The following is a 60948-nucleotide window of genomic DNA, read 5'->3' as shown; positions in this document are numbered from 1 at the left end:
CAAAGTACAAAAATTAATAGCATTTCTATACACCAATAATGTCCAAACTGAGAGTCAAATCAAGAATGCATTACAAACTCCTGATGTATATGGTGGGCTCCTGATGTACAAAATCCTGGTGCTCAAGGGACTGGGAGGTGGAGCATCTTTATTTTCTTTTTTTTTTTTTTTTTTTTTTTTTTTTTTTTTTTTTTTTTTTTTTTGAGATGGAGTCTCACTCTGTCGCCCAGGCTGGAGTGCAGTGGCGCGATCTCGGCTCACTGCAAGCTCGCCTTCTGGGTTTACGCCATTCTCCTGCCTCAGCCTCCCGAGTAGCTGGGACTACAGGCGCCCGCCACCTCGCCCGGCTAGTTTTTTGTATTTTTTAGTAGAGACGGGGTTTCACCGTGTTAGCCAGGATGGTCTCGATCTCCTGACCTCGTGATCCGCCCGTCTCGGCCTCCCAAAGTGCTGGGATTACAGGCTTGAGCCACCGCGCCCGGCGCATCTTTATTTTCATAAGAAACTTTCCCCAGGACCTTGATGGAATGCTTTTAGGATGGGGAACTTCAAGGCAAACAAGAGGGAGTAGTAGGGGGACTACGGGAAGGTGGAAGGGACAGGCCCCCAGCCCTATTCTGAACCCTTGCTTTGGAGCCAGAACGCCTCCTCCCTCCAGGGACAGAACCCCAACCCCCATCCTAGAAACCTGACCTCTCCGCCTCCGACCTCCTTCCCCATTATCCTTCTTGGAGAAACTCAAGCAGAAGGACAGAAGAGCCTCAGACTTGTATCCCAGCTTCTGAGAACACAAGGGAGATACTGCTGGCCACACCTCACGTTCGTTGGTGACATGGAATCTGGCAGATAATCACCACGGGGGGTTCTCAGTCACCCACTTTCAGGGGGCGCTTCCTAGGTCCGCAGGGACAGGGGAAACCAGAGTGTTTCTCAGACAACCAACGTTACTTGAAGATTCGGGGAAAACTATTTGAGAGGGTTATTTTTATATTAACATAATCATGGATATATTATAGAGTAGAAAATTCCTATTATCTTGTTAAAGTAGATTTTGAAGAAAAAAAAAATCAAGAACGCAATCCCATTTTCAATAACCACACACACACACACAAAAAGCCTAGGATTTTTTTCTAACTAAGAAGGTGAAAGATCTCTTCAGATTCAGGAAGAATTATAAAACACTGCTGAAAAAAATTATAGATGTCACAAGCAAATGAAAAAACATTCCATGCCCATGGGTTGGAAAAATCAATATCATTTCAACAGTCATAATACCCAAAGCAATCTACAGATTCAGTGTTATTCCTATCAAACTACCAAAGCCATTTTTCACGGAATTAGAAACAATTATCCTGAGTTCTTATGGAACCAAAACAAGAGCCTGAATAGGCAAAGCAATTCTAAGCAAAAAGAACAAAGCCAGAGGCACCTAATTACCCATCTCAAACTACACTATAAGGTTACAGTAACTGAAACGGCATAGTACTGATACAAAAACAGACATATAGACCACTGGAATGAATAAAGAATCCAAAAATAAAGCTGCATGCCTACAGCCATCTGATCTTTGACAAAGTCAACAAAAATACGCAATGGGAAAGGGGCTCCTTGTTCAATAAATGGTACTGGGATAGCTGGCAAGCCACATATAGAAGAATAAAACTGAACCCCTACCTCTCACCATATACAGAAATTAACTCAAGCTGGATTAAAGATAGAAATGTAAGAACTCAAATTACAAGAATCCTAGAAGACAACCTGGAAACACCATTCTGGACATAGGTCTTGGGAAATAATTTATGACTAAGTCCTCAAAAGCAATTGCAACAAAAAACAAAAATTGACAAGTGGGACCTAGTTAAACTAAAGAGCTTCTGCAGAGCAAAAGAAACTATCAACAGAGTAAAAAGACAACATATAATGGGAGAAAATATTCACAAACTATGCCTCTGACAAAGGTCTAATATCAAGCATCTATAAGGAACTTAATTCAACAAGCAAAAAGCAAATAGCCCCATTAAAAAGTGCACACAGGACATGAACAGACACCTCTAAAAAGAAGATATACAAGTGGACAACAAATATATGAAAAAATGTTCAGCATCACTAATCACCACAGCAATGCAAATCAAAATCACAATGAGATAACCTCTTTACACCACTTAGAGTAGCTTTTACTAAAAAATCAAAAAACAGCAGATGTTGGCAAGGCTGTAGAGAAAAGGGAATGCTTATACACTGTTAGTGGAAATGTAAATTTGTTCAGCCACTATGGAAAGAAGTATGGAGACTTCTCAAAGAACTTAAAACATAACTACCATTCAACTCAGCAATCCCATTACTGGGTATATATCCAAAAGAAAATAAATCGTTCTACCAAAAAGATGTATGCACGTGTATGTTCATCGCAGCACTATTCATAATAGCAAAGACATGGAATCAACCTAGGTTCCCATCAACAGTGGATTGGATAAAGAAAATGTGGTACATATACACAATGGAATATCATGCTGCCATAAAAAAATTAAATTATGTGTTTTGCAGCAACATGGATGCAGCTAGAGACCATTATCCTAAGCGAATTAACACAGGAACAGGAAACCTAATACCACATGTTCTCACTTATAAGTGGGAACTAAACATTAGGTACACATTGACATAAAGATGGGAACAATAGAAACTGGGGACTATTAGAGGAGGGAAAGAGGAGAGGGGAAAGGGTTGAAAAACTAACTGTTGGGTACTATGCTCTGTACCTGAGTGATGGGATCTGTTGTACTCCAAACCTCAACAACATACAGTATGCCAATGTAACAAATCTGCACATGTACCCCTGAGGCTAAAATAAAAGTTGAAATTATTTTCTTAAAAATTGAAAAGCTAACTTCCACCTCAACCAATATGTTTACTTAATTTCTATATCCCGCATCTTACTGGTATAAAACCAGGAACATGGCAACCATTCATTTATGTTCGAAGTGTTCAAGAAATGAGTGACTACATCAATAAATGAACCCAGAGGAAAGCACAGGACTTTATTATGTGGGGAATCAAATTCACAGAAGGAAGTAGATAAATCTTTCACTGCAGACTGCTGGACTAGGCAGCACTTTTTATTTAGGAAGAGTGGAGACCAGTGAGACAAGGGCTTGATTTAGGATTAGACTGTGAAAATGGTGATGGTGGGTAAGATGACGTAATCCTGCTGCACGCTCAGCTTCTCAACAGGTTGTTGATGTGGCTTCTTAAATGGCACATGTTTTTTGTTTTCTTCATCATTAACACAACATAATTTCCCACTTAGACATCCTATTTCATGTATTTCTCCTACCTTGCATTTCTTCCTGCAATAGCCTGTTACATTATTGAAGCATTTTTTGAGTCTTGCCCCATCTGTGCATAGGAAACAACATTGAACCAAGGTTAGTGCGTGAGAAAGAGCAGAAGAGGTAGGTATATGTTTCCCCACAAGTCATGGTGTCCTAGTGAACATTATGCTGATAAAAGGAAACTCAGGGGCCCCTCCTTGAAAAGCATCCCAAATTAAGGACGTTCAAAACCCTGGGCTCTCAGCCGATGTCCACTTGCCTCTGAGAACATTAGAACTGATATGACAAAAGAGAAGAGAGAACTCAATTCCTGGCTATCAACCAGAGCCAAGTCCCACCCCTAGGACCCTGGCAAAGCTGACTCTCTCCATCAAGCTCCAAAGTCAGCATGCTGTCAGCTCCACCTCAGTCCCATGTCCCCAGAGACCACTAACGTGTCACCATGCGCACAAGACATGTCACCATTGGCACAACTCAGAGCCAAAGCAACTTTTGAAAGAACATCACAAACAAGACTTTTTAACTTCATTCGGTTTCACACTCACGGATATGGGCAGCAGAAATCTCCCTTTGACAAGATCTCATGGGTCTCAGCAACAGGTTCTATTGATAACTCCTTCCCTTAACCTGGCTCCTCCTGTCTGTCACTCGTCACATGCCCCTTGATCTCAGATAAATAGGTTGCCCAGGGATCAAATTCAAGTCCATGAATTTGGCTCTAGAGAGCTACATTGTCACCTACTTAGAGTAATGCATTGAGATTCTAAGTCTCTTTTTTCTAATCCTTATTTGTCGCTCTACCCAAAATTTGAAAAAGCCCGAAGCATAATGCTGGAGAACAGAGACATACTCTCCCTATCCTAAACTTCAGAATCAGGGAACACCTCTGAGGGTTAGAGGAACGTATTTTGGGGCCACAAAAATACAATATGCCTTCTTCCTAGCAAGAGAGAAGGAAACTCTCACTGACAGGGTTTCTACCATGAACTTTGTGCTTCGTGCTTGTAAGCTCATATAATCTATACATCAAATAGAATCATGAAATATAGTCATTCTACTCCTTGACAGATGAAAAAATTGAGATTAAAAGGAAATAATGTGCTCGATTCATACAACCAATCAATGATGAAGACATATTTTAACCTCACATTGACATGACTCCAAAATGTGTGCTATTCTAATCACTGTTGTAGTACAGGCTGAAAATGAATTTGAATGGAAAAGGGGATGGCCAGGCTCTCAGGTGAAAACTGTGTCCAGCGTTATAAAGATAATTCTAGATGATGAGTTCACGGATGCCTTTGAAAAGGACTCCTAAGAGTCCAGTATAGCCCTGACCTCCTCTTCTTATCTCCCTGGGTCCTCTCTTCTAAGGCATAGACTCAAGTCAGGCAACCAGGAGAATGGGTCCTTTTTTATGATTTTGGCCAAATATAAATAATCTTGAAAGTCCTGTTCCCACTCTTACAAATAGTAATATCTCTTCGGATGTTATGGTACATTTGGACAAGTTACCTGTGAGTACCTCAAACAGCAGAATAGTGAGAACCAGAAACAGCTTCATGTTTACAGACTTCCCAAGAGAAGGAGGCAGCAGAACTTTGTCCAGTGGTCTGTGTCCCACAGGTCTTTCAGGATGATCCAGAGTTTTGAGAGCTATCAGCGCTCTGAGCTCTCATTTTAACCCACACAGACAGACAGGAAATCCAAGTCCACTCCCCCCAACACACACACCTACATCCCCAAATATGGAGCTCACAGTCACAGAATGTTCCACCATATCTTCCTTCCTCCCCCTTCCTCAGGATGTGCACCCCTAGAGAGCAGGAACTATGACTTTCCATCTGAGCTTTCAACCCATTTGGGTCAAGGTTGGTTGGTCATGTGCCCTGGTTTGTGTGGGATAATCCTGTCTTATTCCTACTGTTCCAATGTTCCATCCATCTAGTGCTGCCTCTCACAAAAGTAACCCAGTTTGGAAGATAAACTAAGTCATTAGTTGACACAGAAGCACATTCAATAATAATTTTTTTATGTATAAGACTTCTAGATAGTCATTCTAGGAGTAAGATTGCTTTTAGGTTTGGCCAGATAAATTGATACTATTTGAAAGTTTCCCATAAAGACTTGTCCATCTAGTAGAGCAAGATTCAACAGCTGAAATTCTTCAAAAGATCAAATCTCCTTAGCACAGCATTCAATTTATTATAAACTGGTCTCTGCTCTCCTCTCCTGGGAGATTTTATGGAACCATCTATGTTTCTCCCAAACTAGTGGGTACACCTTCCTGAACTTTTACTCCCTTAATCTGTTTCTTTTCATATTTAAATCCTTCCTTACAAATTATATTGCACTCCCCATCCCTCCATATAATTGGTCCTAGTGAACTCCCAGTTGTCCTTGAAAACCAAATTCAATCATCTCTACATATGTGAAAGTTTCCCTGGCCCAATAAACAGAGCTGCAAACTCTCTTCTTCGCACCATCACTGTATTTGTACATATTTTTGTTGATGGTCACACCATGTCACGTTCCAATTATTTGTTTATCTGCAATAGTCTGCAGACCCCTAAAGGGCAGGACTCTGGTCTTATTCAACTTGGAGTTCTTAACTCATAGCACAAAACTCATGCTATATGCTCAATACATATTAACTGAATGGCTGAAAAGTACTGAACTAATTACTGCTAGATAAAAGACTCCAACACAATAATAAAGTTAATTATGGCATTTCCTTTAAAAATGCTGTTTACCACTTTTTGCAATTTCTAGCCACCTAATTATAGTAATGAAGGCCCATCTAATCCAAATATCTTTCTGTGACAGTATCTGGAAGAATGTTGGAATTTCTTTTTTTTTTTAACGTAGATGATAATATTAACTTGGTAATTCACGACATGGGTAAAGGACATTTTCTCATGTAACATAATATATAATATAATATAATATGCAATTTCACAATTATAGTCAGATATTTTAACACCCCTTTTGAAAAGTAACTGATAGAGCATATTGACAGAAAATCCATAAGGATATATAAGATGCAAGTAACGTCATCAACCAAATTGACCTAACTAATATTTGCAGAACACTCCATCCAACAGCATTCAAGTGTATAAGGAATGTTTATTGCCATAGAACGTATTCTGTGCTATAAAGCAAGTCTAAGTAAATTTAAAATAATTGAGGACTTACAAAATATTTTTTCTGACTATAATGGCATTAAAATAAAAATCAACAAAAGAAAGATATCTGGAACCTTCCCAAATATTTGAAAATTTAAAAACCCATGGGTCAAAAAAAAAATCAAAAGAGAAATTAGAAAGTATTTGTATTCTCTAAAGGAAATTAGAAAATATGTGGATCAAATAAAAGTGAAAATAGAATATAGAAGCGAAGAGTTTTTAAAAATGAAGCTACTGAAAGCAAATTCCATATTTTCCCTGCCCCCTAAAGTCTTGTTTTTAAATTTGAGAATATAAAAAAAAAAACAAAAAAATTAACACATCCTGTAAAAGTAATGACCAAAATAGTTAAGAGGGTAAGAGTTTACTCAGAAATAAAATTAAGCATGTTAAAAAAAAAACAAATGGGTGGTGATTTTTTGATTTTTTTGTTGGTTGGTTGGTTTTTCTTTATTATACTTTGTTACTATACTTTAATACTATTATTATATTTTAATTTTATTAATTATACTTTAATATAATTTTAATTATATTTATTTAATTATATAATACTTTAATATAATTATTATACTTTAATTTTTATTATTATACTTTAATATTACTATTATACTTTAAGTTTTAAGTATTATATTTAGGTATTAAGTTCCTGCTAATAAATAGAAGAAGAAAAGTGCTAATTGAATCACCTGTGGGTTTAAGGACCAACATCAAAGCTACAATTTTGGAGAACAGCCAACTGCTCCTTTGTTCTGTAATTCAATTTTACTCATTGCTGTAAGGGAGTTGGTTCCATTTCTAAATAAATTAAATAGAGATAACCCAAGGATTAGATGAATATAAGTCCAGCTATGCAGGACATCATTTGCCACCTTAGTGCACAATAAGAACTAAGAAGTTGGACTCTGGGTTAGTGTATGGGATTTCTTTTAGCTTTTTCTAACTAGAATCAAGAAAGATGAGATATTTTATTGTTCTAAACCTTTACTTCAGCCAAGTATGGTGCTCTGGAAGCTTCTCAACCCCACTGCCACTGCCTCCACGTTCAAGACCATGAAAGAAGAGGGAATTTCCTCTCCAAGTAGATGTCCATCTTCTACATCATTTTTTCCTACATCTGATAGATACACTCTGGTAGAACTCCAGTAGCATATTTCACCCAGCCTACAAAGGTGTATTTGTCCCCACCAAGTCCTGCTGATGATTTTCCTCAAATTCTACATTGTTTCTTTCCAAATCTCAAAACCTTCCAGAAAATCCTCCTTGTCTTTTAAGGCTCAGATAAAATAAGACCTCCTCTGTGATGTTTTCCTAACTCCTCTGATAGACTTGATTAATTACTATTTTGAACCCCCACAGCTCTTTCCATTTGTATTTGTAAAACTAATCCCGTGTGTGTGTGTGTGTGTGTGTGTGTGTGTATGTGTGTGTGAAATTTTTAGCTTTTATTTTAGATTCAGGAGAACATGTGCAGGTTAGTTACATAGGTAAATTATATGTCACAGGGATTTGGTGTACAGGTTATTTCATCACCCAGGTAATAAGCATAGTACCTGATAGGTAGTTTTTCAATCCCCACCCTCCTCCTACCTCGAGTAGGCCCTGGTGTTTGTTTCCTTGTTTGTGTCCATGTGAACTCAGTGTTTCACTCCCACTTATAAGTGAGAACATGTGGTATTTGGTTTTCTGTTCCTGTATTAATTCACTTGGGATATAGGCCTCCAGCTCCATCCATGTCCCTGCAAAGGACATGATCTCATTTTTTATGACTGTGTAGTATTCCATGGCGTATACGTACCACATTTTATTTATCCAGTGTACCATTGATGGGCATTTAGGTTGATTCCATGTCTTTGCCATTGTGAATAGTGCTGCAATGAACATACACATGCATGTGTCTTTGGTAGAACGATTTATATTCCTTTGGCTATATACCCAATACTGGAATTGCTGGGTCGAATGGTAATTCTGTTTTAAGTTCTTTGAGAAATTGCCAAACTGCTTTCCACGATGACTGAACTAATTTACACTCCCACTCGCAGTCTATATGCATTCCCTTTTCTCCACAACCTTGCCAGCATCTGTTTTTTGTTTTTTGTTTTTTTGACTCTTTAATAATAGCTATTCTGACTGGTGTGAGATGGTATCTCATTGTGGTTTTGCCTTGCATTTCTCTAATGATAAGTGATGTTGATCTTTTTTTTCATATGCTTCTTAGCTGAGTATATGTCTTGTTTTGAAAAGTGTTCCCCATTGCTTGTTTTTGTCAGGCTTGTCAAAAATCACCTAGTTGTAGGTGTATGGTCTTATTCCTGGGTTCTCTATTTTGTTCCACTGCTCTGTGTGTCTGTTCTTGTACCAGTGTCATGCTGTTTTGGTACTGTGGCCCTGTAGTATAGTTTGAAGTTGGGTAGCATCATGTCTCCAACTTTGTTCTTTTTGCTTAGAATTGCCTTGGTTATTCAGCCTCGTTTTTGGTTCCATATAAATTTAAAAATGGATTTTTCTAGTTCTACAAAGAATGTCAGTGGTAGTTTAATGGGAATAACATTGAATCTGTAAATTGCTTTGGGCAGTATGGCCATTTTAGTGATATTGATTCTTCCTACCAATGAGCATGGAATGTTTTTTCATTTGTTTGTGTCATCTCTGATTTCTTTGAGTAGCACTTTGTAGTTCCCCTTGTAGAAATCTTTCACTTCCCTTGTAAGCTGTATTCCTATGTATTTTATTCTTTGTGTGGCGATTGTGATTCGGAGTTCCTTCATGATTTGGCTCTTGTCTTGAAGGTTGTAGGTGTATAAGAATGCTAGTGATTTTTGTACATTGATTTTGTATCGTGAGACTTTGCTTAAGTTGTTTATCAGATTAAGAAGCTGGCTAGCCATGTGCAGAAAATTGAAACTGGACCCTTTCCCTACACCATATAATACAAAAATTAACTCAGGATGGATAAAAGACTTAAATGTAAAACCCAAAATTATAAAAAGCCTGGAAGACAACCTAGGTAATAACATTCAGGACGCAGGCATGGGCGAAGATTATAGGGCAAAGATTTTATGACAAAGATGCCAAAAGCAATTGCAACAAAAGCAAAAATGGACAAATGGGGTCTAATTAAGCTCAAGAGCTTCTGCACAGCATAAGAAATTGTCAACAGAGTAAACAGATAACCTACAGAATGGGAGAACATTTTTGCAAACTATGCATCCAACAAAGGTCTAACTAATATCCAACATCTATAAGGAACTTAAACAAATTTACAATAAAAACAAACAACCCCATTAAAAAGTGGGCAAAGAAAATATGAACAGACATTTCTCAAAAAAAGACATACACGCGGCCAACAATCATATGGGAAAAAGCTCAACTTCGCTGACCATTAGAGAAATGTGAATTAAAACCACAATAAGATACCATCTCACACCGGTTAGAATGGTTATTACCAAAAAGTCAAAAATAACAGATGCTGGCCAGGTGCAGTGGCTCACACCTGTAATCCCAGCACTTTGGGAGGCCTAGGCAGGCAGATCACCTGAGGTCAGGAGTTTGAGACCCACCTGGTCAACGTGGTGAGATTCCATCTCTACTAAAAATACAAAAATTAATCGGGCATGGTGGTGGGCACCTATAATCCCAGCTACTTGGGAGGCTGAGGCAGGAGAATCTCTTGAACCCAGGAGGCAGAGGTTGCAGTAAGCCAAGGCTGCACCATTGCACTCCAGCCTGGGCAACAAGAGTGAATGAAACTCCCGTCTCAAAAAAATAAATAAATAAAAATAACAGACGCTGGCAAGGTTGTGAAGAAAAAAGGAATGCTTATACACTGTTGGTAGGAGTGTAAATTAGTTCAACTATTGGGGAAGATAGTGTGGCAATTCCTAAAGACCTAAAGACAGAACTACCATTCGACCCAGCAATCCCATTACTGGGTCTACAGCGAAAGGAATATAAATCATTCTATTACAAAGACACATACATGCATGTGTTCATTGCAGCATTATTCACAATAGCAAAGACATGGAATCAATCCAAATGCCCATCAATAATAGACTGGATAAAGAAAATGTGGTACATATATGCCATGGAATACTATGCAGGCTCAAAAAAGAATGAGGTCATGTCCTTTGCAGGGACATGAATGGAGCTGGAAGCCATTATCCTTAGCAAACTAGCACAGGAACAGACAACCAAATACCACATGTTTTCACTTACAAGTGGGAGCTAAATTATGAGAACACACAGAAACACAGAGGGGAACAACCACACTGGGGCCTCTTGGAGGGTTGAGGGTGGGAGGAGGGAGAGAAGCAGAAAAAATAACTAATAGACACTAGGCTTATTACCTGGGTGATAGGGGTGGGCACAGTGGCTCATGCCTGTAATCCCAGAACTTTGGGAGGCTGAAGCAAGCAGATCACTTGAGGTCAGGAGTTCGAGACCAGCCTGGCCAATGTGGCAAAACCTCATCTCTACTAAAAATACAAAAATTAGCTAAGCATGGTGGCATGTGCCTGTAATCCCAGCTACTTGGGAGGCTGAGGCACAAGAATCGCTTAAACCAGGGAGGCGGAGGTTGCCATGAGCCAAGATGGCGCCACTGCACTCCAGCCTGGGTGACACAGCAAGACTCTGTCTCAAAAAATAATAATAATAAATCTGGGTGATGAAGTAATCTGTACAACTAACTCCCGTGTCACACATTTACCTGTGTAACAAATCTGTACCCCCTGCACACATACCTTTGATCTTAAAATAAAAGTGAAAAAAAGAGAAAAGTGTCTGTTCATGTCCTTTGCCTTTTTTCTTTTTTCTTTTTTTTTTTTTTTTTTGAGATGGAGTTTTGCTCTTGCTGCCCAGCCTGGAGTGCAGTGGCACGGTCTTGGCTAACTGCAACCTCCACCTCCTGGGTTCAAGCAATTCTCCTGCCTCAGCCTCCCACGTACCTGGGATTACAGGTGCCCACCACCTCAAGGTGAATTTCTTTGAGTTTCCTCAACACAGCTATTGTGAATTATCTGTCAGAAAAGTCACATATCTCTGTCTCTCTGGGAATGACCCCTCCTGCCTTATTTAGTCCATTTGGTGAGGTCATATTTTCCTGGATGGTGTTGATGCTAGTAGATGTTCTTCAGTGTCTGGGCATTGAAGAGTAGGGTGTTTATTGCAGCCTCCACTGTCTGAGCTTGTTTGTACCTGTCCTTCTTGGGAAGTCTTTCCAAATATTCAAAAGGTCTTGAGTGTTGTGATCTAGGCTATATCTGCTTTGGGGGGCACCCCAAACCCAGTAACACTGTGGTTCTTGCAGACTCTTAGAGATACCACCTTGATGGTCTTAGATAAGATCTAAGAAAATTCTCCGGATTACCAGGCAGAGGTTCTTGTTCTCTTCCCTTACTTTCTCCCCAACAAATGGTTCTCTCTCTCTCTCTCTCTCTCTCTCTCTCTCTTTTCTGAGCTACCTAAAGCTGAGGATGGAGTGACACAAGCATTACTGTGGCCACCAGCACTGTGACTGCACTGGGTCAGACCTGAAGCCAGCACAGCACTAGGTCTCACCCAAGGCCTGCTGCAACCACTCCCTGGCTACTGTCTGTCTCACCCAAGCCTGCTGCAACCACTGCCTGGCCACTTCTCAAGGCCCTGGGGCTCTGCAATCAGCAAGTGGCAAAGCCAGCCAGGACTGTGTCCTTCCTTTCAGGGCAGAAAGGTATCCCAGGGCCCAGGAGGGTACAGAGGTTCCCGTGGGGAGTCCGAGACTAGAGTCACAAACCTTAGAAATCTACCTGGTGTTCTATTGTACTGCAGCTGAGCTTGTACTCAAACCACAAGACTCAGTCCTCCCCACTCTTCCCTCTCCTTTCCAAAAGCAGAGGAGCCTTACTTCGTGGCCACCAAAACCACAAGCCACAAAGAATACTGCCGGACTACTGCTGATGTCCCTTAAGCCCCAGGGGTTCTTAAGTCAGCTTGTGGTGAATGCTGCCTGACCTGGGACTAACCGTTTAGGGCAGTAGGCTCCCCTCTGGCCCATGACAGGTCCAGAAATGTTCAAGAGTCAAGTCCTAGAATCGAGGACCCCAAAAGCCCACCTCCTTGTGGCCAAGCTGGTACCTAAAAGGTGTAAGACAGAGTTCCCTTTATTTTTTCTCTGCTTTTCTCTAGCAGAAGGAGTTCTGCCCTTCAGTGTCACCGGAAGCCAGAAAGTCTCATGGGTTCGCCCAAGGCCATCAATGTGGAACCTGGTTATCACTGCTGGTTATTCAGGGCATAGGGCTCTTTAGTTAGCAGGTGATTAATGCTGCCAGGACTGGGTCCTTCAAGGAAGTGGGTTCCCTTCTGGTCCACGGTGTGTCCAGAGATGTTTTTCAGGAGCTAGGGCCTGGGAGGGGGTCTCACAATTATCTGGCACCCGATCCTGCTGTGACTGAGCTGGTATCCAAGATGCAAGACAATGTTCTTCCTGCTCTTCTCTCTCCTCTCCTCAAATGGGAGGAAATGGTCTCTTTTGGAGCTGTGAGTTGCGCAGCATGGGGTTAGGGGAGGAGGATGTTAGAACTCCCTTAGCTGCCCCAGCTACTGTTTTAGAAGGTCATGTGCCCCCCAGTCCACTGTCTCTAGGCCCAGTTCAGCACTAGGACTCGCCTAAGAGTCGCAGTCCTCTTGGTTTAGACTGCCTTCAAGTTTACTTAGAGACCCAAAGCCCTTCAGCCCACAGTGGAAAAGTTTGCAGGTATTCAAGTTCCGACCACTGGGATCAGCAATTCCCCTCTCCGTAGGGCTGGTTTAAATGCTTCCTCTGTGGGTGGGCCTCAGCTGCGTTTGGTCCAATTTTCCTTTCTGCTCGAACTGGGCAGCACCGAGTTCACTGCCTCACAGTTGCCGAGTTCTCCCTCCCTCCTCCAACACTCAGAGATTCTCTTTGCATGCTGCTACTGACAGGGGAGTGGGAGTGGGGAGTACAGGGTGGCACCTGCAATTGAGGACTGTGATTTCTATTTCTTCAGTGCCTTGTTCAGTGGTAAGAACTTAAAATCAAGTACTATGCATGCTTATTCTTATGAAGGTGTTTTTTGCATAGACAGTTGTTAAATTGATGCCTTTGCATATGGGAGGGAGGACAATCAGTGGAGCCTTCCATTCAGGCATCTTGCTCTGCCTCCTTTTCCCATAAATAATTTTTGGGAGTTTAATATGTTCCAGGAACTCTTTCAGGTCCTGAAAAGTAGACATGCATTCATGGAGCACACATTCAAAAGTGGGAAGCAGATAAAAAAGTCATATGAATAAATACATAGTATGTCACATGGTGATAGGGCTCTGGAGCAAAAGAAGATATAGAAAGAAGATGAGAAGGCTGGGCACGGTGGCTCACACCTGTAATCCCAGCACTTTGGGAGGCTGAGGCGGGCAGATCAACTGAGGTCAGGAGTTCAAGACCAGCCTGGCCAACATGGTGAAACAAAATACAAAAATTATCCAGGCATGATGGCGGGTCCCTGTAATCCTGGCTACACAGGAGGTTGAGGCAGAAGAATCGCTTGAACCCGGGAGGTGGAGGTTGCAGTGAGCCAAGATCATGTCATTGCACTCCAGCCTAGGCAAAAGCGGGAGACTCCATCTCAAAAAAAAAAAAAAAAAAAAAAAAAAAAGAGAGAGAGAGAAGTGCTGAGCAAAAAAGACCACAGTTTTAAATGAGGTATTTGTGAAAAGACTCTTTGAAGCAGTGACATTTCAGGAAGGGTGTAAAAGTTATCTGGGGTAAGAGAGTGTCAGGCAATGAGAAGAGCAAGTACAAAGGCCCTGAGGTGAGACCATGCCCAGTGTGTTCAAGAAGTAGCAGGAAGACCACATGGATAGAGTGAAGCAATGAGGAAAGAGAAAAAGGAGATTGTGTCAAAAAAGTAATGGGGGAGGGGGTGCACATTTAGGGGTTATAGTAAAGATGGAGGTTATTGGACAGTGCTGACATGATCTGATATATTTTCAAATACATGCCTCTGGCTTCTGTGGTCCAAACAGACTGAGAGGGAGGGAAAGTATAAAAGTAGGAAACCTGTTGCATGGGCATCACAAAATCTAAGTGACAGCTAATAGGGCTTAGATGGAGGGCAGCAGAGAAGAGGGTGGGAAATGGTCGGACTCTATGTATCTATTGAAAATACAGTCACTCATAGATTGAAGAGAAAGGAAGAAGTCAAGATAACATCACAGTTTTAGTCTGAGTAACTGAAAGAATGAAGTTGCCACTGACAGAGATGGATATAACAGGAGAAAGTTCAGACTGGCTTTTTTGCTTGAAGGAGGATAAAAACCTTTGTTTTGGATACGTTCGCGTTGAAGTGCTATAGACATCTAAGTGGAATTGTCTTGTAAATAGGAGAGTTTTTAAGCCATGAGACTGAAAGGGATTGTCAAGGCTGTGACTGCAGAAAAGAGACCTAGATGCCTAGGACCTAGAACTCCCCGATGTTGATGAATAAGAAGCAGCAAAGGACACTGAGAAGGTTCATTCCAGTGAGGTAGGAGGAAAACCAAGAGAGCATGATGCTCTGGGAGCTTAATTTAATTAAATTCATCAAGGAGGATAAAGCATCAAATGCTGCTGATACATCAAGATGAGGCATGAGAATTGATCAGTGGCCTACCAAAATCCCAGCTCCATGACCTCTTACCACGTGCCAAGTAGATGACAAATGCATTTCAAATGCATTACTTACTTTAATCATCACAAGAGCTCTATGAAGCAGAAGTTAATATACCTCAATTTTTAAAATTGGGAAACTACAATTTAGGGAGCTAATAATGTGCCCAATGTCACACAACCAATAAGAAATTAACTGGAATCAACACTGGTCTGCATGAACCTAAAATTAACGGCCTTAGCCACTGTGCTAAGCTGCCTCTCCAGCTGCCTTCCATGGCTCAATCCTATGGAGACTGAAGACAAAGTATTCAAATAAAAGATGTTGCTTTATTCAGAAAATGTATTGGCCATGTACTTGGCTGGACATCCTTCCACGACTTACCCTTTTATACACTATTCATCACTTAGAGGGCAGCCTGAATTGAGAGAATTCATATTTCTTATTTCTGAAGATGACATTATTACATCCTGGAAGAAATACTGATTGCCCATTTCAGTATATTCCTAAATCTTTTTGTTCCTCTGTGTCAATTCTTTTTTTTTAAATACTTTAAGTTCTCGGGTATATGTGCACAACGTGCAGGTTTGTTACATATGTATACATGTGCCATGTTGGTGTGCTGCACCCATTAACTTGTCATTTACATCAGGCATTTCTCCTAATGTTTTCCTTCTCCCCTCCCCTGACCTCATGACAGGTCCCAGTGTGTGATGTTCCCCACCCTGTGTCCAAGTGTTCTCATTGTTCAGTTCCCACCTATGAGTGAGAACATGCAGTGTTTGGTTTTCTGTCCTTTTGATAGTTTGCTCAGAATGATGGCTTCCAGCTTCATCCATGTCCCTACAAAGGACATGAACTCATCCTTTTTTATGGCTGCATAGTATTTCATAGTGTATACGTGCCACATTTTCTTAATCCAGTCTGTCATTGATGGACATTGGGGTTGGTTTGAGGAAGTCAAATTGTCCCTGTTTGCAGATGACATAATTGTATATTTAGAAAGCCCCATCATCTCAGCCTAAACCTCCTTAAGCTGATAAGCAACTTCAGCAAAGTCTCAGGATATAAAATCAACGTGCAAAAATCGCAAGCATTCCTATACACCACTAACAGACAGAGAGCCAAATCATGAGTGAACTCTCATTCCCAATTGCTTCAAAGAGAATAAAATACCTCGGAATCCAACTTACAAGAGATGTGAAGGACCTCTTCAAGGAGAACTACAAACCACTGTTCAATGAAATAAAAGAGGACACAAACAAATGGAAGAACATACCATGCTCATGGATAGGAAGAATCAATATCGTGAAAATGGCCATACTGCCCAAGGTAATTTATAGATTCAATGCCATCCCCATTAAGCTACCAATGACTTTCTTCACAGAATTGGAAAGAACTACTTTAAAGTTCATATGGAACCAAAAAAGAGCCCACATTGCCAAGACAATCCTAAGCCAAAAGAACAAAGCTGGAGGCATCAATTCTTTAATGTCAGGCAGCCTTTATGCAATCTTGGATTGGGCACGAGAAGCACACAGTCTCCTCGTTTTCAAAGTCCTTCATGGCTAAGCAATAGAGTTCCTCTTGAGTAGGCTGGAACAGATAATGAAATGTTGCTTGTTAGACGTGGTCAGTTAAAAATAAAATCACCTATCAACATTTATTACTGTACCTCCAGCTGTGATCAATAGTACAAATTGCTTTTAATATCTTACTTATAAATAGACTTTAAGTATGTTTCATTTCTGAGAAATGTTCTCTGAATTCTACTTAAGATGCTATCTTTCCAAACTGCTGGACGGGCTGAATCCAGGCAAGAAATGGGATTGCAAATTCCCTTGTACAAAGACTTGGTGGGTGAGTCAAAGCAAGATTCCTTTGCCATTCTTTGTTTAGAGGTGAGAGGAAGGTTAACTAGCATTTTATGCTATAAAACTCAGACACAAAGATAAGCAAAAAGAATAAAACAGAAGCCACTCATTATTTCAATTCTCTGTTAACACTTTGATGTTCACTTCTAAATATGCTTCCCCAAACTAATTTCTTTTCACAACTGGGTAGGAGATAAGATACAGCAAAGTGAGCTTGCTTGCTTTTCATCCACTCAGTTTAAAATAGTCTTCCAGTTGACACTCCCTGATACATGCACAGTCATGCACACACAAAAGTCTGCACTCATCCCTCAACCTCAAGAAAGAGACCTGTTGACAAAATAGATATACACCAATTCAGAGGAACCTATGTCAGCTGTCCCTACTGATCTACTTCTGTGCCTAAATATATCAACAGTCAATTTCAGGAAAATAAACAACGTTTAAAAAATGTAGATGAACAACAGGAATGAATGAACTTAAAGGAAAAGAAGCTAATACCAAGGACAGAAGAGAATTATTTAAAATGATGAGTAACAGACTTGACTAAAATGCATAACCTCTTCATAACAAAATGCATGCAGGAGAAGGTACAAGTCAGTACAAGATTAAAAGACAATCAGAGTAGAACAAAAATTCTATGTGCATTGTACCATAAAAAGATTGCTATCCATAATATATATGAAGAATAACTACAAATCAGTAAGAAAATGACAAATGACCTAGAGGAAAAATAGGCAAACAATATTATAGCAGCAAAACATGTAAGCACTTTTTTCAGAAGGTTGATATAAATTCAGAAATATGATATTCCCTTTAAGAGACTCTGCTTTTAATCCATAAATTGTCTCACAAACTAGTTTTATTAGGTTAATATTAAAGAACCTATTAGTGAGTATACACACAGAGGACTATAAATCATTGTATTATAAAGAGACATACCTGGGGGGCGGAGCAAGATGGCCGAATAGGAACAGCTCCAGTCTCCAACTCCCAGCGCGAGCGACAGAGAAGACCAGTGATTTCTGCATTTTCAACTGAGATACTGGGTTCATCTCACTAGGGAGTGCCGGTGCTGGTCAGCTGCTGCAGCCCGACCAGCGAGAGCTGAAGCAGGGCGAGGCATCACCTCACCTGGGAAGCACAAGGGGAAAGGGAATCCCTTTTCCTAGCCAGGGGAACTGAGACACACAACACCTGGAAAATCGGGTAACTCCCACCCCAATACTGCGCTTTAAGCAAACAGGCACACCAGGAGATTATATCCCACACCTGGCCGGGAGGGTTCCACGCCCACAGAGCCTCCCTCATCGCTAGCACAGCAGTCTGCAATCTAACCACAAGGCAGCAGCGAGGCTGGGGGAGGGGCACCCGCCATTGCTGAGGCTTAAGTAGGTAAACAAAGCTGCTGGGAAGCTCAAACTGGGTGGAGCTCACAGTAGCTCAAGGAAACCTGCCTGTCTCTGTAGACTCCACCTCTGGGGACAGGGCACAGATAACAACAAAAGCAGCAGAAACCTCTGCAGACGCAAACGACTCTGTCTGACAGCTTTGAAGAGAGCAGTGGATCTCCCAACATGGAGGTTGAGATCTGAGAAGGGACAGACTGCCTGCTCAAGTGGGTCCCTGACCCCTGAGTAGCCTAACTGGGAGACATCCCCCACTAGGGGCAGTCCGACACCTCACACCTCACAGGGTGGAGTACACCCCTGAGAGGAAGCCTCCAAAGCAAGAATCAGACAGGTACACTCGCTGTTCAGCAATATTCTATCTTCTGCAGCTTCTGCTGCTGACACCCAGGCAAACAGGGTCTGGAGTGGACCTCAAGCAATCTCCAACAGACCTACAGCTGAGGGTCCTAACTGTTAGAAGGAAAACTATCAAACAGGAAGGACACCTACACCAAAACCCCATCAGTACGTCACCATCATCAAAGACCAGAGGCAGATAAAACCACAAAGATGGGGAAAAAGCAGGGCAGAAAAGCTGGAAATTCAAAAAATAAGAGTGCATCTCCCCCGGCAAAGGAGCGCAGCTCATTGCCAGCAACGGATCAAAGCTTGACGGAGAATGACTTTGACGAGATGAGAGAAGAAGGCTTCAGTCCATCAAACTTCTCAGAGCTAAAGGAGGAATTACGTACCCAGCGCAAAGAAACTAAAAATCTTGAAAAAAAAGTGAAAGAATTTATGGCTAGAGTAATTAATGCAGAGAAGGTCATAAATGAAATGAAAGAGATGAAAACCATGACATGAGAAATACGTGACAAATGCACAAGCTTCAGTAACCGACTCGATCAACTGGAAGAAAGAGTTTCAGCGATTGAGGATCAAATGAACGAAATGAAGCGAGAGGAGAAACCAAAAGGAAAAAGAAGAAAAAGAAATGAACAAAGCCTGCAAGAAGTATGGGAAAATGTAAAAAGACCAAATCTACGTCTGATTGGGGTGCCTGAAAGTGAGGGAGAAAATGGAACCAAGTTGGAAAACACTCTTCAGGATATCATCCAGGAGAACTTCCCCAACCTAGCAGGGCAGGCCAACATTCAAATCCAGGAGATACAGAGAACGCCACAAAGATACTCCTCGAGAAGGGCAACTCCAAGACACATAATTGCCAGATTCACCAAAGTTGAAATGAAGGAAAAAATCTTAAGGGCAACCAGAGAGAAAGGTTGGGTTACACACAAAGGGAAGCCCATCAGACTAACAGCAGATCTCTCGGCAGAAACTCTACAAGCCAGAAGAGAGTGGGGGCCAATATTCAACATTCTTAAAGAAAAGAATTTTAAACCCAGAATTTCATATCCAGCCAAACTAAGTTTCATAAGTGAAGGAGAAATAAAATCCTTTACAGATAAGCAAATGCTTAGAGATTTTGTCACCACTAGGCCTGCCTTACAAGAGACCCTGAAGGAAGCACTCAACATGGAAAGGAACAACTGGTACCAGCCATTGCAAAAACATGCCAAAATGTAAAGACCATCGAGGCTAGGAAGAAACTGCATCAACTAACGAGCAAAATAACCAGTTAATATCATAATGGCAGGATCAAGTTCACACATAACAATATTAACCTTAAATGTAAATGGACTAAATGCTCCAATTAAAAGACATAGACTGGCAAACTGGATAAAGAGTCAAGACCCATCAGTCTGCTGTATTCAGAAGACCCATCTCACACGCAGAGACATACATAGGCTCAAAATAAAGGGATGGAGGAAGATTTACCAAGCAAATGGAGAACAAAAGAAAGCAGGGGTTGCAATATTAGTCTCTGATAAAACAGACTTTAAACCATCAAAGATCAAAAGAGACAAAGAAGGCCATTACATAATGGTAAAGGGATCAATTCAACAGGAAGAGCTAACTATCCTAAATATATATGCACCCAATACAGGAGCACCCAGATTCATAAAGCAAGTCCTTAGAGACTTACAAAGAGACTTAGACTCCCATACAATAATAATGGGAGACTTCAACACTCCACTGTCAACATTAGACAGATCAACGAGACAGAAAGTTAACAAGGATATCCAGGAATTGAACTCATCTCTGCAGCAAGCAGACCTAATAGACATCTATAGAACTCTCCACCCCAAATCAACATTCTTCTCAGCACCACATCGCACTTATTCCAAAATTGACCACATAATTGGAAGTAAAGCACTCCTCAGCAAATGTACAAGAACAGAAATTATAACAAACTGTCTCTCAGACCACAGTGCAATCAAACTAGAACTCAGGACTAAGAAACTCAATCAAAACCGCTCAACTACATGGAAACTGAACAACCTGCTCCAGAATGACTACTGGGTACATAACGAAATGAAGGCAGAAATAAAGATGTTCTTTGAAACCAATGAGAACAAAGATAAAATATACCAGAATCTCTGGGACACATTTAAAGCAGTGTGTAGAGGGAAATTTATAGCACTAAATGCCCACAAGAGAAAGCAGGAAAGATCTAAAATTGACATGCTAACATCACAATTAAAAGAACTAGAGAAGCAAGAGCAAACACATTCAAAAGCTAGCAGAAGGCAAGAAATAACTAAGATCAGAGCAGAACTGAAGGAGATAGAGACACAAAAAACCCTCCAAAAAATCAATGAATCCAAGAGTTGGTTTTTTGAAAAGATCAACAAAATTGACAGACCGCTAGCAAGACTAATAAAGAAGAAAAGAGAGAGAAGAATCAAATAGACGCAATAAAAAATGATAAAGGGGATATCATCACTGACCCCACAGAAATACAAACTACCATCAGAGAATACTATAAACACCTCTACGCAAATAAACTAGAAAATCTAGAAGAAATGGATAATTTCCTGGACACTTACACTCTTCCAAGACTAAACCAGGAAGAAGTTGAATCCCTGAATAGACCAATAGCAGGCTCTGAAATTGAGGCAATAATTAATAGCCTACCAACCAAAAAAAGTCCAGGACCAGATGGATTCACAGCTGAATTCTACCAGAGGTACAAGGAGGAGCTGGTACCATTCCTTCTGAAACTATTCCAATCAATAGAAAAAGAGGGAATCCTCCCTAACTCATTTTATGAGGCCAACATCATCCTGATACCAAAGCCTGGCAGAGACACAACAAAAAAAGAGAATTTTAGACCAATATCCCTGATGAACATCGATGCAAAAGTCCTCAATAAAATAGTGGCATACCGGATTCAGCAGCACATCAAAAAGCTTATCCACCATGATCAAGTGGGCTTCATCCCTGGGATGCAAGGCTGGTTCAACATTCGCAAATCAATAAACATAATCCAGCATATAAACAGAACCAAAGACAAGAACCACATGATTATCTCAATAAATGCAGAAAAGGCTTTTGACAAAATTCAACAGCCCTCCATGCTAAAAACGCTCAATAAATTTGGTATTGATGGAACGTACCTCAAAATAATAAGAGCTATATATGACAAACCCACAGTCAATATCATACTGAATGGGCAAAAACTGGAAAAATTCCCTTTGAAAACTGGCACAAGACAGGGATGCCCTCTCTCACCACTCCTATTCAACATAGTGTTGGAAGTTCTGGCTAGGGCAATCAGGCAAGAGAAAGAAATCAAGGGTATTCAGTTAGGAAAAGAAGAAGTCAAATTGTCCCTCTTTGCAGATGTCATGATTGTGTATTTAGAAAACCCCATTGTCTCAGCCCAAAATCTCCTTAAGCTGATAAGAAACTTCAGCAAAGTCTCAGGATACAAAATTAATGTGCAAAAATCACAAGCATTCTTATACACCAGTAACAGACAAACAGAGAGCCAAATCATGAATGAACTTCCATTCACAATTGCTTCAAAGAAAATAAAATACCTAGGAATCCAACTTACAAGGGATGTAAAGGACCTCTTCAAGGAGAACTACAAACCACTGCTCAGTGAAATAAAAGAGGACACAAACAAATGGAAGAACATACCATGCTCATGGATAGGAAGAATCAATATCGTGAAAATGGCCATACTGCCCAAGGTAATTTATAGATTCAATGCCATCCCCATCAAGCTACCAATGAGTTTCTTCACAGAATTGGAAAAAACTGCTTTAAAGTTCATATGGAACCAAAAAAGAGCCCGCATCTCCAAGACAATCCTAAGTCAAAAGAACAAAGCTGGAGGCATCACGCTACCTGACTTCAAACTATACTACAAGGCTACAGTAACCAAAACAGCATGGTACTGGTACCAAAACAGAGATATAGACCAATGGAACAGAACAGAGTCCTCAGAAATAATACCACACATCTACAGCCATCTGATCTTTGAAAAACCTGAGAGAAACAAGAAATGGGGAAAGGATTCCCTATTTAATAAATGGTGCTGGGAAAATTGGCTAGCCATAAGTAGAAAGCTGAAACTGGATCCTTTCCTTACTCCTTATACAAAAATTAATTCAAGATGGATTAGAGACTTAAATGTTAGACCTAATACCATAAAAACCCTAGAGGAAAACCTAAGTAGTATCATTCAGGACATAGGCATGGGCAAAGACTTCATGTCTAAAACACCAAAAGCAATGGCAGCAAAAGCCAAAATTGACAAATGGGATCTAATTAAACTAAAAAGCTTCTGCACAGCAAAAGAAACTACCATCAGAGTGAACAGGCAACCTACAGAATGGGAGAAAATTTTTGCAATCTACTCATCTGACAAAGGGCTAATATCCAGAACCTACAAAGAACTCAAACAAATTTACAAGAAAAAAACAAACAACCCCATCAAAAAGTGGGCAAAGGATATGAACAGACATTTCTCAAAAGAAGACATTCATACAGCCAACAGACACATGAAAAAATGCTCATCATCACTGGCCATCAGAGAAATGCAAATCAAAACCACAATGAGATACCATCTCACACCAGTTAGAATGGCAATCATTAAAAAGTCAGGAAACAACAGGTGCTGGAGAGGATGTGGAGAAATAGGAACACTTTTACACTGTTGGTGGGATTGTAAACTAGTTCAACCATTATGGAAAACAGTATGGCGATTCCTCAAGGATCTAGAACTAGATGTACCATATGACCCAGCCATCCCATTACTGGGGATATACCCAAAGGATTATAAATCATGCTGCTATAAAGACACATGCACACGTATGTTCATTGCGGCACTATTCACAATAGCAAAGACTTGGAATCAACCCAAATGTCCATCAGGGACAGACTGGATTAAGAAAATGTGGCACATATACACCATGGAATACTATGCAGCCATAAAAAGGATGAGTTTGTGTCCTTTGCAGGGACATGGATGCAGCTGGAAACCATCATTCTTAGCAAACTATCACAAGAACAGAAAACCAAACACCACATGTTCTCACTCATAGGTGGGAACTGAACAATGAGATCACTTGGACTCGGGAAGGGGGACATCACACACCGGGGCCTATCATGGGGAGGGGGGACGGGGAAGGGATTGCATTGGGAGTTATACCTGATGTAAATGACGAGTTGTTGGGTGCTGACGAGTTGATGGGTGCAGCACAGCAACATGGCACAAGTATACATATGTAACAAACCTGCACATTATGCACATGTACCCTAGAACTTAAAGTATAATAAAAAAAAAAAAAGAGACACACCTGAGAATGTTCATTGCAATACTATTCACAATAGCAAAGACATGGAATCAACCTAAATGCCCATCAATGACAGGTTGGATAAAGAAAATGTGGTAAGTATACACCATGGAATACTGTGTAGCCACAGAAAAGAACAAGGTCATGTCTTTTGTGGGAATATGGATGGAACTGGAGACCATTATCCTTAGCAAACTAATGCAGGAACAAAAAACCAAATGCCACATGCTTTCAATTAGAAATGAGAGCTAAATGATGAGAACTCATGAACACAAAGAAAGGAACAACAGATGCTGGGGTCTCCTTGCGGATGGAGGGTGGCAGGAGGGAGAGGAATAGAAAAGATAACACACCTCTGTGACACTAGTTTTCCTATGTAACCAAATCTTCATATGTCCTCCCAAACCTACAATAAAATTAAAAAAAAAAAACACAAAGACCCAATTGGAGTTGCAATTTGCTCTTTCCCATTCTACTGCATTTCTGAAACTCAAAGTGTACAAAGAATGTGTCTTGTGTTTTATGAAATGTACATTTGGACCTCCTTTTTTTATTTGGATAACAATCGTAAAACACTACCTAAAGGCATAAAATGGCTAGGGTGAGAATTAATATTGGTTCATAGTTATATTTGCTTAATTACTAAAAATGTACCTGTATTCGCTTTAAGTATACCATTTGACTATTGCCCTCCTTTTTGTCCAGAGCCATTAAAAGATTAAAATATTTGAAATGAACAATGTAATGGTTTTGTCTTCATGCTACAGCGTGTTTCAGGTTATTTCCTAAAATTAAAATGAATCCCAAGTTTTATTTTTTTGTTTTTATTATTTTTTGATAAGTAAATAATGCCATGATAGGTAGATCTAAAACAGAAGAAGCAGACCCTATGGCCTCAATCCAGAATGCCATAACATGCTAAAATGAGAACTTTCTCCAGGTGTGTATGTGTGTGTTCAAGGCCTCCTATGTATGCCTGATACGTCCAGTCTTCGTTGATGAAAATTGTTAGAGGTCATTATTATATAAGGTAAAACAGAAAGGCCATACGTTAATAATGAGAAATAAATGGTTAATTCATAATTAGTGAATCTGGTTTCAGCACACTGGCCTTAGAGGTGGTCAAAACAGGTCTCCAATATGAACTAAGGATTGAAAAGATTAAAATATTTTTAATAAAAATTAAGTTCAAAGAGTCTTGGATGACTCAGATTGACTCTGCTTCTGGCATAACTTTAATAGAAAATCATATAAGGGTCTGTGATGGGCACTGTGCCCGGAGCTAGTTGGTTTAAATATCATTCTATTTTGGACCCTAAGGATAAACATGGCCTGGTGTGATTTCATCCTGTCTGCGTGGCTGTTCTCCGGAGCGGTAGTCATTTATCTTTGCCCGCCTTCTCTCCCACCTAAATGCGTGCCACCACCCCATGGCGACATGAGTTTCATTAATTAAAAAAATAATAATAAACTTTTTCTCTCTCTTCTTGATAGAAATGACCTTGGAAAATTTCTATTGGTCTATCTTCAAGTTCATTTCTCTTTCCATATCATATCTATACAGCTGTTAGGTCCAAAGTTTATTATTTAAATAAATAAATAAAATTGATAAAACTCTAGCCAGTTGATCAAGAAAAAAGAGATAATTACCAAATTTTCAATATCAGGTATAAAAAGAGGGCATCATTACATTTAAAGTTTTGTAAGAAATGATTCCATACTTTATGCCAAAATTGTTGACAACCCATATGAAACTTTTTTTTTTTTTTTTGAGACAGAGTCTTGCTCTGTCACCCAGGCTGGAGTACAGTGGCGCGATCTCGGCTCACTGCAAGCTCCGCCTCCCGGGTTCCCGCCATTCTCCTGCCTCAGCCTCCTGAGTAGCTGGGACTACAGGCGCCCGCCGCCACGCCCGGCTAATGTTTTTGTATTTTTTTTAGTAGAGACGGGGTTTCACCGTGTTAGCCTGGATGGTCCATATCTCCTGATCTTGTGATCCGCTCGCCTCGGCCTCCCAAAGTGCTGGGATTACAGGCGTGCGCTACCGTGCCCGGCCGGTAAGTTTCTTGAAAGATACGAATTACCAAAACTGACCCAAGAGGAAACATAAAGTTTAAACAATGTTGTATCAATTGGAGAAACTGAATCCATAATTTAATCTTCTCATAAAGAAACTTTCATGCCTTGATGGCTTCACTGGTGAAGTATACCAAGAAATAATAATGGAATTCTACACTAACTCTTTCAGAAAATAGAGGAGGGGACACTTCTGAAATCATTCTTCTAGGTCAGTATTACCTTGGTTCCAAAAACATGCAAAGATATCACAAGAAAAGAGAACTATGAGCCAATATTCTCATGAACATAAATTCAGAAATCTATAATAAAATATTAGCAAATTGAATTCAATGAAGAATAGAAAGGATCATAGAACAGGACAATATGATGTTTATCCCCAGAATGCAAAATTGATGTAACATCAAAAAATGAATCAACATAATTCACCATATTGATGGAAGAAAGGAGAAAAACATATGATTATTTCAGTAAATGCAAGAAAAGCTTTTGACAAAATTCAAAACCCTTTCAAAAAAAAATTCTCGTCAAACTAGGAGAGATGGTAACTTCAAGCTGAATAATGTTAGCTACAAAAAAAAAACTAAAGATTACATCACCTTTAATTTAGAAGGCTCATGCCTTTCTACTTTAATCAGGAACAAATGGTAAGTTGACCACTACCACTTTTACTTAACATCATACTGTAGGTCTTAGCTAGTCCAAAAAGGCTAGAAATAGTAATAAAATGCATGCATTTAGAAAAGGAAGATATAGCAGATTCTTTTCTTAATTTTTAATTTTTAATTTTTGTAGGTACATAGTAGATGTATATATTTATGGGGTACAAAGTTATTTTGATACAGGTATACAATGTGTTATAATCATATTAGGGTAAATGGGGTATCCATCACCTCAAGCATTTATCTTTTCTTTTGTTATCAACATTCTAATTATACTCTTTTAGTTATTTTTAAATGTAGAATAAATTAATTCCAACTGTAGTCACCCTGTTTTGCTATTGAGTACTAGATTTTATTCATTCTATCTTACTATATTTTCGTACCCATTGACCATCCCCTCTCCCTAGTCCCCCTTCTATCCTTCCCAGACTCTGATCATCATCAGTCTACTTTCTGTCTTCATGAGCTCAATTGATAAAACTTTCCTTATTTGCAGATAACATGATCACGTACATAGCAAACCCTAAAGAATCCATGAAAAGGCTATTACATCTAATAAATGAATTTAGCAAGGTTTTGAATAAAAAGTCTGTATACAAAAATATGCATGTGCATATTTTAGCAAAAATCAGAAAAAGAAATTTTGACAAAAACTACCCTTTCCATAATAGCATCAAAAATGAAATATTTAGGGGCTGGGCATGATGGCTCACCAATCTTGTACCCCAACAACCAGAATGATTATTTTTTATAGTTTTATGTATAGTTTATTTTGATTTTAAAATGGCAAAACACTATATGATTTTATATGAAAACTAAACTAACTTAGAAGTATGCAATAAGAACGTGAAGGTCAAACAGGCTGTCCATAACACTTAGGAAAATGAGATCAACAGTAAATAGAAGACTGGGACTCATCCTACAAGAAATGGTGATGAATAGGCCTGCAAAATATCCTGTGACTCCTCTAGAAGGTGCTCACTGGCAGGGCATTCACGTGCTACTCCATGTGATGTTAGATGATTGTAAAGCATTATGTTCCTACAAAGGGCAGCGTGACAGTCCATTATCAAGTACAAGATCCTCTGCTGATATATCCTAACAAGCAGAGTTATGATATGCAACAACGCAGGAACCAGGCTTACACTAGTCACATTACAGAGAGACATTGCCAGAATCTCCCTTGTAGAGGCCACCATCACATACATCAGCAAGCCTCTCTTCCTGGATCCACATCTCCCTCTATAAGGAGCCCTGTTAATCCATCATTTAAGGGCTTCATACATTTGCCTTATATTTCTCTCATAAACAAATCAATGAGACTTTTGGTACGAATGTAAGACATGTAAGACATGAAGAAATCATATCTCAGTCTTAAAAGCCTAATCCCAGAAGTGACACCCATCCCTTCACTTCACATTCCATTGCCAAGAACAAATCACATGACCACACAGATGCAAGGGGAATGAGACATTGGCAACCACTTCCCAGTGACCATTATATATTATGGAAGATGAGCATGCATTTAAGAGGAAAGTTGATCATCTCCAGCAGAGATGTAGAATTCTACAAACATACAGAGGACGTTAAAAGGTGCTGAGCAGATAAAGTGTCAAATGTCTGTTACAGAAGGACATAGGCACCGAAAGATAAAGAGATACTCCACAACTTATGAGGGAGTTATGTCCCAATAAACTCACCATAAATTGAAAATATCATACGTCAAAATTTCATTTAATACAACTAACCTACCTAACATCATAGTTTAGCCAAGCCTGCCTTAAATGTGCTCAGAATATTTATTTGAGCACATAGTTGGGCAAAATCATGTAATAAAAAGACTATTTTATAATAAAGCGTTGACTATTTCCTGTAATTTATTGAATACTATATTGAAAGTGAAAGACAGAATGGTTGCATGGGCACTTGAAGTATGGTTTCTACTGAATGTATATGGCTTTCGCACCATCGTAGACTCAAAAAATCATGTCAACTATCATAAATAGGGAACTACCTGTATGAGAGTAAAAACCATTTTGTTACCCAAATAGCAATCATCAAAAAAGAAAACACGGCAATTTCTGTGGCATATATCCAAGCATTCAACAAGAAAAAATCTTTCATTTTAATCATTTTTTTAAGACACAGGGTCTGACTCTGTTGCCCAGGCTGGAGTGCAATGGCACAATCATAGCTAACTGCAGCCCCGACCGCCTGAGCTCAAGCAGTCCTCCTGCCTCAATCTCTTGAGTAGCTGGGACTACAGTTGCGCATCACTATGCCTGGCTAGTTTTTTCTAGACACAGAGTCTTGCTATGTTCCTCAGACTGGTCTCAAACTCTTGGCCTCAAGTGATCCTCCTATCTTGGCCTCCTGAAGTGCTAGAATTACAGAGGTGAGCCACAGCACCTGGCCAAGAATAGACATTTTATATCAAAGTAATTCAAGTATCTGTATGAACAAGTAATCGTGCAGCTAAGTAATCAGGGCTTTGAACAACTTTGAATTACACAATGAAAGTTCTAATACGTATTGTATTATACTGTATTTGCTGTAGCAATGCAAAAACTTCATTGTTCTTTGTCCCCAAAGAAATAGAACTGTCACTTATATTTCACTGTTTATGCTGCTAGTACATAGCTTTATAAGTTAATCTATCTTGTTTCTGACACTTAAACATATTTTCTCCTCTGGGGACCTGGAGGAGCATATTCTTTGCCCTACCCCACAATTACCTATGCATATTCTCAATAACAGGCATAAGGCATGCTGCACGATCTTAGCTGACGACATAAGAAGTCTCTCCTAAGGCTTTACTCTCTGGACCATGGCAGAAGTGTGAACAAGAGTGGTTGCAGAACATGCTGTGCCTGGGGCAAGGACCCTCTACTAGAACTGGAAGAGATAAGTCACAGGTACAAGGAGTGTGCAATCTGTCTGTTCAGCCAGAGTTGCTATTAGAGGTCCCTGAAGAATGTGTTGTACTTTCCACTCTAGGCTACCTCTATCACAGAAATCACCCTAGAGTCACATAACCCAGGTGAGGGGCTGACCTTGCTGCTAAACCCTCCTCCTGAGGGCCTTTTATCATCTTGTCCTGTAACCTACCTTTGCCAAGACAATTCCTTCAATCTTTGCTTTGTTTCAGGGAACAATAATCCTACTAAGACTCTAACAATAGGGACAGGAGAAAGGGATGGAACAAAGGAGTGAGGCAAGGAGGCGTCAAATGGAAGTGAGCTAATAATCCGTTGGCACCCATCATATGCTGAGCACTTGCACTTACATTATCACACTTACATATGCACAATACTTTGGGCATGATGTCACTGCCAGCACATTTGAAATTAGGAAACTCAGGCCCAGAAGATATGAAGTGACTTTTCCAGGGTATCATTAATGCACCAGCAGTGTAAGCTAAATTGAATCCATTCTGCCGGACACCCAAATTTTATTCCTTTCCTTCCCTCCCCACAATTGTTTCCATTGGTGTATAAGACCTCTAAAGATCAAGATGTGGCTTCCTTCTTCTTTAAAGAAACAAAGCTGTGGCTAGGTAGTGATAGGTGGGAGCAAGTATGACCATTTATGAATCCCACCTTGTAGTTTACCATCTATAGACTTGGCCTTCTTTAGATGAGGCAGTGTTGTAGGGGCCTTTCTCAACTGGTGTTCCTCATTTGAACCACAGAACATAGAAAATGACTTAGGTGACATTTTCCCAATTCTTCCAAAGATGATACATAACAAATACCATTCTAGGTGCTTAGAAGATAAGTTAATCCAAACACAATGGATGTGTTTTGTTGTTAGGATTTAATTTTCTTGCAGAAACCCAACTGAGAAAGGCTGCTAGGGAATCTCTAACATTGGTCCACTGCAGAAGACAGAGGAGACGATCAATTTATTTTATCTATCATCCTGCAGAAATAAAGTGTTTTGGTGGAACTGTAGGTAGAGAAAGAAGGAGGTACCCTCCCATGGCCTTGAAGAGCCTGAGTTTTTCTAAGAGCCAGGAAGGAAAATTACTCAAATTAGCTGTAACAGGGAGTTATCACAACTAATCTGTATTCTCTTGGGAAGTGCTAGAACAAATATATATGGAAATCTTACAGCCAATAGCAACCAATTTCCCACTGCTTTCCTCCCTCCCAAACTTTCCCACTGTCCCTAATTGAAACCCCATTGGAAGGTAACTAAATCCTGTACAACCAGAATCTCCTCATCTAACTTTTCATTTCTCCCTGTGTTAAATTAATCCTCTTTCTCCCTTGTGGATTCACCATCAACTTGTACTCTCAAGATGATGCTGTTCATTTTCCCACTTTGCATGACTCAAGGCCAAAAGGTGGGTGTGGCATCTTCCTCCCTTCCCAATGTTATTTTGAAAACGTCGCGGCCGGGTGCGGTGGCTCAAGCCTGTAATCCCAGCACTTTGGGAGGCCGAGACGGGCGGATCACGAGGTCAGGAGTTCGAGACCATCCTGGCTAACACGGTGAAACCCCGTCTCTACTAAAAAATACAAAAAACTAGCCGGGCGAGGTGGCGGGCGCCTGTAGTCCCGGCTACTTGGGAGGCTGAGGCAGGAGAATGGCGTAAACCCGGAAGGCGGAGCTTGCAGTGAGCTGAGATCCGGCCACTGCACTCCAGCCTGGGCGACAGAGCGAGACTCCGTCTCAAAAAAAAAAAAAAAAAAAGAAAACGTCGCTTCTGTAGTGCAAAATCCCCAACTAGTCAAGACTCAAGTCGGCTCTTTTCAATGCCTCTTCAACCATCTTTATTGGTATATTTTAAAAAGCAGCCCCTCATTTATTGAGGACGTTGGCACTTTGTTTAGAATGTATCTATTCTGATTATTGCCTTTATTATTGGTGACTTCAGCATCCATATGGAAAAACTACTCAATTCTACAAATGTCCAGTTAATTGTCCTTCTTAATGTCAATAATTTACCTGCTATTCTACTCCTGATTTCTAGACATAGAGCTGTGCATGTCATCACCAATGACCACTCCACACATGAACTCTGAACTCCTATCACCTTCTCTGATCACACCCACACACCTTTTCAGCTCCTTCATTTTGTTACTACAGAACATGCATCAGCTATACACTTCCTCCTTCACTTTTCTTTTCTTTTTTTTTTTTTTTTTTTGAGACGGAGTCTTGCTCTGTCACCTAGGCTGTAGTGCAGTGGCGTCATCTCCGCTCACTGCAAGCTACGCCTCCTGGGTTCACGCCATTCTCCTGCCTCAGCCTCCCGAGTAGCTGGGACTACTGGTGCCCGCTACTACGCCTGGATAATTTTTTTTGTATTTTTAGTAGAGGTGGGGTTTCACCATGTCAGCCAGGATGATCTCCATCTCCTGACCTTGTGATCCGCTCGCCTCAGCCTCCCAAAGCCTCCATCACTTTTCTTTAGCAGCCTCAACCCCATGATTCATCACTTCAAGCACTCCCTTGTCAGCATCCTCAAATCCCAATACCATTTTTAAAATCTTTAAAGAATTTCTGCACCCACCTGTGTGAAAATTTCAACTCCAGATCCTTTTAACTGCTTGTCTTCTCCACAGACAAATCCAGGCTGATGAGCAGTGCTGGAAAAAATTGCACAGCTGTGCAGATTAGTGGTACCTGAATTCATGATCTCCAGTTTTCACAAAGCCCTCAGCAGCAGCCACCCGGTTCCCTGCATGCAGCATTCAGTGGAAAAACTCCATGAGGGCAAGAACAATATCTGCTTTTATTCATTATTTTAACCCACTTGAATGTTAAGCTCCATGATGGCAGAGACTTTCTGTGGTATAGATTATTACCAGCCCCTAAGACAGTTTCTGGCACATAATAGATGCTCAATTTAATATTCGGTGAAGGAATAAAATGAATAGGAGGTTAAAATTAAGTGATCAACAGTAGTCCAGGATATTAAAGAGACTCTCCTTAAAAGTTGCAATTAAGCAGAGACTTGAGAGGTGAGTAGGAGTTAGCTTGAGAGGAAATGGAAATGAGAGTATTAAAGGCAGGTTGAATAGCGCCTCTGTGATCCCTCCCTCATGCTTTACACACAATCGTTCTGGGTGTTCTGTACTCAAAGCCCCTCCATTCTCTCCAGTTCCATTGCCACTCCTATGCACCCTCCCGATGTAGCCTCTATATTTCAGTCAGAGTGGTAGCCCTAAAAGGTAATGCTGCTCATTATTTTCAACTTCTATTTGGAACTCCTCTCAGAGCTCTCTAAATGTCCTCAAGATATCTAGCAGTTAAATGTGTTCACCCAGTGGTCTTCCATGGGGTTTGTATATGCCAAGGTATCCCCAAAACCCTTTGAAGGAGTCTGCAAGGTCCAAATTGTTTTCATAACAATATTTTTTAAATAACTAGTTTCATAATAATATTTTGCCTTTTCACAAAATTGACATTGGCTCTGAAAATGCAAACTGATGCAGATGAAATAGCTAGTGCCTTACTAAATCAAAGCAGGGGCACAAATCTGTAACTAGAAGTTGGATTCTTTATCATCAAGCACTTGCAATTTTTTTAAATGCCACACTTAAGAATATACTTGACGGAGTATAAAAATTATTAATTTTACTGAATCCCTTGAGTAGATTTTGTTCTAAGGTTAAAGTAAAATTAAAGAGGAAACCAGGCCTGGAGAATTCATGAGCAGACAAGGCCTCTTAATTGATCATAACTTTTCTTGATTTGCAAACATAAGCAAAACGTAATTGGAGGTATTTCCTGTAAACGCCTATATTAAAGAAAAATAGAACTTAATCTCAACCAATCAAAAGCAGCTAACTAACTCATAATTATATAAGAAGGTACTTCCCAGCAGGATAGACCAAATAAGACAATTTTTGTAACTATAACCAATCAAATATTTTATTTGTATTATTTCCACACTTACTGTACGAAAGCGTGTTCCTTACCACTTTTTCTTTTTTTTAATTGAAAAAGGGCCTCACTTCTTCACCCAGACTGGAGTGCAGTGGCATGGTAATGGCTCATTGCAGACTTGAGCTCCTGGGCTCAAGCCATTCTCCCACCTCAGCCTTCTCAGTAGCTGGGACCACAGGCACCCACCATCATGCCCGGCTAATTTTTTTTCTTTCTTTTTTTTTTTTTTTTTGTAGAGAGAAGGGTGTCACCATGTTGCTCAGGCTGGTTTCAAACTCCTAGGCTCAAGCAATCCTCCCAGCTTGGCCTCCCAAGGTGCTAGGATTACAGGCATGAGCCACCGTGCCCAGCTTCCTTACCACTTCTTAAGTAAAAACTCTGAACCACTTCTGGTTTGGAGCTGCCGAATTCATGCATTGCTGTTTGCTCAAATAAACTCTTTTAAACATTTTATTATGCGTCAGTTTACCTTTTTGACACTATGTTCTGAGTCATACAATGAAAGGTACATATAAAGCACTTCTGCAACACAGCAAGCTATGATGGTTGTCACCAGAAAAATCACTTAATTATTTGGATTTTAAACTGAACTAGACACTTTTTTATGAAATATCATTGTTACTTGAAAGAATGATGGAAAAAGTATGGTTATTCAGGCTTACATACTTGGCAGAAATTTTCTCAAAAATTAACAAGGTGAACTTGTCATTTCAAAGAAAACAGCTAGCAATATTAGTTACAAATCTAGTCTTATAATCTGTGGCTGACAACAAGCAGCGAAGTCACTGCTCCCTTTACTTGGATGTGGGAAGATCTTTGTAACCAACCTGAACAGTACAATGCAGTGGAAGAGATATCAGGTGATTTCCAAGGCAGAATAGCTTCTGACTGGCCCTCTGTCTCCAGCCACCATGTTAGAAGGAAGCTCAGGCCACATGGAGACAGCAAGGCCTCTAGCTCACAGTCAGCATCAACTGCCAGACATGTAAGTGAATGGGCCTCCCGATGATTCCAGTCTCCAGTCTTTGAGCCTTCCCAGCTGATGTCACAGACATTACCATGCAGAGACAAGCCATCTCTGCTAAGCCTTAATTTCTAACCCATAGAGACCATGAAAGAATAACAAATGATGATTGTTTTGAAGCCACTACATTTTGGGGTAATTCATTATGCAGCAATGGATAAGTAACCCTGGCATTATATGCTTTTCAAGGATGGGAATATGTCTTTTTCTTCCTGTCTTTCATGTCTAAGCCCTCTATCAGTGGTGCTTGTTGTATGGAGTTTGGAGCCCAGGAGTAGTCAGGAAAGACTTTGATGACACAGGGTTGCTTGTAGAACATCTAATATGAGCAACTCCTATCTTGTGCTCACTGACCAGGCCCACGGAAAAGTCAACAAGAGCAAAAGTTCTTTGCCTCACAGCACAGAACTGCTCCTTCCTCTCTGGTGCCTCTCCAACCACAAAAGTCCTTGTCCCTGTCTTTGTCAGTCTCATGTTAAGAAACCTCATAGACCCAGGCATTCTCCAATCTTGATGAAAGGGGAAACTGAGGAAGAGGTCCAGCTCACAACATTCTCACCAGCCCAGGGGGAAGGCCAAGATCTCCATAGAGTCATAAACTCTAGGCCAAGGCTGTGCATCTCCCAGGAATATCCAAGTTGGATATACCATGTATTTTATGGAGATAAAATAGCTAGTGCCTTACCACAAATCAAAGCAGGGGCACAAATCTGTAACTAGAAGTTGGATTCTTTATCACCAAGCACTTGTAATTTTTTTAAACGCCACTCCTAAGAATATACTTGACAAAGAATAAAAATTTTTAATTTTATTGAATCCCTTGAGTAGATTTTGTTCTTTTTTTTTTTTTTTTTTTTTTTTTTTTGAGACGGAGTCTCACTCTGTCGCCCAGGCTGGAGTGCAGTGGCGCGATCTCGGCTCACTGCAAGCTCCGCCTCCCGGGTTCACGCCATTCTCCTGCCTCAGCCTCCCGAGTAGCTGGGACTACAGGCGCCCACAACCGCACCCGGCTAATTTTTTTTTTGTATTTTTAGTAGAGACGGGGTTTCACCGTGGTCTCGATCTCCTGACCTTGTGATCCGCCCGCCTCGGCCTCCCAAAGTGCTGGGATTACAGGCGTGAGCCACCACGCCCGGCCGAGTAGATTTTGTTCTAAGGTTAAATTAAATTAAAGTGGAAACCAGGCCTGGAGAATCCATGAGAAGACAAGGCCTCTTAAGTGATAAAATCTGTATTAGTCCTACAAAGTCCCCTCTAATTTCAGCAAGTGTCCTGGTGTCTCAACCTGCCTTTACCACCTTGATACAGCTGTCAAGAAAGACCAGCCAACCCTATGTTATTGTATTTTTATTTTCATCTCTACTATTTGCTACAACAAAGGTCCTATTTCATTGAATTTTCCCTTGCTTTTAAAAAAAGGAAGGTCTTTAACTTGTTCTGAAGAAACCTCCTGTGAATTTCAAAAGGGCTCCCTATCTGTTGCATGTGGGGAACGGCCACACACATCCACATTCCCTTTGTTCTAGGGCACTGGAATTTCAAAGACTGAGTTCATGCTGTCTTCAGCCTTTGAAGAAAGCTCACATGGACAACTATGAAGTTTTAAAAGCATAGGTTGAGTTTGGGGTATAGTCATGAGAACAGAAAGGAAAGAGCAGAAGTACAGCTCATTGCAGAGGACAAGCACCATGCTATTCAGAACATTTGATATGGAGTGCTATGGGGTGAGAGTGAGCTGGGGTTTATTCTGGGAAATTCACCCAGCCCTGAAAAAGCTATTTATATTCTTTGGTTCACTTTCCTTATGTGTAACACAGAGACCATTATGCCAAGTTTTCTAGGTACCTTAGTTGTTGTGAAGCAGCATATTATAAATATCATAAAAGGTTATCCAATGCTAGGTGCCATGGTGCACAGCTGTAGTCCCAGCTACTTGGGAGGCAGAGTCAGGAGGATCGCTTAAGCCCAAGAGTTCAAGGCTGTACTGCACTATGTTCACACCTGTGAAAAACCACTGCACGCCAACCTAAGCAACATAGTGAGACTCTGCCTCTTAAATATACATATATATAACTCGGTTTTAAATTTACTCTGTTTTAAATATTTTGAGGCAGAAGTAAGCTATTTTGATATAGAAAGCCAGCAGGTTGCCGAATTACAAGACTGAGGCTGAGGAAACTGTTTACCAATAGTGATGCACGGCTCATTCTTATAGAGGGAAGATACAAAGTAACTCCATTAAGTCAAGAATTTTATATGTTTTATTTACTGCAATATCCTCTATACATAGACAGCAGTTGACACATAGTATTGATCATGGTATCTAATGTTCAATAGATATCTGCTGAATGAACTGAAAAATTAATAATGTTGAGCAATAACAGGTAACCACTATAAAATAACATTCTGAGGAGACTAAAATTTGAAGAATGCCTACAAGAGAGGGAGATGCGAAAGGAAAACACATCCTAAAAAATCAAAGGAAATTATCCTTAAGAGAAAAAAGAAACACCAGTATGATCAACGACTGTAAGAGATAGAAGACAAAACTGCATGAAGTAAAACAAAATGCTGAACCCCTGAAATGCAAAAATCCAAAAATCCTGTGTGTTTTTTTTTTTTGTTTTTGTTTTTGAGATAGAGTTTCACTCTTGTTGCCCAGGCTGAAGTACAATGGCATGATCTTGGCTCACTGCAACCTCCACCTCCTGGGTTCAAGCGATTCTCCTGCTTCAGCCTCCCGAGTAGCTGGGATTACAGGCGCCCACCACCATGCCCAGCTAATTGTTTGTATTTTTAGTAGAGATGGGTTTCGTCATGTTGGCCAGGCTGGTCTCGAACTCCTGACCTCAGGGAATCCACCAGCGTTGGCTTCCCAAAGTGCTGGGATTACAGGCATAAGCCATCGTGCTCGGCTGCATTTTTTTTTTCACTTATTTAGAAGGCTGATTTATTATCACCTCCTGCCAGTCATGGGAATGAGATAGAATCACCTTGAGAGTATCTACAGGGAGAATCTGGAGTCCAAATCCCTTCTTAATCAAGAAATGCTCTTTAATCAACTCCCTATATATAGGAAGGTTGATGTTGGGACAAGAGGGGCTGAATAACTTGGGGTTCTAGTCTTGGATATGGAATGGGGGCAGGTGTGTAGAATCTCTTTGATTTTTTTCCCAGAACTTCCATCAATATTTCAAAAGTCTAGAAATTCATGGACAGCAGCTTTTCCCTTCTCTCTTTTTCACACTTCAGTGACTTCTGTCTTCATCTTAAGACACTAATCTACACCAAATTTTCTCTCCATCCTTTTTGCCGGAATGTTATTTATTCAAAAATGAAATGCTGGGATGAAAGAGTAAACTTGCAAGGACATCTGCTACAATAATTAAGGATAAATAGATGCCTATAATTAAAAACATTGCTGCTTGCTTCTGAAATTATTTGAACACTGTATGCATTATAATGTAAATAATCGGTTTCCATCTGATATCCCAGACATCTGATCCTGGAGACAATGTCTAATATCTCTACCCCAAAGCAATAGAGTTAGAGCTGGAAGGGGCAGGTAAGCTACAGTGTGAACCTTTCCCAGTGGCAGTGAACTTGGGGTGCTCACAACCTAGTGCAAAACCAGCTATGGTGGCTAAGGATTGCCTATGTCACCTCTCCCCCAACTCTAAGCAATGCAGCTTAGGGATAGACTCCTTCCACTTGGGGGAAGAAGAGCGAAGAGTACAGAGGGCTTTGCCTTGCAACTTGGGTACCAACCAGCTCAGCCACAGTAAAGTAAAGCACCAAAAGTAACCCAGCACGGTGCCAGCTGTGGTGGCCACTGGACTTGCCCTTCCCCCAACTCCAAGCAGCCCCGCACAGAGAGAGAGAGAGACTCCTTTTGTTTGGGGGTAAATGAGGGAAGAGAAGAAGAAACTCTGCCTGGTAACCCAGGGAATTTGGCCAAATGTTAACCCCAGCCCACTAAGGTGGTTCCTCTAGGACTCAGCGAGAGTTGCAGTGTCTCTGAGCTTAGGGCACCCTCTAGTGCTGATATAGCTTCAATAACCACAGCCTCAAATCACAACACTCAATCTCCTTCAAATACCTGAAAAGCCTTCCCAAGAAGGACGGGTTCAAACAAGCCCAGATTGTGAAGGCTACCATGTGCATTTAACTCTTCAATGCCCAGACATCAACAACCATCTTCAATAGTTAAGAATATCTAGGAAAATATGACCTCATCAAATGAACTAAATAAGGCATCAGTGACCAATCTGAGAATGATGGAGATATGTGACTTTTTAGACAAGAATTCAAAATAGCTGTCTTGATGAAACTCAACAAACTTCAAGACAACACAGAGAAAGAATTCAGAATTACATCAGGGAAGTTTCATAAAGAAATTGAAGTAATTGCTTAAAAATCAAGCAGAAATTCTGGAGCTGAAAGTTTAATTGTCCAAGTGAAAAATGCATAAGAATCTTTCAACAGCAGAATTGATCAAGCAGAAGAAGGAACTGGTGAGAACTGAAGACAGGCTATCCAAAAATAAACGAAGCCAAAAAAAAATTAAAAAAGAATAAAGTATGCCTACAAAATGTAGAAAATAGCCTTAAAAGGGTAAATCCAAGAGTTATTGGTGTTAAAGAGGATGTAGAGGGAAAGAACAGGGTAAATAGAGAGATCTTTTCCTCAGCACATGGAACATTTTGAGAGATCAGGGTAGAAAGATCAGAGAAATAATAACAAACAACCTTCCAAACCTCAAGAAAGATATAAGCCTCCAGGTACAAGAAGGTCAAAAAACACCAAGCAGTTTCAACCCAAATAAGACTACCTCAAGGCTTATAATAATCAAACTTTCAAAGATCAAAGATAAAGAAAGGATCCTAAAAGCACCAGGAGAAAAGAGGCAAATAACATATAAAGGAACTCCAGTACATCTGGCAGCAAACTTTTCAACAGCAACTTTACAGGCCAGGAGGGAGTGGGAAAACATATGAAAAGTGCTGAAGGAAAACCAGCCTTCAACCTAGAATATTATCTCCAGCAAAATTATCCTCTAAACATGAAGGAAAAATAGTCTCCCAAACAAAAGCTGAGGAATTTCATCAATACCAGATCCGTCTTACAAGAAATGCCCATGGGCGTTCTCCAGCCTGAAAAAAAAGGACATTAACGAACAACAAGAAATCATCTGAAGCTATAAACTCACTGGTGATAGTAAGTACACAGACAAATACAAATACTCTAACACTGTAATTGTGGCATATGAACCACTCATATCTTTAGTAGAAAGACTAAAAGACAAACCAATCAAAAATAATAATGACAACAACTTTTTAAGACATAGTATAAAAAGATATAGAGACAATAAAAATCAAAAAGCAGAGAGGATGAAGTGTAGGATTTTTTAGTTGTCTCTTTGCTTGTTAGTCTGTTTTTCTTTTCTTTTTAATCAGAATTAAGTTGTCACCAGTTTAAAATAAGTGGTTATAAGATGTTATTTGCAAGCTTCATGGTAACTACAAAACAAAAACCTGTAACAAATATGCAAGAAATTAAAACATACTACCACACAAAGTCAACTTTACACAAAGAAAGATGGAAGGAAGGGAGGGAGGGAGGAAGGAAGGAAGCGAGGAAGGGAGAGAGGGAGGAAGGGAGGGAAGGGAGGGAGAGAGGAAAAAAGGAGGGAGAGAGGAGGGAAGGAGGGAGGAAAGGGAGGGAGGGAGGGAAGGAAAGGAGGGAAGGAAGGAAGGAGGGAGGGAGGGAAGGGAGGAAGGGAAGGAAGGAAGGAAGGAAGGAAGGAAGGAAGGAAGGAAGGAAGGAAGGAAAAGTGAGGGAGGGAAGGAAGGAAGGAAAAGAGAGGGAGGGAAGGAAGGAAAGAAGGAAGGAAGGAAGGAAAGAAGGAAGGAAAAAGAGGACCAATGAAGCAACCAGAAGATAAATTTTTAAACGGCAGTTGTAAGTCCTTACCTACTAATAAGAACATTGAATGTAAATGGACTAACGTCTCCAATCAAAAGACAGAGTGGTTGAATGGATAAAAAAGCAAGACCCAACTATAGGCTGCCTATAAGAAACTCACTTCACCTATAAAGAAACTCATAGACTGAATACAAAGGAATGAAAAAAAGAAATCATATGCAAATAGAAACCAAAAAAGAAGATAAGTAATTATACTTATATCAGATAAAAATGGCTTTCAAGACAAAACTGTAAAAAGAGACAAAGAAGGTCATTGTATAATAATAAAGGAGTCAATTTTTGCAAGAGGATATGATAATTATAAATATATATGTATCCAACACTAGAGAACACAGATATATAAAGCAAAAATTATTAGTTCTAATAATTTTTTGTATTTTTAGTAGAGATGGGGTTTCACCGTGTTAGCCAGGATGGTCTCGATTTCCTGACCTTGTGATCCGCCCACCTCGGCCTCCCAAAGTGCTGGGATTACAGGTGTGAGCCACCGTGCCTGGCCCAGAAATATTTTTAATACTCAGAATTATGTGCTTATAAACTCTCTCCAGAAGCTGACTGTGGGCTTGGTCTCCCAGAATGACTTCCAGAACATCCCAGCAAACTGGCCCAGCAGAGAATCTGCTAGTTCTTTCATAATCAGGAAGGTAGGGTAACAGGATGCCATGATTAGACATGTTGGACTTCAGGAACACACCATGGTAGCTATAATATAAGAGTAAGAATATTTTTCTGCTGCCTCTACAACTGTCTCTGGAAACCCATAGAGCTAGGGATCAGACATTGGAATGTAGCAGAAAAACTCAACTGAGTTTAAAGATTTAATTTCCCTAACAATTTAGAACTGTCAAATTTTCAGTTTCTTCTTGGGTCACATCAAGTAATTGTTTATTTCTTCTAAATTTGATTTTTGGCATAAAGTCACTCACAATATGTCCTTTGATCTCTTTACTATCTATAGAGTTTGTAGTGATGGCTACATGTTTTATTCTTCACATAGACAATGTGTTTTCATTTTTTTCTTTGTTATTCCTATAGTGAATTAATTAATTGGTCCTTTCAAAATCAACTTTTGGTTTTGTTGATTCTATGTTTGATTTTTATTTAATTATATTTTATTTTAAATATTATGAAAATTTTAAAATATTTAATTATTTTCTCCTCTCAGCTTTATCTTCCTTTCTTTGAACTTCCTTTCCTTTTATTTTGTTATTGTTTTCTAACTTATTATTTGTGTTGTTATCTCATAAATTTTCAGCTTTTCTTCAGTATAGCCAAGTGGGTAAGACTCTAATTTTCCCTTTATATGCAGCTTTAACTGGACTTCATAAGTTTTGATTTGTAGTGTTTCATTATCATAATCATTCACTTAAAAATAAACACTTTTCGATTTCCACTGTGTCATCTTTTCTACGTATGAATTAATTTGAACCTTGCTGGTCTAAAGAGAGAGGTAGACCCCAAAACAATAATAGTTAGGGACACTAACACCCCACTTTCAGCATTGGACAGATCATCAAGACAGAAAATCCACAAAGAAACATCAGACTTAGTCTGCACTATAAACCAAATGGACCTAACAGACATTTATAGAACATTTCATCCAACAGCCACAGAATACACATATTTTCCTCATCATATGGAATATTCTCAAAGATAAACCACTTGTTAGGCCACAAGACAGGTCTCAAAAGAATCCAAATAATTAAAATCATATCAAGTATCTTTTATGACCATAGTGGAATAAAAGTAGAAATCAATAACCAGAGGAACTTTGAACACTATACAAACACATGGAAATTAAACAACGTGATCCAGAATGACCATTGGGTCAATGAAGAAATTAAGACAGAAATTTAAAAATTTCTTGAAACAAATGAAAGTGGAAATAAAACATTACAAACCTATGGGATACAGCAAAAGCAGTACTAAGAGGGAATTTTATAACAATAAATGTGTATGTCAAAAAAGTAGAAAAAATGATCAATAAAGCACTCTCAGTATCAAAAATTATTGCCATATGTTATTCCCTTCCCCAATATACAAATTATTTGGAAATCAATAACAAAAAGTTCAAGAAAATTTATATTATGAAAAAAATCATGCAGGGTTTTCAAAATTTTTTGCACATAATTCTGAGTATTAAAAATACTTCTGGGCCGGGTGCGGTGGCTCACACCTGTAATCCCAGCACTTTGGGAGGCCGAGGTGGGCGGATCACAAGGTCAGGAAATCGAGACCATCCTGGCTAACACGGTGAAACCCCATCTCTACTAAAAATACAAAAAATTAGCCGGGCATGGTGGTGGGCGCCTGTAGTCCCAGCTACTCAGTGGGCTGAGGCAGGAGAATGGTGTGAACCGGGGAGGCAGAGCTTGCGGTGAGCTAAGATGGCGCCACTGCACTCCAGCCTGGGCAAGAGTGTGGGATTCCGTCTCAAAAAAAAAAATTTATGTTGACAATAGCTAGTGTTTTTCATTTCCCAACACCTTGGGATAAATAAATGCAACACCTTGCACATGTGAATAATTTGTCTTTTTACAAAATTATTCTACACTGTTGATAGATTCATTCCATACATACATGCAACATACTTAATTTTTCATAACTTTACAATTCTTATTAACTCGATTTTTTGTTTCATAATAACTGTGCTTCTCTTTGTACTGGTACACTTCACATTCTTAATGCTTTGGGACTAGCAAGACACAATGAGGTGAATAATGTTATTTTAATGCATCTTAGAACACCAGAAACCAATTAATATGTGATATTCAGGATCAACTGATTCCAAAGGGCTGTTAATTCCATCTCTTGGTATTGACAAGTAGTAAGTAAATATGCCTAAACTTGATTATTTTTGTTCATAGAAGTAAAATATACATTTCGTAAATTGAAAGTTCATAAGATTTGCTTGGTTTAAAAAATAACAGTTTAATTTAAACAAAACCGAGGAGTCATTGGATACTATAGTAGCTAATGAAATCCTAAGAAAACATGAATTTCAGGAAGGTAAGGAACCAGGGAAGCTCTTGAAAGGGCTTGAACAATTAATAATATTCAGAGCCAATGAGCTTCAATATCTGAGTTTCTTAGGAAACGTCCCAGATTAGCAGGGGAAACCATCTGATTTGTAGGCTTGGTTCTGCTGTTATCCCTGGATCAATCAGCTATGACTAAGGAATCTGAGCAGTATGCTATAAAAATCGCTGCTTTTAATTATTTCAACCATTGTGGAAGACAGTGTGACAATCCCTGAAAAACCTAAAGTCAGAAATACCATTTGACCTAGCAACCCTATTACTGGGTATATGCCCAAAGGAATATAAATGGTTCTATTATAAAGACACATGCATGCATATGTTCATTGCAGCACTATTCACAATAACAAAGAAGACATAGAATCAACCCAAATGCCCATCATTTGGCCATTTGGATAAAGACTGGATAAAGAAAATGTGGTACATATATACCATGGAATACTGTGCAGCCATAAAAAAGAATGAGATCGTGTTCTTTGCAGGGACATGGATGGAGTTGGAGGCCATTATCCTTAGCAAACTAATGCAGAAACAGAAAACTAAATACTGCATGTTCTCACTTATAGGTGGGAGCTAAATGATGAGAACACATGGACACACAGACGGGAACAATGCACATTGGAGCTTATTGGAGAGTGGAAGGTGGGAGGAGGGAGAGGATCAGGAAAAATAACTAATGGGCACTAGGCTTAATAGCTGGGTGATGAAATAATCTATACAACCAACCCCCATGACACACATTTACCTATGTAACAAACCAGCACATCTTGCACATATACCCCCAAAGTTAAAAAAGGTTTTTTTTTTCAATTGATACTTTAAAAGGATGTAGGAATCATTGTAAACTCAAAAGTTAAAGATATGCCAAGAGCTGTCTCCCACAAACTTGTTTAACAAAAATGTACTGACTTGTATGTTGATCCAATACCTATGCTGGCCACTGGACATACCAGTACAAACAAGGCAGAATCTTCACGCTCCTCTATCTCTTCTAATTCTCATGCACTAAGTGCCAACCTTAACATAACTGGGCTGACAATTAGTGAATCAAATATCTAACTCTTATCCTACTCCAACATTAAGAAAGAGACATGCGACTGGGTGCGGTGGCTCACGCCTGTAACCCCAGCACTTTGGGAGGCCAAAGTGGGCAGATCACTTGAGGTCAGGAGTTCGAGACCAGCCTGGCCAACATGGTGAAACCCCGTCTCTACTAAAAATACAAAAGTTAGCTGGGTTTGGTGGTGCTCGCCTGTAGTCCCAGATACTCTACTCGGGAGGCTGAGGCAGGAGAATTGCCTGAACCTGGGAGGCGGAGCTTGCAGTGAGCCGAGATCACGCCACTGCACTCCAGCCTGGGGAACAAAGTGAGACTCCATCTCAAAAAAACAAAAGAGAGAGACATGCAAAGGGCTTGCTCTTTCTTTCTTATCTTACATATCTTATGTTTTCCTCCAGGATCAAGAGCAAGAAATTTGTTGCATAGAGGTGTTCAGGAGAGGGTGTCTTCAAACAGTCAGAAAAAACACAACTACGGTGAGCAGCACACAAACCTGCTTTGGCTGCACTTCACTGCTCATGGCCTAAGGCCATGAAGAGGCCAATAAAGGCTGGAGCTCAGGAGCATCAACCCAGATCCAGGGCTTCCTCTCTGGCACCCAACCATGAAGCTCCTTTTTCCTATCTTTGCCAGCCTCATGCTACAGTACCAGGTGAACACAGGTAATGTCGATTCCCAGGTTTAAGATGAGTAGATGTGAGGAACCAAGGATTTGGCCGCCCATGACAATGGAAACCCAAAGAGAGGAGGCCGAAAGATGAGCTGTTCAAAAAGATGGTTAAAGAGCTTACCTACTGTATCAGTCGTGCACTGATACATTCTCATAGGCTCTGACTCCCAGACTGTGTCCGTTGGGAATACCCAGGAAGCTACAGAGAAAGCAGAGTATTTTTTGTCCATTCAGAAACTATCCAAAATATAATGCTGCCTTCCTGTCCTGTATATGTCTATCATGCTAAGACTAAGCCCAGGTCTACCTCCTTTTAGTTCTATTTCTATCTTAAACCGCCTCTTTTTTTTTTTTTTTTAAGTCCTGGGGTACTTGTGCAGGATGTGTGGTTTGTTACATAGGTAAATATGTGTCATAGTTATTTATGGCACCTACCAACCCATCGCCCAGGTATTAAGCCCAGGATGCGTTAGCTATTTTTCCTGATGTTCTCCCTCCAGCCAGCATGCCCCAGTGTATATTGTTCCCCTTCCTGTAAAACCACCTCTTGAAGCAAAGGTTCCTATCAGTTTGTGCTTTGGTGTAGAAAGGAGGACGTTCTTCCCTCATGCTCAAAAAAAACCCTTTCAAGATCCAGTACACAGGCCTGTGTTCTCCATCTTGAATTCTTTCAGGTTTTCCAGAGCCTTTATCCCTTCTCTCAGCCTTTGTCTTCCTGAAAACCCCCAAACTACCATAAGGGCATCTAGGAATGCATTATGGCAAAAAGCTAAGCCAGGGGATTGACTATTGTTTTTGGAAAAGAAAGGAGAAGCATTGAGATTTGTTTCAGAATACAAGAATCATCCAGCTATTTGAAAAAAATAGCAATGGGTTTCGGGGCAGGGAAAGTGGAAGAGTCAAAGATGCTTCTAATGTTTTTATCTTGGGACCCTAGGAAAACGGTAGTACCATAAGCAAGTATGGCTGTGTCATCCTGGGTAAAGTCACTTAACCACTTTGAACTTCAATTTCATATGAATATAATGGGGTTAATCAACGCAACTGCTTCCAATATAAGAATTTTTTCTGTTTTCCATTTGATGAAAAAACAATGTGGAAATATATGTGAACATACTTTGAAAATTAATAGATGCTACATAAATCTCTTGTAATTTATGGAAAATAATTGAGTTATTAATATGAACAAGGGAGAAAAGCTTTTTAGATTCAGAAAAAAGAAAGATGAGACGTTAGGATGGAAAAATCATTCAGCAGATAAAGATAAGATACTAAGCTGAGCAAGGAATTTAGAATTATAGATAACAACACAGAAGTTACCTTGGTGGATATGAGGTTAAGGCTGGGATAATGAATGAGACTTCTGAGGGATAGAGAGTCCAAAGAGGCTAGAAGAGATAGGAGAACACCATGCTTCAGGAATCACAGATCTAGCAATTGCTGAGAAAAGAGAAGTCATGGGCTACTGGGTTTGGTGAAAAGAAAGGACTCCTGAAAATTCTATTGATCCTCTTTTGCACTTCTTTCTTAAATTACTTTTATGATAGACTTTGCTCTCATTGGTATTTCCCAAGATTATGGAGATGGGATAGTGATGTCCGACAAGTACCTAAGATGCTAAGTTGAAGGTCTAAAATTCTATCCTAAAAGCAAATAATTACTCTATCCTCTACGTGCCTTTTGCTTCTTAAAGTTACTCAAGGAAGGCAGACTAAACAGGAAATTTATTTTGGATTCAAGAGGGTCATAGAGACTCTCTTGGCCTGCCCATTTGCCTTCAACAACATCTCTAAACACTAGTCTTAAAATTGAGTATGAATAGCAGTTGTAACATCATCTCTAGTTATTAGCCGTGGCTCAATGACTTTCTCTTTTTTTATGCAGAATTTATTGGCTTGAGAAGCTGTTTAATGGGTTTTGGGAGATGCAGGGATCATTGCAATGTGGATGAAAAAGAGATACAGAAATGCAAGATGAAAAAATGTTGTGTTGGACCAAAAGTGGTTAAATTGATTAAAAACTACCTGCAATATGGAACACCCAATGTGCTTAATGAAGACGTCCAAGAGATGCTAAAACCTGCCGAGAATTCTAGCGCTGTGATACAAAGAAAACATATTTTGTCTATTCTCCCCCAAATCAAAAGCATTAACTTTTTTGCTAATACCAACCTTGTCATCATTCCAAATGCCACCCCTGTGAACTCTGCCACCGTCAGCACCATGACCTCAGGACAGATCACATACACTGCTACTTCTACCAAGAGTAACACCAAAGAAAGCAGAGATTCTGCCACTGCCTCCCCACCACCAGCACCACCTCCACCAAACATACTGCCAACACCATCACTGGAGCTGGAGGAAGCAGAAGAGCAGTAATGGGGATCTTTCCCTTAAAACTTAAAGTTTCAAGTTCCTCTCTATTTTTGCTATCTATAAAATGACATAGAACTGTTTCCTCTGTCATCAGTCATTCAATAAACACTGTTTGAGCACCTACAGTTTATACGATGGTATCATTCTCACAAGAGCCTCACAGGGGGTAGAGCTAGGAAGGGATGGAATTGTTTTAAGTTTAGATGCGTAGGGGAAAGTAAGCATCAGGAAGGTGACTGCAGCATCAAATTTGTCCCATGCATGGCCTAGATTAGGCCTCTGTAACAAGCATTTATGTCTCTCATACAGTGTGTTTTTCCTGGAGCAACAGTAAGGAAAGTATCAAGAGATGTATTTTCTTCTCTCATATATTTGGGAGGAGATGCCCATATGCAAAATAGAATGTGTAGAAATCAGAAAAAGGTTAAATTAATTGTAACATGTGTTTTTGTTTTGTTTTGTTTTGTTTTGAGACAGAGTCTCTCGGTCACCCAGGCTGGAGTGCAGTGGTGCGATCTCAGCTCACTGCAACCTCCGCCTCGTGGGTTCAAGCAATTATCCTGCCTCAGCCTCCGGAGTAGCCGAGATTACAGGTGTGCACCACCATGCCCAGCTAATTTTTGTATTTTTAGTAGAGACGGGGTTTCACCATGTTGGTCAGGCTGGTCTCGAACTCCAGACCTCGTGATCCACCTGCCTCAGCCTCCCAAAGTGCTGGGATTACAAGCATGAGCCACCACACCCGGTCAATAATATGTTTTATTGAATGCAATATATCCAAAACATGATTATGTTGACATGTAATCGATGTAAAAATTATTTATGAGAGAGTTTACCTTTTTTGGACTACATCTTTGAAATCTCATATGTGTAATTACACTTAGAGCACATTTCTATTCATACTAGTCATATCTCAAGTGTTCATAGTCACATATCAATAGAGGATTCCATAGAATATTGAACAGCAGAAGGCTAGAGAGTTTTAGGGCACAAGTAATTATAGTGACTGTTAGGCAAAGGGGATGCCACTAATCCAGAGGAGATAGGCATATTTCTGAGGGCTGTGGCATATAATTTAAGACTATAGAAATTCAGGTCTGATATGCCTGGACTAGCATCCTGATTCTGGCACTTTTTAGCTGTGTGGTCTTGAACAAATCATTTATCCACACATAAGCATCAGTTTATTTATTCATAAAATGGAGATGTGAACATTATATTATATCCCAGAGATCAGCAATCTCAGATCACAGTTTCTTTTATTGCCCAAATTACAATGTCACAGACACCTATTCTAGTTTTTTAACAGCTTTATTGAGGCATAATTGATATACAGAGAATTGAACATATTTAATGTGAACAATGGCATGAGTTTGGGCATATGCAAATGCCTGTGATACTATCACCACAATCAAGGGGATAGACATATACATCACCTCCCAAAGTATACTTGTGTCCTTTTGGTTTTGTTTTTGGGAAGAGGGGGTGTTGCTTGTTTGTTTGTTCAGTAAACTTTTAACATGAGAATCTTTCTTAACAAACTTTGAAGTGCACAATACCATATTGTTAATTACAGGCACTGTGTTGTACAGCAGATCTTTAAAACGTACTCATCTAGTATAACTGAAACTTAATATCCATTAAACAACTCCCTATTTCCCCCACCCCACATCCAAATCCCTAGCAACCATTACTGAATTCTCTGCTTCTACACGTTCAGCTTTTTTAGATACCACATATAAATGAGGTTATGCAGTATTTGTCTTTCTTTGCATGACTTCCTTCATTTAGCATAATGTCCTCCAAGTTCATCCATGTTTTTGCAAATGTAGTATTTTCTTCTTTTTTAAAACTAATGATTCTGTTGTGTGTGTTTGTGTGTGTATGTGTGTGTGTGTGTATTCATCTGTTAATGGATACTTGGTTCGTTTCCATATTTTAACTATTGTGAATAATGCTGCAATAAACATGGAAGTGCAGATATCTCTTTGAGATCCTAATTTGACTTCCTTTGGATATATACCCAGAGTGGGATTGCTGGACCATATGGTAGTTCTACTTTTATTTTTTAAGGAACCTCCATTCTGTCTTCTATAGCAGTTGAATCATTTAGCAATCCCACCAACAGTACACAATGGTTTGATTTCTCCACATTATCTCCAAGACTTACTATCTTTTGGGCTTCTTAAAATAGTAGCCATCCTAATAGGTTTGAGGTGATGTTTCACTGTAGTTTTGATTTGCATTTATCTGATAATTAATGATGTTGAGCATCTTTTCATATGCCTGTTGGTCAGTTGTAGGTCTTCTTTGGGGAAATGTGTGTTCAAGTCCTTTGCCCATTTTTAAATCAGTTTATTTGTTTCTCTACTACTGAGTAGGAGGTTGTTTTCTTTCCCCTCCTAAGACGGAGTCTTACTCTGTCACCCAGAGCTGGAGTGCAATGGTGTGATCTCAGCTCATTGCAACCTCCATCTCCCAGGTTCAAGCAATTCTCCTGCCTCAGCCTCCTGAGTAGCTGAGATTACAGGCACACACAATATGCCCAGTTAATTTTTGTATTTTTAGTAGAGACAGGGTATCACTATGTTAGCCAGGCTGGTCTTGAACTCCTGACCTCGTGATCCGCCCACCTCGGCCTCCCAAAGTGCTGGGATTACAGGCATGAGCCACCATGCCCAGCCTGAGTGGGAGTTTTTTATATGAGCTAGGGATTAACCCCTTATCAGACATATGGTTTTTAAATATTTTTTTTTCCTATTCTCTAGGTTGCCTTTTTATTCTGTCAATTGTTTCCCTTACTGTGCAGAAGAGGAGGGAGTACTTCCAAACTCACATTATGAGGCTAACATTACCCATATACCAAAAGCCAGACAAAGACACTGCAAGAAAAGAAAATTACAGGGCTATACGTCTTATATGTGTGATATATATGATGGTCTATACATCTGATATGCATGATATGTGTGATGAACATAGATGTATGATATGTATGATGAACATAGATGTAAAAATTCTCAAGAAAATACAAGCAAATCATATTCAACAGCACATTAAAAGGATCATTCACCATGATCAAATGGAATTTATGCCTGGGTTGCAAGGATGGGTCAATATATGCAAATCAATAAATGTGATACACCACAGTAACAGAATGAAGGGTAAAAATCACACAATCATCTTGATAGATGCACCAAAGTATTTGAAAAAATTCAAAACCCTTTTATGATAAAAATGCTCAACAAACTAGGTATAGCATGAATGTACCTCAACATAACAAAGGCCATATTTGACAAGCTTACAACTAACCTTATCCTCAATGTTGACAAATTGAAAGATTTTCCCCTAAGACTGGGAACAAGACAAGATTACCTATTTCCTTTCATCATCATTTCTTTTCTTTATTTGATGGAGACAGGTTCTCACAATGTTGTCCACACTGGTCTCGAACTTCTGGCTTCTGGCAATACTCCCAACTCGGCCTCCCAAAGCTCTGGGTTTACAGGTGTGAGCCACTGCACCCAAACCATTTCTATTTAACGTAGTACTGCAAGTCCTAACCAGAACAATTAGGCAAGAAAAAGAAATAAAGGGCATTAAATTTGGAAAGTAAGAAGTAAAAGTATCTCTGTTTGTAGGTAAAATGACCATATATGTAGAAAACCCTAAAAACTTCACAAACACATACACAAAAATGTAGAACTAAGAAATAAATTCAAAAAAGTCACCATACAAAAATCAGTGGCATCAAGGAAAGAATCGATTTACAAAAGCAACAGAAAGAATAAAATAGGAATAAACTTAACCAAAGAAGTGAAAGAGGTACATTAAAAACTTAAAAGTAGGCTGGGCGCGGTGGCTCAAGCCTGTAATCCCAGCACTTTGGGAGGCCGAGACGGGCGGATCACGAGGTCAGGAGATCGAGACCATCCTGGCTAACACGGTGAAACCCCATTTCTACTAAAAAATACAAAAAACTAGCCGGGCGAAGTGGCGGGCGCCTGTGGTACCAGCTACTCGGGAGGCTGAGGCAGGAGAATGGCGTAAACCCGGGAGGCGGAGCTTGCAGTGAGCTGAGATCGGGCCACTGCACTCCAGCCTGGGCGACAGAGCCAGACTCAGTCTCAAAACAAAACAAAACAAAAAAAACAAAAACTTAAAAGTATTGATGAAAAAATCAAAGGAAACACAAATAAATGGAAAGATATTCCATGTTCAGGCATTGAAAGACTTAATATTGTTTAAAACTATTCATTTTATCTAAAGCAATCTACAGATATAATACATCTCCCCCCTTCCAAATCCCAATGGCATTTTTTGCAGAAATGGAAAAAACAATCCTAAAATTCACAGGGTACCACAAAAGACCCAGAATAGCAAAATCAATCTTGAGTAAAAAGAACAAAGCTGAAGGCGTTTACACTTTCTGATTTCAAAATATATTACAAAGGTACAATAATTAAAGCAGCATAGTACTCACTTAAAAATAGATACATTAACCAATAGAATAGGATAGAGAACCCAGAAATAAACCCACATATTTATGGTCAATTGACTTTCAACAAAGGTTCTAAGAACATATGATGGGGAAAGGATGGTCTCTTCAATAAATGGTGTTGGGAAAACTGGCTACCCACAAGCAGGAGAATGAAAGTGGATCCTTATCTCACCCCATATACAAGAAATCAATTCAAATGATTAACAACTTAAACATAAGACCTAAAACTGTAAAACTACTAGAAGAAAGCACAGTACTTTTCTGTATTTAAGCTCCATGACATTGTTCTGGGCAATGATTTCTTGCATATGACCCCAAAGCACAGTCAACAAAAGCGAAAATAGATAACTGCACCCAGATTTTTTAACATATTCTTCTCTGCTACATATCACCTACCTTCATTCAAAGATCACCTTTCCCCATCATACTCATTTTTTAATACAGTGTCACTCTAAGAAAGACAAAGATTTTTCATGATTCCCCACAGTAATTCTAGAATATAACTTTAAAAAAATTTCCTGGCCGGGCGCGGTGGCTCAAGCCTGTAATCCCCCAGCACTTTGGGAGGCCGAGACGGGCGGATCACGAGGTCAGGAGATCGAGACCATCCTGGCTAACCCGGTGAAACCCCGTCTCTACTTTAAAAATACAAAAAACTAGCCGGGCGAGGTGGCGGGCGCCTATAGTCCCAGCTACTCGGGAGGCTGAGGCAGGAGAATGGCGTGAACCCGGGAGGCGGAGCTTGCAGCGAGCTGAGATCCGGCCACTGTACTCCAGCCTGGGCGGCAGAGCAAGACTCCGTCTCAAAAAAAAAAAAAAAAAAAAAAAAAAAAAAAAAAAAAAATTTCCTGGAAGTTTTTGCAAAACAGAAAGGAGTTGCAATACAAAGCATAAATTTAACACTTGCTAGATTTGTGCTCTGTGAGGAACCCCAAGCCTGCCTGATGGGTGTTAGATTCTCTCCCTGCTACAGCTATTTGTCAAACTCTTGAAAGTCCAGCTTTCCTTCCCATGGAAGGAAAATTCCCATGGAATGCTCTCTTTCGGGTTTACCCACAGAAAGGAGAGAAAATTTCTTTCTCACACAAGTTTAAGGCCTTCCTCTAAGTCCCCTTTTCCTATCATAGAATTCACCCAGCACTTCTCAGGATAAATGCTACTGGAGAATATGAGTTTGCTTCAGGGAAATTCTGTACCCACTGTGAAAAATATGGTAACTCTCCAATATCAGTTCTCCCCTTTTGCTACTTAATAGAACCCTCCAAATATTAGGTTGGCACAAAGCCAACCAGAGTAAAGGCTGCATTTCCCATTTAGGACTAGTCATTCTTCAATTCAGACCAGCCGTAAGTGGACACTTTTGTAATTATTCATTAATATTCTTGGTGAAAACCTCAGAGTTTCCATTTTGCCAAAGTTTCCAAAGGAAAAGAGGGCCTTTTTCTAAGCCCTGAGAGCCCCACAGTGATAGTAAGTTCTCCCTTGGGATTCACCCTGGCATACCTCAGTGCTACCCCAGATCCTGTCCCTCAGGGGCTATGAGATTAGGTTTCACAGCCAAGTGTGATGGTTCATGCCGTTAATCCCAACACTTTGGGAGGCCAAGGCAGGAGGATCGCTTGAGCCCAGGAGTTCCAGTCTGGGCAACATCATGAGACCCTGTCTATGTTAAAAATAAAAATTAACCAGGTGTCATGGTACATAACTCTAGTCCCTGCTACTCTGGGGCAGGGGTTGTGGGGGCTGAGGTGGGAGGATTGCTTGAGCCCAGAAGGTTGAGGCTGCAGTGAGCTATGGTCATACCACTGCACTCCAGCCTGGGCAACAAAGCAAGATCCTGTCTTTTAAAAAAGAAGAGAAAGGAAGTTGGGTGTGGTGGCTCACACCTGTAATCCCACAACTTTGGGAGGCCAAGGCAGGTGGATCACCTGAGATCAGGAGTTCGATACCAGACTGGACAACATGGTGAAACCCCATCTCTATTAAAAATACATAAATTAACAGGGTGTGGTGGCGGGCACCTATAATCCCAGCTACTCAGGAGGCTAAGGCAGGAGAGTTGCTTGAACCTGGGAGGCAAAAGTTGCAGTGAGCCGAGACTGTGCCAGTGGACTCCAGCCTGGTGACAATAGCAAAATTCCATCTCTAAATAAGTAAATAAATAAATAAATTAGAAGGACAGAGCGAGATTAGGATTCACCGTGGCCATCCCAGGTCCTCCCACCGCAGGTCCTGCCACTCAGGGACTGTGTGACTAAATTTTTTTTAACTTCTCAGAGCCAATATTAGAATCCAATCTGATCAAATTAGAAACCTATGAACATTCTACTTACTAGCAGTGCATTCATGGAGCACTTCACAGGGAGTCATCAAAGTAACAATCAATAAATAAACTACTACCCTACCCTGAACTGTTAGGTTGGTGCAAAGTAATTGCAGCTTTTGCATTGTTGGAATTTGCTGTTTGATATTAGAATGTGTTCTTAAATAAATGTGGTTATGTTATACTTTTTTTTTTTTTTGAGACGGAGTTTCGCTCTTGTTGCCCAGGCTGGAGTGCAATGGTGTGATCTCGGCTCATTGTAACCTCTGCCTCTCGGGTTCAAGCTATTCTCCTGCCTCAGCCTCCCTAGTGGCTGGGATAACAGGCCTGTGCCACCATGCCCAACTAATTTTATATTTTTAGTAGAGACGGGGTTTCTCCATATTGGTCAGGCTGGTTTCTAACTCCTGACCTCAGGTGATGCACCCGCCTCAGCCTCCCAAAGTGCTGGGATTATAGGCGTGAGTCACCGCCCCCAGCCTATACATCATTTTAATAGGCATTTCTCACTTTATGTTTTTTTTGTTAATGACTTATTTCTTGTTGTTGATTTTATGTTTATTTTAGACTATGGAAATGATGTTAGACAGAAAGAAAACTCCAGCGATTTTCTTATTCAAGCTCAAAATGGGTCGTAAAGCTGCAGAGACAACTTGCAACATTGACTATGCATCTGGTCCAGGAACTGCTAACGAACGTACAGTGCAGTCATGGTTCAAAAAGTTTTGCAAAGGAGAGGAGAACCTTGAAGATGAGGAATGTAGTGGCCGGCCATCAGAAGTTGACAACAACCAATTGAAAGCAATCACTGAAGCTGATCCTCTTACGACAAGAAGTTGCCGAAGAACTCAACCTTGACCATTCCATGGTTGTTTGGCATTTGAAGCAAATTGGAAAGATGAAAAAGCTCGGTAAGTGGGTGCCTCATGAGCTGAGCAAAAATCAAATCATCGTTTTGAAGTGTCATCTTTTATTCTATGCAACAATGAACTATTTCTCAACCGGATTGTGACATGGCAACGAAAAGTGGATTTTATATGACAACCGACGACGAGCAGCTCAGTGGTTGGACCAAGAAGAAACTGCAAAGCACTTCCCAAGGTCAAATTTGCACCAGAAAAAAAAGGTCATGGTCACTCTTTGGTGCTCTGATCCACTACAGCTTTCTGAATCCTGGCGAAACCATTACCTCTGATAAGTATGCTCAGAAAATCAGATGGAAATGAGATGCACCGAAAACTGCAATGCCTGCAGTCAGCATTGGTCAACAGAAAGGGCCCAATTCTTCACGACAAGGCCTGACCTCATGTTGCACAACTGACACTTCAGAAGTCGAATGAATTGGACTACGAAGTTTTGCCTCATCCGCCAGATTCACCTGACCTCTCGCCAACCGACTACCACTTCCTCCAACTTTTTGCAGGGAAAATGTTTCCACAATCAGCAGGATGTCAAAAATGCTTCCAAGCGTTTGTTGAATCCCAAAGCATGGATTTTTACACTACAGGAATAAACAAATTTATTTCTCGTTGGCAAAAATGTGTTGATTATAATGGTTCCTATTTTGATTGATCAAGATGTGTTTGAGCCTAGTTATAGTGATTTAAAATTCACGGTCTGAAATCACAATTACTTTTGCACCAACCTAATATGTATGCAGGTGAATTCTTTCTGTTTTTGCTAAGCAGTGAGGTGATCCCATGCTTAATATTGTTGCTGCAAGCATGACAGCAGATAGAAGGGGGAAGTGCCAGTGATGAAGATAACTATTAGAGGGGGAATCTCAATTGACTAGAAGACCATCCCTAACTAACTACATCACTTCTAAAGGCCTGATTTCCAGTCCAGAACTACTTTGAAAATGTTGTTTATGAACTCAAATTGTTACTCATAAAAATTATAAAATGAGAGACTATTATGAGCATATATACAATAAGTTAACCTGTAAATAACCTAAGATGATGAAGAGAAGAGCACCAAATAAAACCATAGATTAAAAGCTGGGAGCTTGGTATGTCCAGAAAAAATATATATATATTTATTTTAACAAAGCAAAGGCCTTTTGTTAGTACATGAGACTCAGAATGCCATAAGGAATGTGCTGGGCTCTAGAGGGCAGGGCGGGCACACAGCAGCTGGCACTGCTTGTTCAGATTCCTGCCTGGACAAGCTGAATTAGAAAAATCCAGGCAAGAAACAGTGTCATTACTGGCTTCCCTGCTGTCTACTCATCTGCTCAGAGAGCTGGATACTAGTTTGGCCTGTCCTGTACCCATGGAGGACAATAGGTTATCTACTTCCTTTACCACTAAGTGAGCCAAGGGGCTGAACTGTGTTCCCCTCAAAATCCATATGCTAAAGCCATAACCCACAATGTCACTGTATTTGGAGGTAAAACCTTTAAAGAGGTACTTAAGGTTAAATGAGGTCATATGAGTAGGATCCTATCCAACATAATTGGTATCTTTATGAGAAGAGGAAAAGATACCAAGGTTATGCATACACAAAGAAAAGGTCATGTTAGAGCACAGCAAGAAGTCAGCCATCTGCAAGCCAAGGAGGGAGGTCTCAGGATAAACCAAACCTGCTAGCATCTTGATCTTGGACTTCCAGTCTTCAGGACTGAGAGAAAATGATTATCTGCTGTTGAAGTCACACAGGCTGTGGTATTCAGCGATAGCAACCCTAGACTAATACAGGCCATAAAAGAGACAATATCCTTTCTTCCTTTTTTCTGAGCTCTGGGTAAATGAAGGTCAGATAAAGCCAGGTGTGGGTGGCACATGCCTGTATTCCCCGCTACTCAGGGGGCTAAGACAGAAGGATTGCTTGAGCCCAGTAGTTTTAAGCTGTAGTATACTGTTATTATACCTGTGAATAGCTATTGCACTCCAGCCTGAGCAACATAGTGAGACCCTGTGCCCCACCCACCCACCCTCCAAAAAAGAGGAGGAGGAATGAAGTAGGAACAATAGGAACAACAGACGCCTTTTTTTTTTTTTTTTTTTTTTTGAGACAGAGTTTTGCTCTTTCCACCCAGGCTGGAGTGCAATGGCATAATCTCGGCTCTCTGCAACCTCTGCCTCCCAGGTTCAAGCGATTCTCCTGCTTCAGCTTCCCGAGTAGCTGGGATTACAGGCACCCACCACCATGCCTGGCTAATTTTTGTATTTTTAGTAGAGACCGGGTTTCACCATGTTGGCCAGGCTGGTGTCAAACTCCTGACATCAGGTGATCCACCCACCTCAGCCTTCCAAAGTGCTGGGATTACAGGCATGAGCCACCGCGCCCAGCCAACAGATGCCTCTTAAAACACCCTGAGCCTCTGCCTTTATTCTAAATTTGTCAGTCACAGGCCCTGGGGAAAGCTGACCAACTTCACTAGGACTTTTAACTCAAATCCAACATAGAAGTTTATGTAAAGTTGTAGTCAGACTTGGCTGTGTTCAGAAAGTATATTTCTTCCATTGCTCAGCAAGTATTTATTAGCATCTATTCTGGTCTCTGGGAAAACATTAAGGACTAAGAAATGAATGAACTCTAATCATTTTCATGCTTTAAAAGTTGTGCAGCCAAGATAGAGAAATAAAGAGGCAAATGACCACATAACAGCAAGACATGTATAGTGAAAGTCATGCTCACTGCAGATAAATAAAACCTCTAGCTCTGAGTGAGGAAGGGGGAGTGGGTGCTGAGGATGTGGAAAAGAGGAAGCGTGGGTAGAGTGAGGCAGACTGGTGCAGAGTGGAGCTGTGGGAGTGGTTTAGAGCTTGCAGGAGTAAGGGAGTGAGGTGAGAGTGGAGGAACAGCAGAGTGCATATTCTCAGTTGCCAGAGATTCTGGGCAGCTTCTTTTGATCTTTGAGGATTTGGGCAGGAAAGGGTGAGAAAGGTCCATCTAGCAATCCTGTGCTTCATAATCCCCTGTATCCTTGAAATTATTACTAAAGTTTAATGCTGAGAAAGATCTCTGATTCCCCTGAATCTGATTTGGCAAGCCAATCGATCATTTGTGTTAATTGGGAAAGAAAGCAAATATTTCTGTGTGTATATACTCATTTCAAGACATTTTCAAGATGAAATGTTTTACAAACTATGCTTCTAAGTCAATAGGGTTCAACTGTTTCATTTTAATTTCAGCAACTTAGTTTATCTCCAGAAACAAAATTGCTATAAGACACTTCCTATAAGCCAGCCCTGTGCCAAATTATTTACATGGATCACTTTCTCTAGTCTTTAAACAGCCCTATTATGAATGGACAATTATCTCAATTTGACAGATGATGAAACTGAGGCTTGAAGAGATTAAGTTACCTAAGATCACACAATATGCCTCCAAAATTCGAAGAGGGCCGAAGCTTGTAATTGTGCAAGAAGAAGCAAATTTTCTATCTCTTTGGACCATAGACTGTGGATCCACTGCAACCTTGCTGAAATGGAAGTCTTTGTTGTTTCATGGGAGTTTTGCGGCATCTTCTGGCTTGTAGCAAGAAACTACTTTATCTTCACTGCATCTTATCAGCACATTGTGGACCTGTGTGATACTCTGTGTGCTAATAAAATTATCAAGCTTCCTGTGGGTCCAAATTATGGCAAAAATGTAAGACAAAATGATAATCCCAGCACTTTGGGAGGCCGAGGTGTGCAGATCACAAGGTCAAGAGATCGAGACCATCCTGGTCAACATGATGAGACCCCGTATCTACCAAAAATACAAAAATTAGCTAGGTGTGGTGGTGCACCCTGTAGTCCCAGCTACTCGGGAGGTTGAGGCAGGAGAATCGCTTGAACCTGGGAGGCGGATGTTGTAGTGAGCTGAGATCACACCACTGCACTCTAGCCTGGATGACAGAGCTAGACTCCATCTCAAAAAAAAAAAAAAAGAAAAGAAAAACCATACGACTAGTTATCATAGATACTGTCGGCTACTGTTTCATCTCTGTTGCATGTGTCTGAGCAAAGAGAGGGAATGGGATGCACTGTTCTTTCAGCTCTCTATAGTCTCTTCCGGATTTCAGTGTTTCAGCACAGCCCTAAAAACTAACACATGATCATGCCCCATGTAACAGTCAGATCACCTTGTCTCTAGAGAGACCACGCATCCGTAACAAAGAACCTCTTAAACCTCTTATAACTGTAGGTTCCACATCTTTACGGCTTAATCACTGATGCTCTCAGGGAACCTGAGAGCTGAAAATTGATCCTGCTGAATAAGATCAATAAACAATTTTGATTCAAAGGCAGCCCAATGAGTTAATAAGTGCTCCATTACAATGCCAAAGAGGATTAAGGAAAGAATAGCAACCTGGAGGAAGATATATAGAAAAGCAATATTAGGCCAGGTGTAGTGGCACATGCCTGTAGTCCCAGCTACTCGGGAGGCTGAGGCAGGAGAATCGCTTGAACCTGGGAGGCGGAAGTTGCAGTGAGCCGAGATCACGCCACTGCACTCCAGCCTGGGCGACAAAATGAGACTCTGTCAAAAAAAAAAAAAAGCAATATTAATAATGCAAATATTTCAGTTACAGGGCATCTTTAAAAGCTAGATACAGTACTGGGGACCTTGAGTATATTATCTCATTTAGTCCTTAAAACAACCCTTTAGACGTTATATAAATAATACAACTGAAGTTTCACTTAAGTTGCTGAAGTTCACAGATAAGCAGTAGAACCAGGACTGGAACCCATGTCTCATCATATCAGAGCCCCTAGGCTTAAGTGCTATGCTTCCTTTACTCTCACTGGCAACAGCTTTGGTGCATGTACCTAATGCCAGTTATATCATAAAGAATCTACATGGATAAGCTTATTTCATACACTTAGAAATGGTTTGGAAGAGGCCGGGCGTGGTGGCTCACACCTGTAATTCCAGCACTTTGGGAGGCCAAGGCGGGCAGATCATGAGGTCAGGAGATCGAGACCATCCTGGCTAACACGGGGAAACCCCGTCTCTATTAAAAATACAAAAAATTAGCCAGGTGTGGTGGCATGCGCCTGTAATCCCAGCTACTCAGGAGGCTGAGGCAGGAGAATTGCTTGAACCTGGGAGGTGGAGGTTTCAGTGAGCCAAGATCACACCACCGCACTCCAGCCTGGGCGACAGAGTGAGACTTCGTCTCAAAAAAAAAAAAAAAAAAAAAGATTTGGAAGAAGCTATAGAAGTCTTGATATTACTGGTGACCCAGTATAAGGAGGAGTGGTGAATA

The 60948-nt window shown here is 40.3% G+C and overlaps 2 protein-coding genes across 3 annotated transcripts; one reads left to right on the top strand and one right to left on the bottom strand.

Annotated features, from left to right (window-relative positions):
- Positions 1-3079: 3079 nt before the first annotated feature.
- On the bottom strand, positions 3080-51427 carry DEFB128 (defensin beta 128). 2 transcript variants are annotated; one of them, XM_045364464.2, is made up of 3 exons: positions 51295-51427; positions 45669-45746; positions 3080-3393 (listed from the first exon to the last, which is right to left on the bottom strand). In XM_045364464.2, the coding sequence occupies exons 2-3, from the start codon at positions 45700-45702 to the stop codon at positions 3161-3163; spliced, it is 267 nt and encodes an 88-aa protein (XP_045220399.1). In that variant the 5' UTR covers positions 45703-45746; positions 51295-51427; the 3' UTR covers positions 3080-3160. The 2 variants fall into 2 exon arrangements, with proteins under 2 accessions (XP_045220399.1, XP_005568665.2); XM_005568608.3 differs by lacking the exons at positions 45669-45746; positions 51295-51427 and adding an exon at positions 4845-4981.
- Positions 45451-48047, top strand: DEFB129 (defensin beta 129). The gene is made up of 2 exons (XM_005568607.4): positions 45451-45539; positions 47432-48047. The coding sequence occupies exons 1-2, from the start codon at positions 45482-45484 to the stop codon at positions 47923-47925; spliced, it is 552 nt and encodes a 183-aa protein (XP_005568664.3). The 5' UTR covers positions 45451-45481; the 3' UTR covers positions 47926-48047.
- Positions 51428-60948: the final 9521 nt, after the last annotated feature.

The sequence above is a fragment of the Macaca fascicularis genome, chromosome 10 (genome assembly GCF_037993035.2).
Source record: "Macaca fascicularis isolate 582-1 chromosome 10, T2T-MFA8v1.1".
Taxonomy (NCBI): domain Eukaryota; kingdom Metazoa; phylum Chordata; class Mammalia; order Primates; family Cercopithecidae; genus Macaca; species Macaca fascicularis.
Note: the sequence above shows the minus strand (reverse complement) of the source record. Positions and strands in the feature narration are given on the sequence as shown.

What these genes read in the sequence shown, in the direction of transcription:
- DEFB129 (XM_005568607.4), top strand. Translation starts at nt 45,482, where the DNA reads ATGAAGCTCCTTTTTCCTATCTTTGCCAGCCTCATGCTACAGTACCAG. An exon ending in ACAGTACCAGGTGAACACAG is followed by an intron (nt 45,540 to 47,431) that starts GTAATGTCGATT and finishes TTTTTTATGCAG; the next exon opens with AATTTATTGGCTTGAGAAGC.
- DEFB128 (XM_005568608.3), bottom strand. Translation starts at nt 4,893, where the DNA reads ATGAAGCTGTTTCTGGTTCTCACTATTCTGCTGTTTGAGGTACTCACA. An exon ending in GCTGTTTGAGGTACTCACAG is followed by an intron (nt 3,394 to 4,844) that starts GTAACTTGTCCA and finishes TCCTATGCACAG; the next exon opens with ATGGGGCAAGACTCAAAAAA.